We start from the raw sequence: 64,947 nt of genomic DNA, 5'->3' as shown, positions 1-64,947 counted from the left end.
AAAATGGAATGAATATGAGAGGAAGATATAAAGCTATGTAGCATGAAGGGCATTTTGTTTACAATAGAACTGGTTTCAAGGAGGAACAATAGAAAAAGAAGCAGAAGAGAATAGATCTGAGGAAGGTAATTGTTATGGGCCAGAACTCTGTACTGGAAACAAGGATTCTTACAAGGTGCTAAGTGGAATTTATAAAGACAATGGTTATCTAGTTTAACATGGTGATTAATAGTTCTCTAGTTCTGTATGGCTGGATTAATCTTACAACAAATAATGGTTCCCTAGTGATATAATGGTTGGTTTATACTCAGTATGCTGCATATAAACTGGGACAAAGTCAGCCAGAGACAGACTGGGAGAAGACAGAGGCCTGGAGGCGGGAGCTCAAGCTCTTGGACTGAGACAGACACTGTCATAGTGGTCCTCCTGCCTCCCCCACAGAAACCAAGACACATTCCGGAGGACCTCTAAGAAAACTAGCCTGGGCCCCAGGCAAGGAAAAAGACTGTGAAGGAGACAATAAAGAATTTGGATTTTTAACACCTGGCTATTCTCGTGGTGATTACTCTGCTGAAAGGAATGCTGGTCCAGAGACCTCCAGAAAACCAACCAGAACATTACAGGTAATAGTGGCAAAAACGGTTTTCACATAAGCAACCTAGGGTCCCAAATCGCCTGGATTTGAAAGGTGATAAGCAGTTATTAAACACCTATTATCAAGGCACTGGAGGAACAAAAAATGACTTGCTAAGATTTAACCTATTGAAGAATGAAAAGAAAGGGAAAAATCAGGTAAAAACAAGCCCCTTCTCTTTTAAAACACTCACAAATCAATCAGGCTTTGGATAGTTAAAGACATTTTAAAATTTAAAACAACATTGTGTGGTAGGAGAAAATTAACTAATATTTAGAAAGGTTTTCAGAAAGTCATAGAAAGTGCAATAGAAAGGAATATTCTAATTGAGAGGAGCTTAAAACTTATTTTAGCATGTAGATGAAAGATTTGAAATGCAAAATAACATACCATCCTTCAGTGCAAGCACTTTGTAAACCTTAAGAATGCTGTAAAAGCCACGGCCATTATCACTACATAGGAGGCTCAAGGAGATAACTTTCAGGAGCTGATCTATCTTGAATTTGAGAGATTTGGTGGTTACCAAAATATATGGTAAATGTAATGTTCACTTGGCTATGCCTCTATGACCCACTCTGAGAAAGAATATGTGCTCTGTTCACATAACATTTTCCTCTATGAGTTTTCCATATGTGCCTTGGATACTTCCGTGGATGCAAGAACCACCAATTTCTCATCCGACGTGGCTCTTGTTCACATCTTCCTATAAATTCTTTTGTAGAGGATGCCCTTTAGTAATCTGAACATTGAGTGGATAAAACTGAAACAAGTGAGCTATTATTTGTCAGTTATTCTTCATTCTCCCTATATGAATGATCCACCTTCTTTTTTGGACCTACACCTCTGATGACAAACTTATGGAACATATTCTGAATTTTAGATTGATAATATATTGCAGCCTAGTCTCACAAACCATGAGCTTCTCCATTGCATTTGGATAAACTGCACAATTAGTTCATCAGAATCTGGTATTCCATGTTTCAGCCGTATACTATCAGCCGCATGTTGTTCTCAAACTAAACTGCCAAACATTCCAACTCTACTGCAGAGAACACAACTCTGTTGGGCTGGTCACATTGTTTGCCCAATGTATGCTTGCCAAAAACATTTTATGGAGAGAGAGACAATCCTCACAAGATCAGAAAAAGTGATACAGAGACACTCTCAAGGTTTTTCTTAAGAATTTTAGAATTAATTGTATGACATGGGAGATACTGGCACAGAACCATACAGAATGGTGTACCTTCATCAGAAAGGGTGTTATGTTCTATGAGCAAAGCAAATTGAATTAGCTCAGAAAAAAAACATAAAATGAGCAAAGTTAGAGAGTTCGTGCCAAATGTTCATAGAAACTATTTGTATTTGACCTATGGCAGAGCATTCTGAGCTCTTATTGATCTGACCGGTCAGATTAGACACAGTGTAATTCAAGTCTAACATAGTGATATCATTTTGGTTCTCTCCAAGAACCAAGGACAACAATTGATCATGTTTCATCAGAAGAAAAAACAAGGAGATGGACCCCAAAATGAACAGAAGGCAGAGAGTAAAATGGATTGCTATTAGGTAACTGAACAGTGGTTTTTTTAAAAAAATTCAGTTTTATTTTCAATTCCAAATTCTCCTCTCCATTCTTTCCATCTATTAAAAAGGCAAAATATAAAACCTGTTACAATTATGTATAGACAAGCAAAATAAATTTCTATATTAACCATGTTCCAAGAAAAAATTTTTTAATCTTTATAATATTGCTACTACTGTATAAATTGTTCTGGTTCTGCTCACTTAGCATCAATTCATACAAGTCTTCTGAGGTTTTTCCTTAAATAATTTCTTAAATTCTGTAATATTCTATCACAATTGAATATTAATAACTTGTTCATTCCCCAATTGATGGGCTTCCCATTAGTTTCCAATTCTTTGCCACTACAAAAAGAACTACTATAAATATTTTTGCATACATGGGCCCGTTTCCTCTCTATGTCTTTGAAAGATAAACCTAGTAATGATGTGACTGAATCAAAAGGTATAGTCAGTTTAATAGTTTTTTTGGCCAGAGTTCCAAATTGTTTTCTAGAAGGGATGGACTAACTCACAGCTCTACCAATAATTCATTAGTGAATTTATTTTCTCACATCCCCTCCAACACCTGTCATTTTCCTTTTTTGTCACCTTAGCCAAACTTCCCTTTCTTCCACAAACAAAAGTTCATGTTTTTAACAGCAGTATTCTCCATTCTCTGACAGATGGAAATAAGAGTTAGCAGGTTTTTTTTTTAAATCAAGCTAAGTTCTATAGCATTATAACTCAAAAGAGCTGGAAGGCATCATTTAGGATCATATAGTCCAAAACTCTCATTTGGGTCGAAAGATAGACATGAAAACAATCCCAGAGAAGCTGTGACACAGTCAAGATCTTACACATGGTCGCACCTGCTAAGAAATAAGTCTTTTGCAAAGGAAAAAAATTAACAGGAAATATTAAATCTCTATGACAAAAAGAAAAACCCAAATGATTGTTAGTGTTAAGAGTCTATCAAAGGTAAAATTGTAATGGATTTAAGAAAAAAAAAGTTGTTTTCCTTTTAAAAAAATTAATTAGCAAATGTTTCTAAGTTTGTTTTTCTTGATCATGAATATATATTATTAAACTTTAATTGATAAAGAATAAAGTTTAAAAAGAAAATAGGAAATTTTCCTGTTTGGAGGAAGACATCCATTCCTTGTCTTTGGTCAATTAGGAACAAATCATGCAAAATAATAAGAAGAATAAAGTAGAGTTGGAAAAAACTTTCCTTTTCTAGGTTTAGCACAATTATCTGCAGGGCACACAATAGGGGCTTAATAAATATTTTTTGATTGAGATTCATGGAAAAAGTTCTAAATTTAAGACTTTGTGGAAGAAAATACATGAATAAAATGAGATAGAGCTTTTGAATAGTATAGTGTCATGAGGACAAAATTACGCTAAATTTTAAAATTTTTTTTTAGATTTATTATGTACTGGTGATTTGAAATTAAGAAATTAAACTATTTGCAGCCATCTCTCTCTCTCCCCATTTTCCCCCCAAGGAGATTGTAGGATATGGGTTCCCTCAAATATTATGCTAATTTTATTTAATTTTTAAATGACAGAAACTCATTTTTGTGGGATTGGCTCTCATATAGAAAGGATATTTAAGAGCTTTGTGTCCTGGCAAAGCAAAATGTATTCAAGGTGAATATATCAATCAATCAATCAATTATTTATTAAACATCTAAAATGTACTAGGCACCATGCTATGTTCTGGAGACATAAGAATAAATCCCTACTCTCAGTGTAAAATAGAGTTTACATTCTATTGGGGAGAAAATATGTATATATTAATGTAATCTGTATATATAGAATAAATAAATATATTTTATACAAGGTAGTTTAAGAAGAACATGCATACTTTTGGTGATTAAGAAAAGCTTGATATATAGCCTCAAGATATTTGTTACCCCTTTCTAGTAATCATTGCCTTTAATGTTTTTTCTCTATCTGAAATAAAAAATTTTGAATGTCTTACTTTAGTGGGGAAAAATTTTATTTGCCTGTCAGAGTAAATGATTTGATTTAATCCCATTGTTTAGCAAATTCAAATGATATATATTACTAATTTGAAGAAAAGAAAAAGTGAGAAAAGGAAAATCCTTTGGGATTGTCTTAAATCATTGCATTGCTGAGAATAGCTAAGTCATTCACAATTCTTCATTGAACAATACAACTATTACTATGTACAACATTGTCCTCATTCTTCTCACTTCACTATGAATCAATTCATGTCTGTTCAGGTTTTTCTAAAATCATCCTGCTTGGATGAATACAGAGAGGATTGGCGAGACTTACATGAACTGATGCTAAGTGAAATGAGCAGAACCAGGAGATCATTATCCACTTCAACAACGATATTGTATGAGGATGTATTCTGATGGAAGTGGATTTCTTCGACAAAGAGATCTAACTGAGTTTCAAGTGATCGAGGATGAACAGAAGCAGCTACACCCAAAGAAAGAACACTGGGAAATGAATGTAAACTGCTTGCATTTTTGTTTTTCTTCCGGGTTATTTTTACCTTCTGAATCCAATTCTCCCTGTGCAACAAGAAAACTGTTCGATTCTGCACACATATATTGTATCTAGGATATACTGTAACCTATTTAGCATATATAGGACTGCTTGCCATCTGGGGAAGGGGGTGGAGGGAGGGAGGGGAAAAATCGGAACAGAAGTGAATGCAAGGGATAATGTTGTAAAAAATTACCCTGGCATGGGTTCTGTCAATAAAAAGTTATTTTAAAAAATCATCCTGCTTGTCACTTATAGCACAGTGATATTTCAATGCAATCATATACCATAGTTTGTTTAGTCATGTCCCCATTGATAGACATCTTTTTTGATTTCCAATTCCTAATCACCACAAAAAGAAGTATGATATATATTTTGTACAAATAGGGCCTTTTTCCTTTTTTTGAATGTCCTTGGGATACAGGCTTAGTAGTAGTATTGCTGGATCAAAAGATATACACAGATTTCTAGCCCTTTATGTATAGTTCCAAATTGCTCTCCAGAATGGTTAGTCATGGATTTAAAAAAAAAATGTTACATTTATACTTTATAGCATATATGGGCTCCTTATTTCATTAAATTTACGCTCCCTTTATCCTACTTTGCCAAAGTTTTTCTGTTTTTCACAAGCACAGGTTCTTAAACTTAGAACATAATTTCACTATAATTTTAAAATCTTTACTTTTGTGATTGTTGTTGATCAAAATTCTTCAGAGGCCATCATTAAGAACATATTCCTTAGAAATAACAACTTTACTGTGGGAAAGTACGTTATGACCTGATTTTCAGAAGCCATTGTAGTTCAAAAAGAAGGAATTATTTCAAGAACTGTTTTGTGTAGAGTTGGAAAAGAAAGTACTGACCACATATACAGGCATTTTTCTTTGCTTCCAAAGATGTGTTATTTCCCATCATTGTGGGTATTCACTTTCCCAGTTTGAATAAGAAATCTTTGGCCAAAAAACTCCAAAAAGTTGATGGCCATTTTATTTATTATGAACCATTATGAACATAGTTGGCGAATCTGCCAATTAAAAGACATGGAGCTTATCTCTGGGTCATCTATTATTTTGAAAAAAAATATGCAGCATAAAATATTGAGGCAGTGAGTTTCCCCTCTCAGCATGTCCTCCCTTCACCTCCTGAACAGGAGAAATTTATTAGATCCTTATTGTAAGGGTTTTTGTTTGTTTGTTTGTTTTTAGTAAAAGAAGTCTTAATAGTGAAGGTGGAAAAAACAAGTCAGGAAGTCAGTCAAAGAACTTTTATTAAACACCTACCTATACGTCAGGCACTCTGCTAAATACTGAGGAATATATAAAATGTCAAGACACAGACTTGTTCTCAAGGAGCTCACAGTCTAATGGGTAACATATCATGAAAACAACTATGTATAAACAAGACATATAGATATGGATAGTGATGGATGTGTATACGTACATACATACACAACATACAGATGCATGCACAGAGGTCAAATTGGGGATTGTGTCAGAGAGAAAGAAGAAAGTCAGCGATCACAGTGTACCCGCCATGTGCCGGGCGCTGAACTAAATCTCTTTTGGTCCAGAAAAACTCTGCCAGATGGGCGCTATCGCCGTCCCCTTCTTAGAGTCGAGGGAACTGAAGTAGCCGGGTTAGATAACTTGCGGAGGATCACACAAAGTATCTGAGGCAGGATCGGAACTCGTCTCCTTGACTCCAAGCTCAGCACTATCCACAGCCCCACTGAGCTGCCTGAGGTTTAAGATGGTCTGGTCTTGGAAAGGGTGGGACTTTAGATGACTCAAAGGAAGCCAGGATCGAAGAGGCAGAGCGGGCATGGAGGACAGCCAGGGAAAACAGTCATTCGCAAGGAACAGCCAGAGAGGCGAGGTCACTGCGTCACAGAGAATAGGGAGGGGAGTGAGAGCTAAAAAGACTGGAAAGGCAGGAAGGGACCATGCTTTGGAAGGCTTTGTGTGCCAGAGGATTTTGTTATTGGTCCTTTGGGAGACAGGGGACCACTAGTGGTGTGGGAGTGTGTGTGTGTGTGTGTGTGTGTGTGTGTGTGTGTGTGTGAGAGAGAGAGAGAGAGAGAGAGAGACAGAGAGAGACAGAGACAAAGACAGAGAGAGACAGGGAAAAAGACAAAGAGACAGAGAGAGACACACACACAGATAGAGAAAGAGAGACGGGGGGAGAGATAGAGAGAGACAGAGACACACAGAGACAGAGAGATAGAGACAAAGAGACAAAGAGACAGAGAAACAGAGATAAAGAGACAGAGAGACAGAGAGACAGAGACAGAGAGATGGTCAGACCTGCACTTTGGGAAGATCCCTTCCATAGCTGAATTGAGGATGACCTAGAATCAGGAGACTCTTCACATGGGGAAGGCTGACCTGCAGGCAATTGCAATGATGTGAGGAGATGAGAAACTGTGTCAGTTTGGGGGCATTATCAGAGGAGAGAAGGGGGCATATGCAAGAGTTGTTATAAAGGTAAAACTGAGAGGATGTGGCAAAGACTTGCAGATTGGTGGGGATATGAAAGAGGAGAGAACATGAGTCAAGAACAATAACTAAATAAAAGGATGGTGGTGACCTAGGTAGTTGTAGGGAAGTTAGGAAGAGGAGTTTGTGGGAAAGGATGAGGAGTTCACTTTTGGACATGTTGAATTTAAGATTTCTGTAGGATTTCTAGTTTGAGTTGTCCAGTAAGCATTTGGAGAAGAATGAAGGTTCAGGAGAGAATTCAGGGCTGAACATGTAGATTTGAGAATCATTTATAAAGAGGTAATAGAAATCATGGGAGTTAATGAAATAATCAAGGGAAAGAATATAGATGAAGAAGATAAAAGTGTCCAGGACAGCGCACTGGGGAACATCTCAGTTAATGATTAAAAAAAGAAAAACAAAAACAAACAAAAAATACCTGAATATATAGATGGACCAAAGGAGTCAGAGAAAGAAAAGTCAGAGAGGTAGGAGGAGAATCAGGAAAGAGTCATATCACTAAAATGTAGACAAGAAAGCATCCAAGTGAACAGAATATTTATTTGATAATCTGATAGTATTTGATAGAGTTGATGGCTGTGAAAAGCTGAAGAAGGATGAGAAAAAGATCATTGTACGAGATGTTGGGCAAGTCATTTAATTCAGGTTGCCCCCAAAAAGAAGGGAAAAAAGGAAAGATCATTGGATGTGGCAATTGAGAGATTTAGTGATTTTGGAGAAAACAGTTGAATGATAACGTCTGAAACCAGAGGAAAGGGCACAGAAGCTCATTTAGACAGCCTTCTCCAGAAATTTGGCCACAAAATGGAGGAAAGATATAGGGTGGGGCTATCAGGAATGGAAGAATCAAAGGAGAATTACTGAGCACAGGATAGACACAGGAGGTAGTTCCTCCATTTTGATTATTATTTTAAGTAGCACATGCATAGAAGATGAGGCATTAGGTGGTATGAGTTATCAGTGTTGGAATTTGGAAGGATCAAATGTTTGTGTTTTTTTAATTAATTAATTTTTATTAAAGCTTTTTAATTTTCAAAAGACATGCATGGATAATTTTTCAACATTAACCCTTGCAAAACCTTGTGTTCCAATCCCCCCCTTTCCCTCCACCTCCTCCCCTAGATAGCAAGTAATTCAATATATGTTAAACATGCTACAAATATATGTTAAATCCAATATATGCATATATGTTTTTGCATAAGAAAAATCAAATCAAAAAGGAAAAAATCAAAAAGAAAATAAAATGCAAACAAACAACAACAAAAAGAGTGAAAAATGCTATGTTGTGATCCACCCTCAGTTCCCACAGTCCTCTCTCTGAGTCTTCATCACAAGATCATTGGAACTGGTCTGAATCATCTCATTGTTGAAAAGAGTCATGTCCAAGAGATGAGATTTTTGATAGGATAAAAGGGCAAGATACTCAAGAGAAGACATTTGATTTATTTCATTTATTTATTTTTTTCCCCAATTACATTCAAAAAAAATTTTTTTACTTTTTTTTTTTTTTTTAACATTTTTGAGTTCTAGGTTCTCTCCCTTCTCCCCACCACAATTCCTATGGGAAGTTATGCAAAAATGTTTCCATAAAAATCATGTTATGAAAGAAAACATAGATTTCCCACCCTAATGAAAACAAAAACCCTCAAGAAAAATTAAGTTAACAAAAGAAAGAGAGAAATAGAGAATGCTTCAATCTGTATTCAGACACAATTAGTTCCTTCTCTGGGTATGAATAGATTTTTCATCATAAGTCCTTCAGAGTAGCCATGATCATTGCATTGCTGAGAACAGCAAACTCATTTACAGCTGGTGATCTCAGAAAATTGCAATTTGTACACAGTATATTTCACTTTGCTTGAGTTCATGGAGAACTATCCAGGTTTTTCTGTTTTTTTTTTTTTTCCCTGAGAGCATCCTGTTCATCACCATAGAACAATAATATCCCATAAATTTCCAATTTTTTTTGCCTTAAGAAGGCAATTGCTATGAATATTTTTTGTACATATAGGTCATTTTCCTTTTTTTTTTTTTTTAAAGAAGATATTTGACATAGAATGAAGAGATATCTAAGTTCAAATCCTGGCTCTGATATTTTATAACTATGAAACTCTGAGGAAGTAATTACTTTAGCTTCAGTTTTCTCATTTGTAAAATAGAAGAAAAATTCCCCACAACTTTCAAAGGCTTATTATGAATTTTAAAAAGTCAAATATTAAGTACTTATTATGTCCCAGACACTATGCTAAGTCCATGGAAAACAAAAACAAGTAAAAAAAGACAGTCCCTGCCTTTACCACATGAAAAAGAGAAGATCCAGAAGTATTTAGTAGGGTAGAAAAAGAAAGTACTTATTCAGGGCTACATAGTGGAGAAGGATATATAGATGGTCAGAAGTGGAATCAGAGAGGAAAGAAGGAAGGAATATAGTTGAACTGGACAGTTCCTTAAAAAGAGAAGTTTGGTGAGGAACAGGTCAATCAGAAAAAGGATAGAGGGAGGAGAGTGGTAGGGAAGAATGGAGAAAGAAATCCAGAGAAGAATTGAGGAAAAATGTTTTGTAAATCTAAATTAATATGAATGTAGCACTTTATTGGGCTGATAAGTGTATTTTTTCCTTGGTTGAAGGGACTGAAAGATTATGGGAGTTGGGGATGGTATGGGATGGAAAAGCACATACAAGTTTTAGGTTCCATATAGAAGGGAAGAATCTGGGTGCAAATGCCAGCAGTGAAATGACTAAAAGTGAAGGGTGAGTGAAGTAGGCAGAGCCAAGAAAACAAGATGCACAATAACTACAATAATATAAATTTTAAAAAATCATTGCAACAAAAAAATCACTTAACAAAATTATGAAGATCAAGGAAGTCTCAAATGAAAAGATATGAGAAGACATTCAATCCATTCCTTCATGGAAGTGGGAAGACTAAAATTATTACATAAGTACACATATTTTCAGACATTTTCAATGTATCAGTCAGTTATGTTGATTTGTTTTAATCTAAAAAAACACTATTTCTTATCTGGGATGGTGCTCTGAGAAGAGGAGAGAGGAAGACACTTGAAAAAATAATTAATGAACAACATTTATTAAGCATCACAGTGATGATGTAATAAAGAAAAGATATTGATAAAAATATTTTTCAGAAAACTAAAAAAAGTATCACAAGCTGTTAGAACCCTTTCTGATTTGATGATTCATATTGAAAGTGATCAGTTAGGACAGAATTTGATCTTTTCCTGAATGTGCCTGCTTTGCTTGATGGGACCTGGTGAATTTATACATCGCCTTCCTTCTCTTCAGCTTTGAAACCACAATTGGAGGGTGATATTATTTTTCCTCAGCCTCTCTTTATCCTTATTTGGTTAATCTCCCCTGACTCATAGTGAAGGTGGCTTTTAAGCCTGATTTGTTATTATTTCATTTTAGTTGTATCTAACTCTTTGTGGTCCCATATGAGGTTTTCTTGGCATAGAAACTGGGGTAGTTTGCCATTTCCTTCTCCAATTCATTTTACAGATAAGGAAACTGAGGCAGACAGGGTAAAGTGACTTGCCCAGAGTCACACAATATCTGAGACTGTATTTGAATTCAGGAAGAGAAATCTTTCTGACCTTCAGCATTCTGTCCACTATGCCATCTAGCTGCCCCTAATTGCCTCTCCAATAGAACATGAATTTCTCAAGGGTAGGGACTGATTAGTTTGTTTTTGTACTGGTGCCTTGTACAGCACAAGTTTACTTAAATATTTCTCTATTGATTAACTGTAGTAATCTAGCTTCTACTTGAACAATTTCAATGATCCTGATGATGATCCTTTTCTCTCCCCAGCAGTAGAGTCATTATCATCTTATGACTTGGATATCTTTTACTATTTGAAATACTTTCCTAATTATTCTTTTCTATACTCCCTCAAATTCATGTACATTCTTTCAGAGGAATATTCTAAAAATAGTGATTATATCATGGCATTCTCCTGCTTAAAAAAACACCAAACAATGATAGTCATACGTGATCCAAATGGAATTATAGAAACTCTCAAGAAAGTTACTTAGGACAGATTTTGATAAGCAATTTCAATCAGAGAGATGCTATGTCAGATATAGAAAACAGTGTTTAGTAGTTTTGTCATAATAATATAAGAGATGTGAGGAGTGGGAGAGATTTTAAAGTAAAAGGATATAAATGATCATAATGTTTGAAAAAAAATAGGAAAAGATAAAGGAATTAAGATTACAAAATTTTCAAAGAAAAAAGAAATATATGCAGGTATATAAAAAGTAGCTAACCAGAGACAAGTAAGTTGCCTTGGGAAAGAACTATGTAGTGAAAGAAATGCTAGCTTTAGAATATGACAATTTTGGGGCAGCTAAGTGGGACAGCATACTCCACTTTTGTTCAGTGGATAGATTACTAGCCCTGAGGGCTTTCCTCATATCCATCCTCTAAGACTGTATAAGGATAATCATCTCTATGTTATAGATAATGAAGAAAGATATTTTAAATGCCTTGCACAAGTTCTCAAAACTCAGGTCCAAGATGGCCATATTCTTTTTTTTTTTTTTTTTTTTTAGAGGCAATTGGGGTTAACTGACTTGCCAGTTAACACAGTTAGGAAGTGTTAAGTGTCTGAGAATAGATTTGAACTCAGGACCTCCTGACTTCAAGGCTGGTGCTCTATCTACTGAGCCACAGGCCATAAAACAATGGTTTTATGAACCTGAACAAGTCATTTAGCTTCTGAGTTCCAAGAAACTTACTAAGGCACAACAGTTGTAAATTTGTTTTAGTAATAGGAAGAGTTTTCTATGCTAATGAAATCACAAGACTGGACCCACCAAAATTAACCTCTGTGAATAAGACCAATATCTATTTTTTGAATCAATATATTTGAAAATGTTTTGAAGAACTAGATAAAAACTAATCTATCCTTTGTTTCTACATGAATAGGAAAAGAAAAAATGGGCTTACATCCTTTAATTTGTTAACTTGTTAACAATTGTTAAAGCAATATGCACATTCTTTTTTTTTTTTAAAGAATAGCTTTTTATTTTTCAAAATACATGCACAGATAGTTTTCAACATTTACTCTTTCAAAATCTAGTGTTCCAAATTTTTTTCCCTCCCTGGAGAGCAAGTAATCCAAGTACAATATTTCTAAACATATTTCCACATTTATCATGCTGCACAAAAAAAAAAAAATCAAATTTGGGAAAAAATAAGGAAGAAAAAAACAAGCTAGCAAATAACAACATAAAGGTGAGAATATTATGTTGTAATCCACATTCAATCCCCATCGTCCTCTCTGTAAATGTAGGTTTCTCCATCACAAGACTATTGGAATTGATCTAAATCACTGGATTGGATCAAGAAGGAAAAAAAAAAACCTGAGAAAGCAAATAAAATGCAAGCAATCACAGAAAGAGTAGAAATGCTATGTTGTGATCCTTACTCAGTTCCCACAGGCCTCTCTCTGGATGCAGATGGCTCTCTCCATCACTGAACAACTGGAACTGGGTTGAAGAGCCACGTCTATCAGAATTGATCATTGTATAATCTTGCTGTTGCCATGTATAATAATCTCCTGGTCCTGCTTATTTCACTCAGCATCAATTCATGTAAGTCTTTCGAGGTCTCTCTGAAATCATCCTGCTGGTCATTTCTTACAGAACAATAATATTCCATAATATTCATATACCACAATTTAGTCAGCCATTCTCCAAATGATGGACAGCTATTCAGTTTCCAGTTTCTTGCCACTACAAAAAGGGCTGCCACAAACATTTTTGTACACGTGGATCCTTTCCCCTTTTTATAATCTCTTTGGGATCCAGACCCTGTAGAGACACCACTGGATTAATGGATATGCACAATTTTATAGCCCTTTGGGCACACCATGCACTTTCTTTCTTCTTTTTTTTTTTTTTTTAAATAACTTTTTATTGACAGAACCCATGCCAGGGTAATTTTTTACAGCATTATCCCTTGCATTCACTTCTGTTCCGATTTTTCCTCTCCCTCCCTCCACCCCTTCCCCCAGATGGCAAGAGTCCTTTACATGTTGAATAGATTACAGTATATCCTAGATACAATATATGTGTGCAGAACCGAACAGTTTTCTTGTTGCACAGGGAGAATTGAATTCAGAAGGTATAAATAACCCGGGAAGAAAAACAAAAATGCAAGCAGTTTATATTCATTTCCCAGTGTTCTTTCTCTGGGTGTAGCTGCTTCTGTCCATCTTTGATCAATTAAAGCTCTCTTTATCAAAGAGATCCACTTCCATCAGAATACATCCTCAAACAGTATCGTTGTTGAGGTATATAATGATCTCCTGGTTCTGCTCATTTCACTTAGCATCAGTTCATGTAAGTCTCTCCAAGCCTCTCTGTATTCATCCTGCTGGTCATTCCTTACAGAACAATAATATTCCATAACATTCATATACCACAATTTACCCAGCCATTCTCCAATTGATGGACATCCTTTCATTTTCCAGCTTCTAGCCACTACAAACAGGGCTGCCACAAACATTTTGACACATATGGGTCCCTTTCCTTTCTTTAGTATCTCTTTGGGGTATAAGCCCAGTAGAAACACTGCTGGATCAAAGGGTATGCACAGTTTGATAACTTTTTGAGCATAGTTCCAAATTGCTCTCCAGAATGGCTGGATGTGTTCACAATTCCACCAACAATGTATCAGTGTCCCTGTTTTCCCACATCCCCTCCAACATTCCACATTATCTTTCCCTGTCATTCTAGCCAATCTGACGGGACACCATGCACTTTCAATGTGTCTCACACTGTGGAGAATACAAAATGAAACTATATCTAGCTGTCAGGAAACTTTCACTTTTGTTGGGTAGACCATATTTCTTTTCTGGCTTCATATCCTATTAGTATAAAACGTTTATGAGCAGGCACCCCAACAATAAAACATTATTAGAAACTCTTGCCAGTCACTTCCTTCAATCGGGTAGTCTTTCCTCAGAAGCCTACTTGTTATAGCCAGGAAATGATCTGGAGGGCAAGGGGAGTGGAATTTTCCCAGTGGCACCTGTGCTAGCAGAAAGTCTGAATTATAAGTGACTTAGTTTAGAGCATGTAAATGGCGCAGTGGCCTGGAATCAAGAGAACTGGAGTTTGATTGCAGCCTCAGATATTGGGCTAGCTTATTAACCCTATTTGCTGCAATTCTCATCTATAAAATGTTGAAGAAGGAAATGGTAAAGCACTCCAGAATTTTTGCCAAAAACAAACAAAAAATCCCCCAAAATCAACCCCCCAAAACAAACTAAAAAAAGCCCCACATCTGAAACAACTGAACAACAAAAACTTAACTGACGTAGGGGACTGAAACTAGTTCAAAAATGAGGCAGTGAAGTGCTTGCATAACAAAAAGAGGGAGCAAAATGGTGGAAGGATAGCTATGGCTGTGTTGGTAACAGGTCCCATAGTTTATTGCAGTGAAGAAACACATCCTTTTTTTCCCTCACCCATGATTTGGAGATTGTAATGGTCTGAGGCTTGAGTTGATGCACTGAGGCCCCAAGCACATGAGGCTAAATAGTAATTGGACCATACTCTATTAATATATAAGCTTGGAGAAAGAATGGTCCCGCCCACTCTTTGTGCAAGTCCTGATGTGTTCTATAGGAAATGACAATTTTGGTGGGTGGAGGCAGGCGAGTAGAAAGGGAAGCAGAAAGAGAGACTACTGGCTGGCGTCTTGTCACAGCTGCTCTCATCGCTATCGCTACTGCCCTTCACCTCTGATCCCCTTCTGCTAGCTGGCTTCCTGTCTGCCCATATTGCTATCACAATCCTCCTTCACCTCTTCACTTCAATAAGATTGAAGATTTTTCCCTTAATCTGAATTCCTGACTCCGGCTGATTTTAAATACGTGGTCATCACAGGTGGTACCCACTTTAGAGATCACTGAGTACCTACAGATATGAAACAATAATGAGGAAAGGTTTCATAGAAGATGTTGCTATTTGAGATTGGAATTAAAATAGAGATAAGTAGAGGAAGTCAAGTAGGTAAATAAGATAAATGGAAGAAATTCTAAATGGGAGGAAATGGTTTGAATAAAGGTTTGGAGATAAGAAGGGGCAAGGTATATGCAAGAGAATAGTGAGATAGTAGGCTAGTTGAAATAGAAACTATATACATATTAAACAATAAAAGATAAGGGAGAGGACATTGTATAAATGGTTGAGGAGACTAGATTTTATACATTAATATTGACGGGAGTGAATCCTGAAACTAGATTCGGGGTCTCCGACTCTGAAAAGTCTGGGAAAAAGTATTTTTTCCCAGACAAACCTTTTCCAAGTTAAATGGTCATTCAATTAGAGATCTTGGTCAAATCACCCTCCATTGATCTTTTGGGGTGGCCAGGATCTCCTTCAGGAAATTCCCAAGATTCTGGGGAAAAGCCTTCAAAATGATTTTATTCAGGTGGAGATCTGAGCCTGATATTCCTATTGAGTGGCTTGAAACTCCAAGATAAGTACTCTCTTTTCAACTGGAAATCTAGGCCTGGGGGCATTGACAACACTGAGGGATTCTCATTCTATTTTGAATGGAGTCCCTATCCCTAGACCACCAATAAAAGTCAATATTTGAACTCCAAATCTTTGCAGAAGTCTGAAGTAGGTTTATGCTTTGCCAAGGGACCTCTCTTCTTGGCATAGTTGCCTACCCAGGACTCTTGCCCATTGTGAAGATGCCCTCTTCTCAGTTATAATCTTTGTTATTTCTGTGACAGGACCTTGCCACTGAAGAGTCTGTCTTCCTAGCAAAGCTAGCTTTTCAGTGTCAATAAAAATCCTTTTTGCCATTCAGACTTTTCAGGTTTGTGAATTCTTTCACATTGGACCTATGTACTAACCAGAGGGGATTCCCACCTCAATTCTCACAACTTTCAGCACTGCCACTAACTGCATCAATATGAGGGAACCATTATAGATTTATAAATAGGAGTTATAAAAGCAGTGATTTTATAAGATTACCCTGGTAGAATATTCATAGGAGCACTAATTAATTTTTAAAATTTCACTGAAAACTTTTTATATTGAGACTCAATAAATAATAAATACTCACTTCCCTCTGTAATGTCCACTCATTAATCATCATAGAAATACTTCACATTTAGAGTGTCTCTGGCCAAGTTAAATTTCATTGATGATTTAAAATTTATGATTTTTTTGTATCCTTTTTCCCCTTTATTACAGATGACCTCCAATGTTCCTTCCACATTTAACGTTATAATTTTAGAGAATGTTTATAAATTATATTTTAAAATTTCAGTATCTTTTGTTTTTATATTACATTTATTTCTGAATATATTTATAGATCTATATTAACATTGATATCTATATCTTCCCTGAATGAAGTGAACTGCAAAAGCTAACTCACAAGATGGAGACTGTTCTAAAAGTTGAGTGAAGTTCACCTGTGCCCCAGGGCCAAATTTCTTTCTCCAGAGATCAAATGGTTTACAAGGAGTGGGACTACATAGCCCTTTTCTTGTGAGATTAAGTTAGGGCCACCTTGGCATTGAAACTCCCATATAAGGTAATTTTGTAATCCTAAAGATGTGATTGGGTTAGCATTTTTCCCTCATTTATGATTTAGAATGTGAGGCCATTTGTCCCGACTAATCAGAGCAAAGTCCAGCTTATAGGGAGTGTTACTGGAAACTGAATGGATGCTCATCAGTTGAGGAATGGCTGAATAAGTTATGTTATATGGTTATAATGGAAGATGATTATTCCAAAGAAATGATGAGCATGCTGATTTCAGAAAAGCCCAGAAAGACTTCCATGAACTGATGCTGAATGAATGAGAACACTGTACACAATAACAGCAAAATTATGTGATGATCAACTGTGATGGACTTGGCTCTTTTTAGCAATGCAGTGATCCAAGACAATTTCAGACTTGGGATGAAAAATGCCATCCTTATTCAGAGAGAGAACTATAGATGAACATGAATTGAAGCATAGTATTTTCACTTTTTTTGTTTGCTTTTTTTTCATGGTTTTCCCCATTTTGTGCTGTTTTTTCTTACACAACATGACAAATATGGGAAAGTTTAGGATTGTACTTGGTAGCCTATAATGGATTGCTTACTGACTTGGGGAGAAAAAATTTGGAACACAAAATCTTACAGGAATGAATATTGAAAACTGTATTTATATGTATTTGGAAAAATAAAATATTATTCAGAAGGAATGCCCACCTGATAAAATTATGTCTCTATTGAAACTTTTAAGATATATATTTAACATTTAAAATATTTTTAAAAAATTAATTTAAAATTTCAAGTGAACACTTGATGTTAATTAGAACTAAAATTTATTGTGTTTGCTTTGGCTGAGCTTAATATCTATATAATTTTGGAAAATCACTTCATTTCTCTGGGCATTAGTTTTCCCCTCTGTAAAATAATAAGAAAAAAAAAAGAATTATTCTGCTTACCTCATAGGGTTATTGTAAGGATCATAAGAAATAGCTTTGGTGAAAATATTTTTGTCCTATAAAATACTGTGACCTGAAATATTACTATTATCTGAGTAGAGATTTGTCTAGACACACAAAAATCTGTATAGCTGTGAGACATTTAAAAATAATTTTTGCCTATCTAGACTAAGCATTCAAGAAACTCTTACAGAGGATCAACATGAAATCATGATTTTATAGTTAGAAAGGGCCTTCGAAATCACAGAATTTGACTTTAAAAAATAGATTAGTAGATTAAGGTCTAAATTGTAGACCTTATTCAAGTTTTACAACTTGTTAGGGAAAGAATTGGTGAACTCAGGTTTTCTGACTTCTGGTCTCATTTTTTTTTTTCTCACTGAATTACTCTGTCTCTCACAGTTGTAGAAAACAGTTATTTTGAAAATGTGTGCCCCTGACACATGAGGGACTGTTGAGACTTTGAATGGCTTACTGTAAATCCATTTTTGCCAGTGGAAAAAACCTTGTGTTATACTTGACATACAGAGCTGGTCAATTGGATTTTATTTTGTATTTAACAAATACATTTTAATTAATATCTTTTATTTTAATATCACCAGTACTTCCCAATTTATAAACTTAATGCAGTATTCCACCTCTGCAAAGAAGTGGAAAAGCATTTTCTCATATATTTTCATTGGGGCACAGTTTGGTTATTATGTCACAGTATTCAGTTTTGATTTGTTGTCATTGTTATTTCCATTTATTTTTTTTCATGTATACTCTTATTTTTTTTCTTTATATCAAATCACATTTCTCATGCTTTAAAAAAAAATCCTATTCAACATTTCTAAAAGCATTATTCAGCCAATTCCCAATTGGTGGGCATCTACTTTGTTTCTGGTTCTAATACAAAAAGGGCTGTTATGTTTTAGCATATATGGGTCCTTTTTTGTCACTAATATGCTTTGATATTAGCCTAGTAATGAATCACTACTAGACAAAGAATACGGGCATTTAAATCACTTTCTTCATATCCCAATTGCTTTTCAGAATGATCACCTCGATTCATAGCATCTGCCTTTGCACATTTCCAATTCCCATCTTTTGTCACCTTTGTTTATTTTCTGGCTTTGAGTTGCAACTACAAGGTTGTTTTGATTTGCACTTCTCTAATTAGTGATTTGGACCATTCTTTCATATGGGTGTCAATATCTGAGTTTTTTCTTGAGAACTGTTGTTCATAATCCTTTTATGTATTGGGGAATGGCTTTTGTTCTTATATATTTCTGTTACCTATATATCTTAGATGGTAAGTATATATATATTTAGATACAAGGGACAGCACATATAAAAATATGTCATAAAAAAATAATGTCAGGGATGCTAAAGCTTAAAATGAGCTGATATTTGTGAAGAAACTTAAAGAATAACAAAAATTTAGATGTTGAGGAAAGTGAGGATCTAAGAAGACATAGGACTTCTCTTTGAAGTATATGGTACAATGATAATAGGCAACAGAGAAGACAGCTCTAATCAGTTCTGTTTTTATTTTCTCTACAAAAAGATTAGAAAGAACAAAAAATGACTAAGAGGGAATTAATAGCAAAGGTGAGTAAGGAGAAAAAAATTCTAACTATTTTAGATGAGTTTAAGTCACCAAATATAGAACTACATTCTAGTGATGGAATATAGCTTCTAAAATTCTACTTCTAGAAGCAGGGTGATCCCTCTGATATTGAAGTGCTTCTGTTCTAACAATTTGTCAATGATTCTAAAGTCTTCTGGCTTAGGATAATCCCAGATCTGTTCAATGATAACCAAATTCCTGAGACCATACCTCAGCTCTACTTCTAGGCCATAAAATTAGCATATCAATGATATGATGAACTGGATAAATTTGTCTCCTAGCTTCTGGTTCCTTGCTGAATTCTTTTGGAACTTAGCCCTCTTCAATTGGCATTACAATTTCAATAAAATTTTCCCCTTGACTTAGATATTGGTTCAAGCCTGCAAATTCTTTAAAGACACCTTGCGATACTGGTCTGTGACCTTCAACCTTTTGAGGTCCCCTTCTGAACCTCAACAAATGTATGGGCTGATGATTGCTGACCCAGTCAGTGATTTTTATAAAGACTGTGGAAAAGAGGTATTGAAAGAATGGAGAAAGGTAAATTAACTATTTTTTTTTCAATAAAATTTTAGGATATTATTAAAGAGATAATTAACATCTATCAAAGGAAGTAGTGAAAAAGAATCAGCATAGCTTCACAAAGAAGCCATGTAGACAAATCTTATTTCTATTTTTGGATAGGGTCACTCAAATGTTGGTCAGGAGAATGTAATAGTTTACTTGAATATCAGCAAATCACTTATTTGACTAGTAAACAATAACAGGATTATGTAACTTTAGAATAGTTATTAGTGGTTGACATCAACTTGACAAAATGCTAGTAGAGTTCCACAGGGATCTGTGCTTAATTGTTGTTAAACATATTCATCAGTGGCTTAAATAAATAGGGGGCAAACTTATCAGATTTGGAAAATACACAAAGCTAGGAGCAATAGGTAACACATTGGGTGATATAATCTGTAACCAAAAAGAGCTTGATAATCTAGAACAGAGTTAATGTCTTATACAATATGGGTTCAAAAATTGATTTCACAAATATAAGTTGTGGAAGTCATGACTAGGTAGTAATTTGATTAAGATCTGGGGATTTTAGTATTCAATACAGCATCTGAAAAAGCCAATGTGATCTTGGTCTGCATTGAGAGGCACACTGACCACTTCTATGAGGGTGAAAGAGCCTCCTTTGATCATATCACATCTGGTCAATTCTGAACACTACATTTCATGCAGGGAACTGATAAGCTAGAATGTCCAGAGGAGAAAAACAAGGATAGTGGAGGGGCCCAAGTTCATTTTCTTTGGCATCGGTCAAAGAAATTGGAGAAACAAATTTAGGCTCAATGTAAAGGAAAACTATTAACAGTTAAAGAGTTTTCCTAAAGTGGAATGGGTTTCTCCTCTGAATTCAAAGGCTGAATGACAATTGCTGACTATGTTATAGAGTGGATTCTTATTTGGGTGGAGATTGAACTGTATGGCCTCTGGTTTCCCTTCCAATTCTAGGATTCTGTGACTTTGTGAGGACCAAAATCTCACAACTTTTCACCATCCTTGTTTCCCTCCTTGAGCAAAGCCCAACCCTATTTTGGATGCCCCCTTGTGGTATGAGGGTGATCCAGTTTTCCTGAAGGCTGTACCAACAGAACACAGTTGGAAAAGCTTTAAGCATCCATAAAACATTCTAAAAATATGCAGAAAAAACAGAAAAAAATACAGACGGGGATAAAAGGCAATTTTCTTACTATCTTGTTAAATTGAATATGCTCTCAAAAACCATACCTAACAAGTTTATGGTTTCATATACAATCCTCTTTTTTCATTTATATATTGAAATGTTTATTTATTGTTAAGTTCATGTTAAATTTCTTTTAAATTTATAAGGTTCCTGGGGCCTTTTATTTTATGTACTTGTATAGCATATATGTGTTTATATTATATATGAACACACACATAAATAGAACATTTTAAAAATTGATATGGTTTTAAAAGTTTTTGTTTTCAAAATTTTAAATTTTCATTAAACTTAGTTGACCAAGAAAACAAATAGGATTTTTCCTTGGCTTTTTTATTCTTTTAAAAAAAAATGTACTAAGGACATTGGTATGTAGCACTTAGAGAAGCATCTATTTTTAAAAACTTAGTAATTACTCCTTCAACCAACATCAATTAATCTCAGATCCAGAAAGGTTGGATGACTCGTCAGAAGTTAGAGGAGTGCATATGGCAAAGCAGGAGTCAAATCTAAATCTTCTGACTCCAAGCCAGTGGTTTTTCCATTGTATCAAAAGGCGCCTCTTCTCTGAGAGCTGGACATTGAGTCGAACATTTTAAAGGAATCCAAACCACTGGAATTCATGCTTCAGATGAAGGCTGGAAAAGAACTTCAATTAGTTCCAATCCTGAGATTCTACTACATGCAGAACCTTGTGCCCAGCACTGGTGAGGAGAGGAAGGAGAAAAAACAGGGGATAACACTGAGGTTACCCCTCGAAAAGCCTGTCAAGTCAGTAAGTTTTAAATCAATGCCTACTATGAGCCAGCTACTCTCCCAAGTGCTAGGAGTACAAAGAAAAACATAAAAATTCCTGCTCTCAAGGAGTTCATTTGTAATTTTGGTGGATTCAAGCAATGTCCATATCACTAAACTACCAAAGGGAATTTTTCTCTATCAAATACTTGACTATCAAAAAGGAAACCTGGAAAGGACTATTTAAAAATATATATTTTTCTCTCTGAGTGCTAAATTTACAACTTGACAAAATCTATGAGTTGGAAAGATGGAAAGAAACCATATAAGAGATCATTTAGTCTTCAAACAAAAATCTCTTCTACAGTATTACTGACAAATTTGCTATCTCCTACTATCAACCACCTCTAGTGGCAAATATAGATTGCCCATCTCACTTGTGGACAGTTTCATAATCACTAGAAATTTTCATCTGTTGCTATCATTTTGCCTTCTGAGCCTAAGTAGAACAATTTCATCCCTTTTTCACATGACAGCCCTTAAAATATTTGAAGGCAACAATGGTATTATTCCCTTTTCCAGGCTAAATATTCCCTAGTTCCTTCAGTACATCTCAATTAATCTTCATGTAGCAAGATAATCTTCCAAGTTTGCAATAAAAGAAAAACAATGCAGCTTGTCTATACAATTGGTCTGTAATTAATTTGTATTTACTGTAACTTAAATAGGGCACATGATTATTGAAGAGAAACAATGTTGCAATGGTAACTTCAGAGATGCTCTGAAAGTCTCCAAGTCCCACCACAGTACACCCTAGCTGAGTGACCTTGGCAAGCCACTTAACTTTTTAATGTCCCCAGGTGGCTAAGACTAAGTGGCAGAGATGATCTCATTGACAAAGTTTGTTCCTCCCCAGAATTTTCCTAGACCAATGAAAGCACAGGTCTGGTAGGAGGGGAAAAAGTACACATAGAATTCATCATGAATACAGGGAATAAGGCAAATGGACAAAGTTAGCTGCATGACTTGGCGAATTGCGGGGCACAAATGCAGTATTTCAAACAAATTTGTGTTGTTAAGATTGGGGAGGAGCCAAACTTTGTTTTGCCTGACATCTCGCCTGTTACAGAGCTACCTTGAATGACCCTAGCACTACCAAAGTACAGATTTGTTTGCAGAAGCTTTTTCTGCAAATTCTGTCGGGTCCTGTATTTCTGTAGAGTTTTACCACTTGCAGGTAAGTCATCTAGCAATGTCAAAATAACTATCTGGAAATTGATATGCTCAATTCCGCAAATATTTTGTATCTTAAAATCTTAACTCCCAAGCACGAAATTAGATGAAAAAAAAAAAAAAAAAAGGCAGTTCCTGCCTCAGGGAGCTTGTGCTCTACAAGTAAAATACAAGATAGTGAGTAATGGAAGAAGTCCAAAATGTCAAGAATATTTGGGCATGATAAAGTCACTTTGATTTGGGAGAAGGGAAGGGAACAATAAGGGTAGAAATAGAGTATTTTCTAAGTCTGGGGAATGCTGGAAAAGAGGACAAGAGGAAGGAACTACTGGTTCAGACAATCCCATTTGAATGGAAAAATGGTGTGGAGTCCTCTGAAGGTAGTAAAGATCTGAAGGCAATCACGTAAAGTTCCAGCAGAGTTTTATCCTTTAAGTAAAATGAGGGCAAATAAGCAGGGAAGGATGGTCAGATATGATCACCATAGCATTTCAAATGAGAACATACTTTAGAGCTCATCTAGTACAATTCCCCTCATTTCATAGACAAATAACTAAGGCCTAGGGAGATGAAGCAATCTCCCCAGAGTTCCACAGTTAATTGTCAGAACCAGAATTCACCCCCAGGTTTTCAGATTTGAAATTTAATGCCTTTCCTGCGAAACCCTATTGAATGAGGTGCATGAAAGATGGTATTTTGAAGACAGATCAGAGGTAAATAAACCAGTCAGTCATGCAAGCTCTTAAAACAGTCTGAACAAGAAGTGATGAGGGTCTAAACTAGGTCCTTGCTGCATAAGTGAAAAGGAGGAGCTGAATGAGATTTATATACACATATGTTATCTTTAAAAAGTTAATTCACATAAACTGCTTGCATTTTTGTTTTTCTTCCTGGGTTATATTTATACCTTCTGAATCCAATTCTCCCTGTGCAACAAGAGAACTGTTCAATTCTGCATACATATATTGTATCTAGGATATACTGTAACCTATTTAACATATATAGGACTGCTTGCCATCTGGGGGAGGGGGTGGAGGGAAGGAGGGGAAAAATCAAACAGAAGTGAGTGCAAGGGATAATGTTGTAAAAATTACCCTGGCATGAGTTCTGTCAATAAAAAGTTATTTAAAAATTTAAAAAAATTAATTCACATACAAATGAAAACAACACAGTGAGACACTTTGGAACTTTTTTCAAAGTTTTCTTTTTCACTCATTTGAATTGAATCATTACCTATTAAATGAAAACTAGCAAAATATGAGGAGGCTGGTGAGGAATTCATTCTACTTAAAAGGCACTTTGGTTCAAAGACACAGAGCTGCAAGAGATCCAAGTCCCAGAGATGCTGTGACTTGCCCGAGGTAGTCAGTGATGGGGCCTGGATGAGTGCCCATCACTTGACTCCAAAATCCAGGGCTCCTTCCACTGAACTGTGCTGTCTTCTTAATTCAGAAGTATCACTAACATATATCTTGGATGCCTATTCATGGCTTAATGGTGACATCAGATGCTTGAAGGCTCTGCCAGCAGACAAAAAGTTCCTGTAGGTCCATTCTACTTAGATGGAAAGGCTTCATGAATAAGTACAGTGACAGATGCCCTATCATCCAAGAATTAGCCTTCTTAAATGTGAAGAGGTTCATCAACAGAGGAAGGATCATCAAGAGATAAAACTTTATTGGCTGTGGTACCTCTCAAACCAATTACTAAAGAAGAGATTAGTTCTGATGGCAGAAGTAATGAAATCATGAACCAATGGAATACTATAATAGATTTAGATGTTAAATTAGAGTCTATTTGGAAAAGATGGATGCAATCCATTAAAGTATTTATATATCTCTATCTACAGTGTCTTCAAATGTTTTCTGTGATAATGATTAATTACATTATGGCAAACTTGTTGCTGAAAGGAGCATCTATCCAACTCTAGAACAGACATTTCAATCAGCTGTCCCAATACATTGATTGGAAGGGCTCTCAGTTAATTGAATTTGGATGGCCCTCATTCCCTTGTAAAAATTCTCTCTCTCCCCTCCTATTAGCTTTTGTGAAAAAGGTTAACAACTGTCACTTAAAATTTAAATTTAATGTAATGAGTCCTTTCCAGCAGCATTTTAATATACATCATTCAAAAGAACACGTCTTTACACAGGAGACCTCAATTTCACATTGATTTTTTTTCAACGTCTCAGTGATGGGAACAGCATCCTCAAAGAAATCTGACATTTGGAGAAAAGTGCAACTGGCATTTAGAACATGAAGCGACTGAACGTGGTGACTGCTTCACATCCAGCTGGACTGCAATTTAACTTAGTATTAGTCTTTGATAATCACTATTCATTTTTATGAATTCTATTCATGTTATGCAGCCAAGGAAGGAAATGGATGAACATCAAAACCATCAACATTATACCTGAAAGACAAAATAACATTTAAAAAAATCAAAAATGCTACAACCATTCACTTTTGTATACTTAAGAGCTGAATATGTTCATAAAAATTTCCTATGCTGAGACTTTGATGCTTATAGAATTTCTAAAATCAAGAAAATTCATTGTTTATTTTCCTTCAATACCAAGAATAAATAATAAATGGGAAAGAGTCTCTTCTCCAAATTTATCTCCATCATTAGTGATATTTGTCTTTGCTGGTCCCAGAGACACTGTGAATTAAATAAGGAATTCTGAAAATACTTAGGAGTTTTGTCTTGTAAAATCACACAATATAAGATATTCTTTGGATTACTCCCTTTTACACACATATTTTCTTTTTAAATTTAATACAATGATATGCAACAGATATAAATTCAAAGTTTCCAACAAATTCAGTGGAAAAAAGCCAACTCCTACAGGATAAACACAAAAAATCCATACTTAAAATTTAAAAGAAATTTATTTTCTAATCTTAAGAAGTATATGTTAAATATCAAACCAATAAACATTTACTCAGTGCTTATTTTATGTAGAGCAATAAGCATGGCTTGAGGGGAGATATAAAGTTGAGAATCTCAGATATTAATAAATCCTAAGTTATGGGAACAATTATTCTGATTAGTCAATATCAAGCTAATATGACTTAAGAAATTTTTTTTTAAGTTCATTAATCCCATTAGACAAAGCATTATCCTGTACTAACATACCAAAGTAGAATTAATCAGTGGGATAACAATCAAGAAGGATTGTTCTTTGCTAAGCAGCAGCAATTGAGATATGTGGTTTTGACAGTAATGTGTTGCTGCACAATCCAGGAAAGTATTGGTCCATTCTGCAGCTTGGGACTCCATAAAGCAAAACAAAAAATAACCAGGAAATACAACTGTCACTAAGATCCCTAGGGCTATTTTTGCCTTCTTGATGATGTCATTGCTAGGATGCAATCACTGTATTTAAGAATTACCTTATAAAAATCAACTACCTCAGGAGCATCTAGGTGGTGCAGTGGAATACAGCACCAGCCCTGAATTCAAGAGGATGTGAATTTTCAAATTTGGTCTCAGACAATTAAGACTTCCTAGCTGTGTAATCCTGAGCAAGGCACTTAACCCTCCAATTGCCTCAGCAAAAAAACCCAAAACCAAACCAAAACAAAAAAAACCAACCAACTATCTCTTACTGTTAGAAAACAATGAACACCACACTTTCATATCATGGAACCCTATACATTTACAATATTTTGTATGATTTTTGTAGGAGATGGAGAAAATCATCATTCAAGAACCATGGACCCAGTTCCAATTCCTCTTTTGCCACTTAATAGCTGGGAGACTGGTTTCCTCATCTGTAAAATGAGAATGCTGAACTGGATAATCTCATGAGCCCTTTGCAGCTCACTAACATTTTCCTGATCACAATATAGCTTGGGAATGATCATCTCTTTATTTTTTCAGTCTGTAATCTTTGGAACCTGAAGGAGTTGAATTTTTGTCCCTTCCATTTTTAAAGTGAAATGACCATTTCATTTCTATGATCCCTCCTTTTCCTCTCCCACACTTCCTTAGCTTTTTTGAGGTCCCATCATTTTCAATTGTATTGTTCTCTGTAACTCCATTTGGGGTTTTCTTGGCAAAGATACTACTTTGCCATTTCCCTTCTAGCTCATCTCACACATGAGGAAACTGAGATAAACAGAGTTAGGTGACTTTCCCACAGTCACATGGTTAGGAAATATCTGGTGCTAGATTTGAACTCGGGCAGCTAAGTCTTCCTGATTGAAGGCTTTCCACTGCATCACCTAACTTTACTAGAACTTTGGGCCTGAATTCTACTCCTCCACCTCAATGGACACAGATTCATTTCACAGATGACAAATCAGACCCAGAAAGCAGAAGGGATTTGCCCAAGGTGACAAAACTATTTAGTACTTGGTTCTAGAATGAGAACCCAGATCTCAAGGATCCTAACTCATTCATCTTTCTATTGTGCCACATCATTGCACTGGTCATTCTACCTTTGGACAAACTTTTTTCCATGTAATCATGTCTCCAACCACATATTTGAAGTCAGTGGTAAACTAGAATTTCTATTTACACACTTTTAAAGACCAGGTTTATTTTTTCTATTGAAGTATACATGTACTCTTTAAACGTATGTTAATTTGTAGAAATTCAAGGACTTGATATATGATCCTTAATCAAAAAGTGTAACAGAACTTTCATGGCATATAAAAGCTTAGAGATCATTTGGTTGTTAAACCAGGTCCTCTTTTCAAATTCTGATACTGCTTGATCATATGTTTCAAGATGCAATGCACAGAAATTTTAAGTTACACTAGGAGAGCCCCTATAAAATGTTCTATTATTGGTGCTTCAGAGGTGAACTCTGGCCTTTGCTTTAAACACTAAGGAACCCTTAGTTCAAGAGCTTTGAGAAAATGGAAATTTGACAATAGAATTCAACATTACAACATTTCCTAAAAATGCACAAAATAGAAATATGCTTACCTAAAGAAGGAGCCAGGCAATACACAATTAAATAGTTGTAGAATAATTCATGAAAGCACTGGAGATGTAGTGAAAGGGCCAAAGCTGGATTAAATATAGCTCCTGTTAGATTTCCTCCTGTAATAAAATTTTAAAAATGACACTAAGCTACATTTTGTATCTTTCATCTGTTGGGAACTAAAAATATATGGCAATTTCTAATGTGTCAATTTAGCTATGTAGTAAATTAGCTCTACAATTATATTCTCTTCAAACTTATAAAGAAACTATGAGAATGAATGTATCTATTCCCCAAACCAGGAGTTAGATCTTAGAAATGGAATAATTAATAAGAATTTGTCTATTATCTGTCAGGCACTATGCTAAGAAACACAAAATACAAAAATAAAAAAAATTCCTACCTTGAAGCAGCTTGTCTTCTATCTGGGAAAAAATGTACATTGTCCAATTTCTTTATTGTAAACAGGTAAAGAAATGGGAGGCTCCCAAAAGGAAATCCTTAGAAGGATTATATGGACACAGAATTTTAGTGCTTTAAATAGGTCTTAAAAACTTTCAAGTTCTAGCCTCTTCATCTTTACAGATAAGGGAGAGTTTAGGCCCAAGAAATATAGTGACTTGACCAAGGTAACAATGCTAGATTCAAACCTTGGTCTTCTGAATCCAAATCCAATGTTTGAGAGTCCTGTCCCCCCCACATCCCATCATATCACATTTCTTCAGAGATCACGCTAATCAAATTATTCCATCCTCAAAAAGTCATGAAGAATTCTGCATGCTCTCTCTTTCACAACTTTTGTTTCTACTATAATAATAAATGGGAGCATTTTAAAAGAAGAAAGCACTAAAGCATAGTGTTATTACTTGTTTAGTTTTTAGAAAATATTATTGGTAGATATGGCTGCATTACATATTTTAAAAAATCATTCTAATAATTGATCCTGTTCCTAAATAAATTATAATTAATTAATAATTAATATTGTTCATAAAGCTTTTTGTGGTGTGCTGGCATGCCCCCCCCCAAAAAAAAATCCTTTTTATCACAAAAAAAAATAAACATCCTGTTAACTATTAACCCAACTTTAACTATTAATAGTATAAAGCCCAAGTAATACAACAAAAACAATAAAAGGTACAATAGTTACTGGTTTAAAAGCATGAGTATGATAACAGAACTCATGATAGAGCCTTATTTTTATTTTAATTAGAATTATGATGGCATTATTAGTGATCATTATGGTAATTTATTACAATGACAACAGATTTGAAACTCACAATTGGGCTACTTGGAGACAAACAGTTCCACAGTTCCCACTGGAGTTACTCCAGTTTCAAGCCTTTGTGGCGTAGAGGCCTTACCAATGGATTTTATCAATCTAGTTGCTGGAAACAAACTTTGAAGGCAAGAGCCAGGGCAGCTAACCTAGAGCCCACTTTTGGCTCCAATCATGCCATTCCTTGAACAGTGCCATAATATTCAGAGGCACACAGCTCTAGGTCTTGACTGGGAAGTTGAGCCCATCAGATCCAACTCCATTTTACAGGCAAGGGCATGACTTTTCCAAGGTTTCACTAAGTTGTAAGCACCTCAGAACCACTGGAAGCCAGGTCCAGAATGAATAAGTAAGCCATTCCCAAGCCTTTGATTAGCTAGCAGCTGATCTTAGAAATTTTCAAGCATTTCTCAATTTTAAAAAGGAATCTGAATCCTGAACCTGAAAATTAGCTTAGCATACTCTACCTCCCCACATACTGGAGCTAATCTACAATTAAGTCTAACTTTTCATTAGGCCAACTTCAAGTCTTTCACGTGGCTGTCCCAGAATGCCCCCTCCTACTTGCCCCTAAATCACATTCTGTTTCTCTTGTTGCTGTGGCTCCTGCATCCCTATCAGGCGGATCAGACATCCCAGTGTAGACTGCCAGTACATTCAAATATTGAGTGAAAAAGGCCCACTGGGGACACTTTTCAGAAGAATGCTCTTGCCAAAGGGCATGAAGGTTCACCTAAGTGCTCACTCTTTCCCTACCTATCATGGCAGCTTTAACTGCATCTATCCTGGGCCAAGGCGAATGGAATCAGGATGAACACTAGAGACTATCATTAAGTATACTGTTACGTGATATTCATTTTAGGTATAGGGCAGTCCTAAGAATAAAAAGGAATCCTCAGTTCAAATTGGATTTTTGTTTCCAACACTGATGACACAAGGGGCACTGCATATCATCTGGCCCAAATCAAACTAAATCTTTTCAAAATCACTTAGAATATCTAGGTGCCCTTTGACTGAGAACTAATCTAAGCAGAAAATAGATGCCCAAGATGTATAATACTGAATGTCTGGGAGGATAATTAGATCATCAGTATGACATATAATGGAAAATATAGTAAAAAAGATCTTAGACTTGGGTTTGAGTATTAGTTTTAACATTTACTTACCTATGAAATTAAGTATCAGGTAAATGCTTATCTGTAAAATGGGGATGATGATACTACTTAGATCTATTTGTAACTATAAAAATGTGAGCTGCCATTAATATTGTAGAATAATTTTTCAAATTGTATCACACATAAAAAGAAATACAATCCAAGATAAAGCAAATAAGAAACTCAAACAGAAAAGCTTAATCTTTTTTTTTTTCTTAAAGGAATGTTCTATTTAACATGTATAGGACTACCTGCCATCTAGGGGAGGAGGTGGAGAGAAGGAGAGGAAAAGTTGAAACAGAAGTTTTTGCAAGGGTCAATATTGAAAAATTACCCATGCATATGTTTTGTCAATAAAACAATAAAAAGGAATGTTCAACAGGTGGCATTCTAGTTTGGCAATTAAATAAAAATATAAAAAATTATAGACCTACGTGTTGAAAAAAAAAGAGTTATTTATGCTTTAAAATAATTTCCAATTTCTACTAGCTACTTTGATTTGGATTGTCAAAATCAGTTAAATGGACAGTTACTATAGTTCTTTTGATAAAACTACATTATACATTGTGGCATCTGTTTTCAAATAAAATAAATTTATTATCTTCTCCTGAACTGTCAAATGATAACACTTATATGTTTTTTTAAATCAGGCTTCTTCAGCAATAAAAGCTACATATCTGTTGGGCAGTACTTCACACTATCACAGAAACTTTGTCCTATTATACTGGTAAGTGCCTTGGAAAGGTCATGAAAGAACACTTACAGTTGTTAAAAATTTCCATTCACCTTACTTAAAATGTGGTTTCAACATTTTTAATAGCAAAATTATAGGCAATGATAATAAGTAATCTCCTCAGGAAGGAGCATTATCAAAGTCTCCTAAAAATGAAATTTATGAAATCCATCACAATTTTATACAAGCATATTCTGAAAGCAAATTTTTGTTACATTGATATATACTATAAATAATTAAAATCAAAATTTTCAAAATAAATCACACTTTGGCTTTTGATAAAATAAGGAATTTTTATTAACATTAAAAATTTATTTTTTTAACTTCATTTAGGAGTAAATTATAGCATTTCACTGAATGTCAAAGATATTTTTAAAAATCCCCACACAATGGGTTTCCCTTTTTTTCCCCCCAAAAAAAATGAGAACAAGGTTTTCTTACCCACCCTTATCCCTCTTATAATAATGACAGCATTTACCATCAGTATAACTTCTTTGAAAAAACATTAGTTCTTATAACTTGATGCTAAATGTAATGGAACACAACCATCCTGTTATTCCTAGTTGTGCCCCCATGGATGTGAGCCACATCATCACTCTGTCCCCTTCCTTTTTCTTCTCTTAAACATAAAGGATAGCAATCCCTGTAAAAGCTAACTAATAAAGTTGTTTGGAAACTATAAAGCACTAGAGAAAAGAGAACTCTTATCATTATGAATGCCTTCTGGTCCACTGCAGAGTTCAAATGAGAATTTCAAAACTGTAAGAGACCTTGGACAACATCTAGTTCAATCATTTGATTTTAGATGGGAAAACTGAGCCCCAGAGAAGGTAATTCAAGTCAGAATGTATTAACAAGATAGATTATCAGTATTTAATTTCTGAGTGCTTGAATTTTTAGCCATAACAAAGTATTTCCTGCAATTTAAGTTTTTTCCCAGTTTTTAAAATTATTTTTACCTCAACTTCTTTCAGTTAACCCTCTCCATTGCAACAACAACAACAACAAAAAAAAAAACCCACAGTTACTATAGTGATGTAACTTGATTCATTTTTATTAAACTCTGCAGTGTTAGATAATCATATAATTATGAACATTCAAGACATTTTATGTTAACTTTTCTAGAGGGAAAAATCCAACTTGGGGTAGGAGCAAAAGTAATCAAGAATTTTAAGAAGGCATATGCCAAGCTGAAACCTAAGGTGAATTACAAACAGAAAATTCCCATTCTCCAATTTCAACAATTTTAACTTTTCTATGCAAATAAAATGGCACAGGAAAAAAAAGACATTTCTGCATTTTAAAAAGTGAATATAAAATATAAACATATATGAAAATTATGTGTATTCCTGTAGGGATAAAGTCCTATATTTAGAAACCTGGTTTTTTTTATTATAAATATCAAAATGCCTCTGACTTGAACTCATATCAAGTTTGAAAAGGATCCATTTGAAGGCATTTGAAGATAGACAGCTTTTATGAACTTGATTTTGAAAGACAAATACAAATTCTACTTTTCCCATGAAGCATCCCCTCTGTTGCTCCATTTCTCCTACAGACTCCTAGGTTCCCTGAACTTCTTTCAAACTGTACAATATAATTTAGAAGTACCTTCTTTTGGCAATTCACTATTGTTGTTTTTTTTTTTTAATAACTTTTTATTGACAGAACCCATGTCAGGGTAATTTTTTACATTATCCCTTGTACTCACTTCTGTTCTGATTTTTCCCCTCTCTCCCTCCACCCCCCTCCCCCAGATGGCAAGCAGTCCTATACATGTTAAATATGTCACAGTCATAGATACAATATATGTGTGCAGAACTGAACAGTTCTCTTGTTGCACAGGGAGAATTGGATTCAGAAGGTAGAAATAACCCAGGAAGAAAAACAAAAATGCAAACAGTTTACATTCATTTCCCAGTGTTCTTTCTTTGGGTGTAGCTGCTTCTGTCCATCATTGATCAATTGAAAGGCAATTCACTATTGTTAATAAAAATCTCATCTTCCTAATTCAGCAAATGCTTATTGAGCACTTACTAAAATAACTCATATTTATGTAATGTTTTAAGAAATACATTGTGCTTTGCATATTGGAGCTCAAAGCCCTTATGGAGTGGACCTCCTTCTAACAAAGGAAAAACCCCTAAATGGAAGTTCAACAACTTATACATGAATGTCAGAGGCAGGTGAGAACTCCAGGTCAACTGACTCTAGTGCCAACCAATGTGATCCATTTCTCTCTCTGAATGCTAGGCCCATCTTTAAAACATAGAACAACATGGCGGGACTGAAGTTCCCAGAGGGTAGGTTCCAATTTTGCGCTACTTTTTTTTTTATCTCCACAGCAGAGTACAGGGCTGAGCAAACAGCTGATGCCCAATAAAATACTCTTGAATGATTCCTATGAAATAAGGAGTTGGAGGTAATCATTCAGATGGCTTTGAATGATCCCTGAGAACCTCAACAAGAACAGTTTGGTTATCTGTAGTTGCACAATCAAATAAAATGAGATGCGGGGGTTACATTCTACTGGGGGATATCTGTTCACAATGGTGGTAAACTAACACTTAGAAGAATCAGAGCACTTGGGCAAAGCCTGGAAGGAAATGAGATGTTCCAAGATGGGGAGATGAGAAAGGAGACAGCCTGTACAAAGGTAGGAGAGGCAAGAGATGCAATGTCAGGTACAGGGAGTGGCCAATGGGTCAGTTTGGCTACAATCAAATGGTGAACAACCTAAATGCCAAAGAGTCTTTAGTTATTTCACCTGCAATTAAGAGCCACTAAAACCTTAAGTGACCTGAGTATGTGGAGAATGGATTGGAGCAAGGATCTAGGCATAGGGAGACAAAGTAGGAGCAAGACAGTGAGGGGGCACTAAGGAGGGCGCCAGGACTGGAGTCAGTGAGACCTGCAAGTACTAAAATTAGCTGTGTGACCCTCGGTCATACACTTAACCTCTTTTTGTCTTGGTTTCCTCATCTGTAAAAATGGGAATAATGATGACATCTCCTAGGGTTGGTATGACAGTAATATGAGTTAACTGTAAGGTGCTTAGCACAGTGCCAGTCACATACACATAGTAAGTACTATGTGTTAGCTAACATTATATTATTATTGTTATTTAGTATGACATCAGTCTGGGAGAGGACAAAGGAATGAATGAGGTCTGTTAGCAATATTACTTAAAGTTAGGAAAATGGGACTTGAAACATCTGGGAAATAAAATTAGCAAGACTTGCCAAATGACTGGATAAGGGACAGGAGAGTAGAAAAGCAAGGACTGTCATGCAGGATAACTGGAAGAACCCTAACAAAAATACTAAAGTTTAGAGGAGGGCTGGTTAGGGGAAAAATTAAATTGCTGTTTTTTTTTGTTTTTTTTTCTTAGTATCTTGTAAACATATCTAACTGGCAGCTGGAGATGAAGGCTGGGGTGTCCATTGACAAGTTATCTTTGATATGTCATAGGGACTACAAAGAAGACCTGGAAGCCAGGAAGAAATGGAGGCAAAGCCTGCTTCAGAAACATCCCATATCCCTTAGGACTCTGCCTAATGCTCCAAGATTTCTCAGATATAAAGAAGATCCCAACCTGCAATGGTAGAGGGAGCTTCCTCACCCAGAAGTTCCCTCTACCAATGAACACTCAGTTGCAGTCCTCCTTATCCTTATCCTACATAGACATGATAGCTGAATAGATCACTGAGAAAATATGAATCTATTTACGAATAGATGAGTTTTGCATAGAATTCATAATGCAATTCACTGAAATTTCCCCCAAAAAATCTTGTAACAAAAACATTTAAAAAATTTTTTGCAAAGATATTAGAAGTTCATTTGAAACTTTACCCATCCTGATTTAGACAAGTATCAAACTATTCTGTTGGGAACTATGAAACTCATGGATTCAAATACTAAAACTGAAGTGAACTCTTGGGTCTGATTTATTGCTTAAAATTAGGGCTGGAATTAAGAGAAAATGAGTATATATTCTTTTCAATCTATGGTCAGTCAGTTATGCGCAAACATCATGTGAAAAGACCACTAGGCTTGAAGCCAGAAAACACAAGTCTGTGTTCCTTTGGAGATATGTTTACTGGTATGGTGATCATATTGAAACCATACTGTACTTTCAGAGCAGGCATACAGAATTTGCATGATAAAACTCACAGATCAGGAGATAGTAAAATATTATAGAATTGTAAAAATTATTGCTTTTTTTTGCTCACTGAACTAGATTTTCTCAGCACAGGAACCACATTCCTGGGAATAAGTGAGTCAGTCTTAAAATAGGAACTAATACTTTTAAATCTTTTGAGTATTATGTTCCATGGATCACAGGCTAAGAAGATGTAGAGGGCTGGAGAGATTACCAATCCACAGAAATTTTGAAGAAGGGTATTATATAGTAAATTATAGCTCTATAGCTATGTTATAGCAAAACCACTTAATCTTGGTTCCCATTGGGAGAAAAAAGGCAGCAAAAATATTTCAAAGATCTTGATATTGTGAACTAAATAAAATACTAGTTGATTACACTAGCACACTGGCTCCACATATCAATCTACATATATATTCTGGGGCAAGGCTAGAAAACATCACTAATACAATAAATGTATATCCTTAATTATTCTTGCAATATACTGTTTTTCTACGCCATTCCCAGCTTATTATTCTTCCTTTTCTCAATGACCTGTATTAATTGGTTTTACTGATTTTGTAGAATAAAGATGAAATTTGTTAAATCATACTGTTCTTTTATACAATGGAATATTTGCTCAGTTTCAGTATAAATCATTTTCCATCCACACCTCATCTTACCTTCCATGATTTTGCCCAAGAGTAATAAATATATATACAAGATGAAAAAATAATCTAATTCCATTATCTACTGGCAACACTGTATTCATAGGTGCCGAAAAAGGAGGGAAGAATTCTGTGACTCCATGCCTAGTTTTCTTTTCTACAATACGGGAATGACTCTCTGGGTCCTGATAAGACTGGACTCAATCCATGATATCCTGCGAGGTGCTAAGAAAAGGAAAAATAATACCAGATGAGGCTTAAGTGGAGGAATTTCTTCCAGGAAAGAAAAGAATTTAAGGGGGAAATAAAGGAGGGAAATGATACAAATACATTAAGGCTATGCAAAAAAAATCTGAAATGTTATCACCTGGTCAAAAGAATAAACTTTTTTTTCATTGAGAAGAACTAGAATAGAAATTACAGACACAGGTTTTGGTTTAATCTAATAGAAAACTTCCTGATAAGGAGAGTGATCTAAGTGCTGCTTCCAAACTAGTTAGTTCTTTAGGAGTGGAGGTCTTCCAGTGGAGGTGTTATAGTCAAAATTTCTATTCAGGGAATGGTTGAACTAGACGAAACTTTAAAGTTCCCTTCCAACTCAGAGACTCTGGGATTTGGGATGAATGAACAAGTAATTTCCTTGGATGCCATAATGGAATGGAATGTAAAACCAGCCTTCCAAACAACTTTGTAATTCATAGTGTAGTATTCATACAATCAAGATAAATTCAATCCAACAGGAGGGAGAATGTTAGTATATATAGTGACTTTTGGATGGACCTATCCTTGGTAATGAAAGGCAGCTTGTGGTAGTGTTTAAAAAACTGGCTTGGAAAAAGAAAGATCTGGGGTTCACTTTCTGCCTCTAGCACATACTGGCTGTATGATACCATGCTTTTTAAAATCTGTGATCTATGAAATTCTCTGAAAAGGTATCAACCTACATTGATGGAGTTTCTGAAAACCACAGATTCAGACCTACTAACTTTTTGGGAAGGGTAAGGGATAGAAAAAAAAAAATTTTTTTTTCAATTACATTTAAATTTTTAAAAAATATTCATTTTTGTAAAAGTTTTGAATTTCACATTCTCTCTTCTTCCTATTCTTTCTCATTGAGAAGGTAAGCAATTTGATACAGTTATAACATACTAATCACATTATTCTTGCTAACTAGGTGACAAATTCAGTTGTTTCTAGTGCTGAAGAGTAAACATTAAAATTTTATGTGCTCTAAATTTCAGTGCTCTGGGATAAAATCCCTTTTAATAGTAACAGCTCCAGTTTTATGATACAGAAATAAACTTGGAATCATAACACCTAAGGCTTGTCTTTGCCATGCTTATTAACTATATGAGAAGCAAGCTTTTTGTCCTATGAGATTTAGTTTCCTCAGTATTAATGAAATAGCTAGACAACGAGAATGCTTAAGATTTTTTTCATTTTTCAGTTTTATAATTTCTAAGAGGAGAGTTTAACTCAATAGTCATTATTTTAATAGAAAAGAAATGAGGAAATCATAATGCTTGAGTATCTATAACTTGTATTATGCTGTATCAATTTAGATCTGGCCCTAGAGAGTGATATACTTCCTGTTCTCCAGTGGGCTATATTTTCTATTCAAGGTCTCTATAGTGGGAGGAAGGAAGGAAAGTTCTTTCCCTCCCTGCCCAAATTGTGTCATTTCCAGAAGTTCCTTCAACATGTTTCCTTAGTTTCCTTAATCTTAAATTCCAAATTTTATCATTTTTCTATTTTAAAAAAATCTTTACTTGCTTGTAAAATGAAGGTATATATATATATATATATATATATATATATATATAAGCAGTCTATAAATGAAGAATCACATTGTCATAATTATTTTTGATAGAACTAATTTTGTGAAAGACCTTGGGAATATTTCTTCTTTAACAAAAGAACTTTACAACAATAATTTTTCCAATCCCACAACATGCTTCTATTCTTTCCTAGTTGGATATCTTTTTTCCCATCCCTAAAGAAAACCTCAAGGAACAGATATTGGGATATTGTGTAAATATTTCTTCTGAGGAGGCCAAAGATACACAGTGTAAATTTTAAAGGAACGTAAAGATCCTTTTCCTGTCTGGAAAGAGCAATTAACTTGCCGAATTAAGGTCTCAATTCCACCACTTACCAACTGCTTGACTGTAGCTAAATCTCAACCTGAGTCTTAGTTTCCTCATTTGTATAGAGAATACTATTTGTATGAACCATCTCTCAAAGTTTTTGGGAGGAAAATGTTCTGTTAACAATAAAATGCTACGAAAATGTGAGTAATTATCTTAACTGTAAATTGAAGCTACCGAGAGTGAGTCTTAGGGGCAGCTAGGTGGCACAGTGGATAAAAAGCACCAGCCCTGAAGTCAGGATGACCTGAGTTCAAATCTGATCTCAGGCACTTAATACCTCTGAACTGTGTGACGCTGGGCAAGTCACTTAACCCCAATTGCCTCAGGAGAAAAAAAAAGTATCTTTAAATGACTTGATACTACGTAGTTGTCATTTTTACTTCCACAAGATTGAAATATACAGGATATTTTAAATGAATTTTAAAGAATGTGTTCAAATATAATGAATAGGCTACAGATATCCTGTCTCTACATGAAATCTAATAGCCTTAACATTTTGAAACAATTTCCATTGAATTTTTTTTTTCTTAAAACAGCTCAATTTCAAAAGGATTATGTCATTCAACATTGTTCCTTAAATCTCTGCCTCAGCCTCATAGATGATGATTGGCTGCATTTGGGACTGTGGAACTGTTTCATGAACAAATGGACCAGTTTTTTTCACAGAAGTCACTTCCATGTAAGGTGCATTTAAAAACTTATAAACTGTTTTTAGATGGCTTGTAAATGCATTTTTTAAATATTCCAAGATAGGGGATTCTAAGGTAACTATACTTCTATGGGAATCAAGTATTAGAAAAAACTAGTGATGAAAAATGGCAGAATTTTTAAGAATTCTGTATAAAATTTATATTAGATACTTTTTGGACTTTTGATCAAGTTTAGTGAGCAGAAAGATAAGAGATGAGAACATTATAAGTTTAAAGCTTCAAATGGAAGTGACTGTTTTGTGATAAGTAAATTCTGTTACTTCCTTCAGTGACTGGGTCCATTCAGGTTTACCTATATAAAATCCTGTTTGATCTTCACAATCTGGCTCCTTCCTATTTCCCAGTAATTTTACTTTTTACTCTCCTCTCTCCTCCATGTCCTTTACTGTCCGAGTTACCTGGCCTTCTTACCGCACTTTTTCAGTGGCTATTCCCAATATCTGGAAATGTTTTCCTCTCTCATTTCTGCTACCTGATTCCCCTGGTTTCTTTTAACTCAGCCCCAGTCCTACCTTCTGGAGGAGGCTTTTCTCAATCCATACCTTCCTTCCCTTTCCAGTGCTTTCCTTCTGAGCAAAGACCAAAAATATGAGTGCTACCTTCAGGTGATTCACTCTCAAATTACATTGAATCTATCTTGTATGTAATTACAATGTCTCTCCCACTGACCTCTGAGCTTCCTTAGGATAGGGGTTTTATTTTGTTTTTCTTTGTATCTCCAGCTCTTGGGCCTGGTACATAGTAAACATTTAATAAATGCTTGATAACCTGATTTAGTCCATTTTGGGATATCTCAGACTTAATTGAACCAGCCAAGTTGGCTAGCCAAGTCTTCTGAAGCCAAATAGAATAAATATAACTAAATCTCGCCTTTCACATGACAGCTCTTTAAAAGTTTGAAGATAGAAGTGTTTCTCCCAAGCAGTCTTTTCTCCAGACAATGCCTGCTGAAGTGTCTTCTTACATGACACTCATTACTCTTGTAATTTACTTAAGGACCTCATCTCTCAGTTACAACATCAGATAGCTGTTATTATTATTATTTTTTAAATAAAATAGATCCTTTTTGCTTGGGAAAAACAGAGAAATGCACTCACAGTTGGAATGGAAGGACTGAGTACTATCACATCCCTGGTCCCTACAAACAGGCACAGTGTAAAATTGATCTGGAATCCACATTGTATATTATAATGGAAAAAAGGTTTTGCAGTTAGAATCCCAGCCTAAATCCTTTTAACTTTAGTCAAGCCATCTCCCTCCCCCACTCCACTCCAGCTTCCTCTTCTGTAAAACCAGGGTGTTGTCCTAGATAATCTCAACAGTTTGTTACAAATTCCAAACTCTATGAGCCTATGGCCTGGATTAGAGTTTAAACTCTGTCACTTTAGCATATTACTTAACTTCTCCCTTCCATAAAATACTGGAGCTCCTTACTCCCTTCATGGGTAATAATAACAGACTTCAAACCTGGCCTCTGATACTTACTAGCTGGGTGACCCCGGGAAATCCATTTAACCCTTCTTGTTTCAAATTTCCTCATCAATAAAACAAGCTGGAGAAAGAAATGGCAAATCATTTCACTAGCTTTGCTAAGAAAACCCCAAACGGGGTCCCGAAAAGTCGGGCACGACTGCACAATAATAATGTGCTTCCTTCATAGAGCTGCCCTTAGTTAAACTTCAATAACACTACAAAAATACAATGCATTTTTTTTTTTTCTTTGAGCCCACAACAACCGAGAAATGGTTAGAACAGCAGTGGTGGTCAACCATAGTTAAGAGGGATGTCTGGGGAGATGAGCGCGTTCTGGAAACAAACCTGCAAAGACCAAAAACGTGATGAGTGCTGCCTGCATGTGGATTCGAAACTTGAGCCTGACCTCCTGGAAATGCATTACGGTACTGTGGAAAATGAAGGAGCAGAGCATCTCCACGAGGAATGCTTCGGGCAGCGCGATGTGGATAGGGCTGGCACACTTTATAGACCTCTCGGCAAAATGCCGGCTGGAAATGCCCAGGCTCCAGACCCAGACCATAAAAGTCCGGCTGAGTCCCGAGCCGAGCATCTGCGCAAAGATCTTGAGGAACCCCAACCACACGGGCATCTGCTCCAGCGCCAACTGCTCCAGGACCCCGCACGGGTTGCTGACGGCGCCCACCAGCGTCAGCCCGTGGACGAGGGAGAGGAAATAGATGACGGTGAGGGTCCAGCTGGGGTTGTCCGGCCTCAGTTCATTCAGCACCTGGAGCTCTTGCGAGCAGCAGCACAGCTGGAAGGTGGCCAGCAGCTCGGCCACGAAGACTCGGATGAACGAGGAGCGGGTGTGCCTCCGGACCATCACGCGCGCCATCCCGGTGAGCAAGACCACGCAGACCATCACCCCCAGTGAGATGCAGGTGTCCTGCCCCTCCGTCCACATCTTCAGCAGGGTCTGGCGCAGTTCTCCCGAGGCCACCACCACCTGCGGGGGAAGCTCCGGGACCCGGACCTGGACCCCGGGCGGGTCCAGCATCTCCGGGACCTCCTCCTCCGGCTCCAGCTTGAAAGCTTAGAGGGGGATGTAAGATAAAAAGGGGTGGGCTCAGGATGGGCTCCTCCTCCTCTCTCCTCCTCCTCGTCCTCCCCTCCCCGGCTCCCGGCTCCCGGATAGTCTAGGGGGGCAGAGCCAGGGAGGGGAGGTAGCGGACTAGGATGACGACTCCGGGAAGGAAGGCTCCCAACGGTCAGCTCGCCCACCCTGGGGAGAAACGAGGACACCCCACAACCACCTCGCCCGCCTCGGACCGAACGAAAGGGGTTGGGAACCCGGAGAGGGGAGGGGAAGAGGGAGGAGAGGAGCGCGCGCTGGGACGCACCACTGCGCGTGCGCTCCCGACTCGCCACCCGGTCCTCCCTTCCTTCCCTCCCCCCTTTCCAACTCCGGACCTCGCGCCCCTTTGACCTTTAGGAGTCGAGGTGGAAGTTTCCCTGGTACCTAAAAAGAGGGCGCGTGCGCGCCACCGCCGGGGCGGGAGGAGGGGCACGTCGCGCTGGGTTAGGCCGGCTAGAGCGGGCACGCGCCGACACCGTTGGTGAGAGAGAGCGTCCCGGACTGGGGTAGGTCGGCGGAGTCGCACCCAGCGACCGTGTGACAGTTGGCCCGGAGCAAAGAAAACACGTACGCGGCTCAACCGACTTTCTTTCCGTGTTCCCCCCTCCGTGGTTCAGGGGACAAATCGCCACGGCCCTTCCCACCTAGACCTCGCGTGGTTGCACAATTTCTACGGTGACATAAAGGCCCGTATTCCCCGCCATGCAGGGGTTGTCCTGGGGAGCACTGCTTAGAATGCTCTCTATTATTCACCGCAGCTTGTTCAGAGAGAATTTGCGAGAAATCGAGAGGACGTCCTTTGCAAGCACAACATTGCAGAATTCTAGCGTTGGAAGGGACCTCCGAGGCCTCTGTAGCCAAACAGGGCCCCTGCACGATAATAGGGCCCACGGGACAAGTCCTCCGTGCTCTGCCTGAGACCCCACCCGCCTTAGCTCCCGAAGGGCACCTTTTCCCATAATACTCATCGTTAGCGAGGCTCCGCTGTTGAGGTGTCACGTTCTCTTGGTGACCCCATTTGGGGTTTTCCAGGCAAGGATTACCACTCCAACTCATTTTACAGATGACATCCCTGACATGAAGCCTAAATCTGGTCCTGCAACTTTCACTGGTGATTAGCCTCAGAGAGCCCCACTAGGAGCATTTGGGAGCAGAGGGAGCGTTAAATAGAGGCATCTGAGGGGAAAAAAAAGTAATCCTAATAATGAGGGCTTTCTGAAAAAATAAAAAGAAATTGGCTACCTCCAGAAATAGTCATTTCCTCATTTGGGGAATTATTCAAGTAGATATGAACAAGATACTAATATTATAGGAATTAAGGATTAGACTAAGTGGCCTCAAAGGTTCCTTCAACTCCGGGATCTGTGGTTCTTAGTTGTCAATCATTTGGAAAAAATGCATTTTTTTTACACTTTCTTGTTAAAATTCATTCAGTCTCATCACTTATGCAGATGACTCCTAAATCTCTTAATCTGAATTGTCTACAGGACATTTCTACCAGCATAAATACTTCAGACTCAAATGTATTTTTCTTTTCTAAACCTGCTTTTTTACCATACCTGTCATTGGTATCACTATTCATCCACTCTTCCACATTTGAAACCTTAGTGGTTTTTTTTTTTAATAATTTTCTTTCATTCCTCCTATGCAAGCAACTATTAACTTCTATCTACTCTTCCTTACATGTCATTTATCTTCCCTTTCGGTACTTGTTGTTTATACATCACGTTAGTATAAATTCTCATTATCAAGCTCTCTGGATAATTGTAATAGCCTTCAATAAAACCTCTAACTCCCTCATACTGCTATTAGAATAATTTATCACATATATCATAGTAGCTGTTCAATCATCTTTTCTTTTTTATTTATTTATTTATTTATTTATTTATTTATTTATTTATTTATTTATTTATTTATTTATTTTTTTTTTTTTGTTTTTTTTCCCCCTCCCTCCCTCCACCCCCTCCCCTAGATGGCAAGCAGTCCTTTATATGTTGGATATGTTGCAGTATATCCTAGATACAATATATGTTTGCAGAACCGAACAGTTCTCTTGTTGCGTAGGGAGAATTGGATTCAGAAGGTATAAATAATCCGGGAAGAAAAACAAAAATGCAGATAGTTTACATTCGTTTCCCAGTGTTCTTTCTTTGGGTGTAGCTGCTTTTGTCCGTCATTTATCAATTGAAACTCAGGTCTCTTTGTCAAAGAAATCCACTTCCATCAAAATATGTCCTCATACAATATTGTTGTCGAAGTGTATAATGATCTCCTGGTTCTGCTCATTTCACTTAGCATCAGTTCATGTAAGTCTCGCCAGTCCTCTCTGTATTCATCCTGCTGGTCATTTCTTACAGAACAATAATATTCCATAACATTCGTATACCACAATTTACCCAGCCATTCTCCAATTGATGGGCATCCATTCATTTTCCAGTTTCTAGCCACTACAAACAGGGCTGCTACAAACATTTTGGCACATACAGGTCCCTTTCCCTTCTTTAGTATTTCTTTGGGATATAAACCCAATAGAAACACTGCTGGATCAAAGGGTATGCACAATTTGATAATTTTTTGGGCATAATTCCAGATTGCTCTCCAGAATGGTTGGATTCGTTCACAACTCCACCAACAATGCATTAGTGTCCCAGTTTTCCCGCATCCCCTCCAACATTCATCATTATTTTTTCCTGTCATCTTAGCCAATCTGACAGGTGTGTAGTGGTATCTCAGAGTTGTCTTAATTTGCATTTCTCTGATCAATAATGATTTGGAACACTCTTTCATATGAGTGGTAATAGTTTCAATCTCATCCTCTGAAAATTGTCTGTTCATATCCTTTGACCATTTATCAATTGGAGAATGGCTTGATTTCTTATAAATTTGAGTCAGTTCTCTATATATTTTGGAAATGAGGCCTTTATCAGAACCTTTAACTGTGAAAATGTTTTCCCAGTTTGTTGCTTCCCTTCTAATCTTGTTTGCATTAGTTTTATTTGTACAAAAGCTTTTTAATTTGATGTAATCGAAATTTTCTATTCTGTGATCAGTAATGGTCTCTAGTTCATCTTTGGTCACAAATTTCTTTCTCCTCCACAAGTCTGAGAGATAAACTATTCTATGTTCCTCTAATTTATTTATAGTCTCGTTCTTTATGCCTAGGTCATAGACCCATTTTGATCTTATCTTGGTATATGGTGTTAAGTGTGGGTCCATGCCTAATTTCTGCCATACTAATTTCCAATTATCCCAGCAGTTTTTATCAAATAATGAATTCTTTTCCCAGAAGTTAGGGGCTTTGGGTTTGTCAAACACTAGATTGCTATAATTGACTATTCTGTCTTGTGAGCCTAGCCTTTTCCACTGATCCACTAATCTATTTCTTAGCCAATACCAAATGGTTTTGGTGACTGCTGCTTTATAATATAATTTTAGATCAGGTACAGCTAGGCCACCTTCATTTGATTTTTTTTTCATTAATTCCCTTGAGATTCTCGACTTTTTATTGTTCCATATGAATTTTGTTGTTATTTTTTCTAGATCAATAAAATATTTTCTTGGAAGTCTGATTGGTATAGCACTAAATAAATAGATTAGTTTAGGGAGTATTGTCATCTTTATTATGTTCGCTCGGCCGATCCAAGAGCACTTAATATTTTTCCAATTATTTAAGTCTGACTTTATTTGTGTGGAGACTTTTTTATAATTTTGCTCATATAATTCCTGACTTTCCTTTGGTAGATAGATTCCCAAATATTTTATGGTATCAACAGTTATTCTGAATGGAATTTCTCTTTGTATCTCTTGCTGTTGGGTTTTGTTGGTGATGTATAAAAATGCTGAGGATTTATGGGGATTTATTTTGTAGCCAGCTACTTTGCTAAAATTATGAATTATTTCCAATAGCTTTTTGGTAGAATCTCTGGGGTTCTCTAGGTATACCATCATATCATCTGCAAAGAGTGATAGTTTGTTTTCCTCATTGCCTACTCTAATTCCTTTTATATCTTTCTCGACTCTTATTGCCGAGGCTAGTGTTTCTAATACGATATTAAATAATAATGGTGATAGTGGGCAACCTTGCTTCACTCCAGATCTTACTGGGAAAGGTTCCAGTTTTTCCCCATTGCATATGATGCTTACTGATGGTTTTAAATATATGCTCCTGACTATTTTAAGGAAAAGTCCATTTATTCCTATGCTCTCAAGTGTTTTTATTAGGAATGGATGTTGGATTTTATCAAATGCTTTTTCTGCATCTATTGAGATGATCATGTGGTTTTTGTTTGTTTGGTTATTGATATAGTCAATTATGCTAATAGTTTTCCTAATATTGAACCAGCCCTGCATTCCTGGTATAAATCCTACTTGGTCATAGTGTATTATCCTGGTGACAATTTTCTGTAATCTTTTTGCTAATATTTTATTTAAGATTTTAGCATCAATATTCATTAGGGAGATTGGTCTATAATTTTCTTTCTCTGTTTTCAGCCTACCTGGTTTAGGTATCAGTACCATATCTGTGTCATAAAAGGAGTTTGGTAGGACTCCTTCAATCCCTATTTTTTCAAATAGTTTATATAACATTGGAGTTAATTGTTCTTTAAATGTTTGGTAGAATTCACATGTAAATCCATCTGGTCCTGGGGATTTTTTCTTAGGGAGTTGATTGATAGTTTGTTCTATTTCTTTTTCTGAGATGGGACTGTTTAGGATATTTACTTCTTCCTCTGTTAGTTTGGGCAAGCTGTATTTTTGGAGGTATTTTTCTATTTCATTTGAGTTGTCGAATTTATTGGCATAAAGTTGGGCAAAGTAACTCCTAATTATTGCTCTAATTTCCTCTTCGTTAGTGGTGAGTTCTCCCTTTTCATTTTTAAGACTAACAATTTGATTTTCCTCTTTCCTTTTTTTAATCAGATTTACTAAGGGTTTGTCTATTTTGTTGGTTTTTTCATAGAACCAACTCTTAGTTTTATTAATCAATTCAATAGTTTTTTTACTTTCAATTTTATTGATCTCACCTTTTACTTTTAGAATTTCAAGTTTAGTGTTTGACTGGGGGTTTTTAATTTGTTCCTTTTCTAGCATTTTTAATTGCAAACCCAATTCATTGACCTTCTCTTTCTCTATTTTATACAAATAGGCCTCTAGAGATATGAAATTTCCCCTTATTACCGCTTTGGCTGCATCCCATACATTTTGGTATGATGTCTCATTATTATCGTTTTCTTGGTGAAGTTATTAATTATGTCTATGATTTGCTGTTTCACCCAATCATTCTTTAGTATGAGATTATTTAGTTTCCAATTATTTTTTGGTCTACTTCCCCCTGCTTTTTTGTTGAATGTAATTTTCATTGCATCGTGGTCTGAAAAGGATGCATTTACTATTTCTGCCTTACTGCATTTGAGTTTGAGGTTTTTATGTCCTAATATATGGTCAATTTTTGTATAGGTTCCATGAACTGCTGAAAAGAAAGTGTATTCCTTTCTGTCTCCATTACATTTTCTCCAGAGATCTATCATATCTAACTTTTCTAGTATTCTATTTACCTCTTTGACTTCTTTCTTATTTATTTTGTGGTTTGATTTATCTAATTCTGAGAGTGCAAGGTTAAGATCTCCCACTATTATAGTTTTACTGTCTATTTCTTCTTGCAGCTCTCTTAGTTTCTCTTTTAAGAATTTAGATGCTACCCCACTTGGTGCATATATGTTTAATATAGATAGTGCTTCATTATCCATGCTACCCTTTAGCAAGATATAGTGTCCTTCCTTATCTCTTTTAATTAGATCAATTTTTGCTTTAGCTTGATCTGAGATCAGGATGGCTACCCCTGCTTTTTTGACTTCACCTGAAGCATAGTAGATTTTGCTCCAACCTTTTACCTTTAACCTGCATGTATCTCCCCGCTTCAGGTGTGTTTCCTGTAAACAACATATTGTAGGATTCTGGCTTTTAATCCATTCTGCTAACCGCTTCCTCTTTATGGGGGAGTTTACCCCGTTCACGTTTATGGTTAGAATGACCAATTCTGTATTACTTGCCATCTTGTTAACCCGGTTTATGCTTTCCTCCCTTCTTTCCCCTTTCCCCCCCTTCCAAGTATTAAGCTTGTGAGCACCCCTTGCTTCTCACAGCCCTCCCTTTTTAGTGTCCCTCCCCCCGCCTTAGAGTTCCTCCCCCTATCTTACCCCTTTCCCTCCCAGTTCCCGTATTCCCTTCCGCTTAGCTTATTCCTTCCCTTTCCACTTTTCCCTTCTCACTTTTCAATGAGATGGGAGAAGTTTCACCATAGATTGAATATGTCTTAAGATTTTTCACTTAAAGCCAATTCTGAAGGCAGTAAGATACCCACTATATTCATCCCCCTCCATTCTTTCTCTCAGATATAATAGGTTTCCTATGCCTCTTCATGAGATGTACTACCCCCACTTTACCCTTTTTCTGGTACAATGTCCTTTCCACATCAATTTCTAGAACAAGGTATACATGTATTCTTTATACATCTATATAGTCAAAATATAGTTCCCAAGATTAATCTTTACCTTTTTAGATTTCTCTTGAGTTCTATATTTGTAGATCAAACTTTTTGTTAAGTTCTGGTTTTTTCATCAGAAATAGATGAAATTCGCTTACTTCGTTGAATGTCCATCTTCTTCCTGGAAAAAGATGCTCATTCTCGCTGGGTAAGTTATTTTTGGTTGCATACCAAGTTCCTTAGCCTTTCGGAATATCATATTCCAGGCCCTTCGATCTTTTAATGTGGATGCTGCCAGATCCTGGGTGATCCTTATTGTGGCTCCTTGATACTTGAATTGGGTTTTTCTAGCCGCTTGCAATATTTTTTCTTTCATCTGAGGGTTCTGGCATTTGGCCACTATATTCCTTGGTGTTTTGATTTTAGGATCCCTTTCAGTGGGTGATCGATGAATCCTTTCAATGTTTATTTTTTCCTCTGTTCCTATGACTTCTGGGCAGTTCTCTTTGATAATTTCCTGGAAGACAGTGTCCAGGCTCTTTTTTTCATCATGTTTTTCTGGGAGTCCAATGATTCTCAGATTGTCTCTCCTGGATCTGTTTTCCAGGTCTGTTGTCTTCCCAGAAGGTATTTCACATTTTTCTCCATTGTTTGATTTTTTTGGATTTGCTTGACTGATTCTTCTTGTCTCCTCGAGTCATTCAATTCCACTTGTTCAATTCTGATTTTCAGTGAAGTATTCTCTTCACTCACTTTTTTAAAATCTTTCTCTAATTGTCCAATTGAGTTCTTTTGTTCTGTGGAATTTTTTTCCATTTCGCCAATTTTGTTTTTTAGAGAGCTGTTTTCTGTTTCCAGTTCACTAATCCTATTTTTCAAGGATTTTACTTCTTTTAATCATCTTTTCTTAGATTACCAACTCCTCCATCAGTAAATCAAAGTAACCTAAACTCAAAGTCACTTTTGTCTCTTTTCTGTCAGCCTATATCCAAGCAATTGTCTAGTTTTTGTCAATTCAAATTCTGCTTCTCATTTATCCTCTTCTCTCCACTTTTTACCTCAGTTAAGGCTTTTATTTATTCTCTCAGATTATTGTAACAGTCCCCAAATTGACTTCATTTCTAATATCTCTCTTCATTCAGCAATCTGAGGTACAGGTCCTTTTCCTGCAAAAACAAAACAAAACAAAACAAAACAAAAAAACCATCTGTGGCTTCCTGTTGGTTATAGGATAAAGTACACTGGTATTTAAACGTCTTCATAATCTAGTTTATCCAGTATTATTACATATTCCCTCTATGAACTCTGAATTCTGCCAAAGTTGATTTCATCTCCTGTTTTAATGATGATGACAATCATATAATAACAAAAGTACTATACAGTTTTTATGTCATATTCTCAATCCTGAGAAGTAAGTGCTATTATCACCATTTGACAGATGGGAAAACTGAGGCCAACAGATTAAATGATTTGTGGCTAGTAAGTGAGCTAGTGGCTAAAAGTCAAATTTGAATTCAGCTCTTCTTGAATCCAAGCCTTATGTTATCTGAAGCATCATCTAGCTATCCCTAGGAATGAATGAGGAAAACATTAAGGGCTTACCTTGTGCCAAGCACTGTGCTAAGCACTGGGGAATACAAACACAAGCAAGCAAAACAGTCCTAAAACATACAGAGAGAAAGTAGACTTGGAAAATGAAGTAAGGAACAGAATGTAAGTAATATGTTTTGGGGATAACTGAACAGTGTTGTTATGGCCTGGTTCCAGAAAAGATAAGCTAAAATCTCAGCTTTAAGTGTCAGGGGCAAAAGTTTGTGGCCTGATTTGCAGATGGTTGGGAAATGGTGTGATGACACTTATTAAATACCTTCTATGTACTGTATACTATGCCAGACACTAAATATATAAATACAAAAAATGAGATAGTCTGAGAACTCACATCAAAGAAATGCAATATGTTTACAAACAAAATTGGTCGTTTGGTTGTCCTTCATACTTTCAGGAACAAAATGATATCCCTGTGTTGGGGACTATGTACAGTATCTCTGACTTTGGTTGATCAGACCAATAGGAGTTACACACACACACACACATACACACACACACACACACACACACACACACGTGATTTCAGGGAAGGAGGAAAATGGGAATGAACAAGAGAGGAAATTAGGAAATTTTTCCTAGAGGAAGTGATAATTGAACTGTACTTTGAAGAGATTATAAAAGGTGGAGGTGAGAAAGAAAAAACATTTGATGTACAAGGGGGGAAACCATGGTTATTCTATAAAGTAAAATAAATAAAACTTTTTTTAAAGCCTAAAGATGGGAAATTAGCTAGTTTAGTCTTCCTTTTCAATATGCATTTTCATATTATTTTTAATAAATTTAAAGAGTTGAGGCAATGTTCCTAAAATAATAGCTACTAGACTAAATGACTTGAATTTAATATAGATTTTTTATATATATTGAATAAAAAGATATAGGTGACATAAATTGCTTTTATTAGAAATACAAATCTCTGCTCTAGTTTGTCTCCTGCCTCTTAACTTTGATTTTGGTAGATAGAACTACTTTTGTAGTTCTAATTTATGATCTAACAAAATAAATCTGGATTCTTGCTGGGGTCAATACTTTAGGTGACAATTATGGGCCCTATGTCCTTCTTAGTTTTATCTTACTTTAGTTTCAAGTTAATTTCTTATTCATTAGCTCCTTTTTGTTTCTTAATTCCTTCTTAATTGTACATTGCCTTTTTCCAATCTGGAATGTGCCTCTCCCAATTGAAATGTAATTTAATGTCTTCTCTAATGCTGCAATTTCCTTCAATGATATTCTGAAGCCAGCTCTTAACCAAATGTTAAATTTTTAGTGTGAGCATTTATTTACACCTCAGAAGTCAGAAGTCACCAAATGCTTCAAATAAGACCTTGATTGATTACTTTGTGGATTGTTTGGGTTTAAGAAAGTGATGAAGAAAAACGCCTTAACAATGCAGATTAAATATAAAATTGGGTCCAGCCTACCTATAATGTTTCAAGAAGCTTCTAGGTGTAATTTTTTATTTTAACTGTAGTTTTGCAGTGTTTAAATTGTTCTTTTTAATCTTTAACCTGGGAACTTTGAAAATTGGCTATGATGTTCCTGTAAGTTTTTCATTTTTTTTTCTCTTTCACTTGGTGACTGATGGATTTTTTCCTATCTCTGCTTTAACTATTTTTTAAAACATATTCTTTAAAAAAATTAATTAAAGCTTTTTATTTTTCAAAACATGTGCATAGATAATTCTGCAACATTAGCCCTTGCAAAACCTTGTGTTCCAGTTTTTCCCCCCTTTTCCACCCCTCCACCCCCATCCCCTAGACGGCAAGTAGTCCAATATATGTTAAATATAGTAAAAATATATATTAAACCAATATATGCATACATATTTATACAATTATCTTGCTGTACAAGAAAAATCAAATCAAACCAGAAAAGAAGATTATGAAGAAAATAAAATGCAAACAAACAACAGAAAAAGTGAAAATGCTATATTGTGAACCACACTCAGTCCCCACAGTCCTCTTTCAGGGTGTAGATTTTTTTTTTGATCACAAGACCATTGGAACTGGTCTGAATCATCTCATTGTTGAAGAGAGTCATGTTCATCAGAATTGATCATTGTATAATATTGCTGTTGCTGTGTATAATAATCTCCTGCTTCTGCTCATTTCAATTAGCATCAGTTCATGCAAGTCTCTCCAGGCCTCTCTGAAATCATCCTGGTGATTGTTTCTTATAGAACAATAATATTCCATAGCATTCATATACCATAACTTATTTAGCCATTCTCCAATTGATGGGCATCTACTCAGTTTCCATTACAAAAAGGGCTGCCACAAACATTTTTACACATGTGGGTTCCTTTCCCTCCTTCAAGATCTCTTTGGGATATATAAGTCCAGTAGAAACACTGCTGGGTCAACGAGTATGTACAGTTTGATAACTCTTTGGCCTAGTTCCAAATTGCTCTCCAGAATGGTTGGATCCATTCACAATTCCACCAATGTATTAGTGTCTCAGTTTTCCCACATCCCCTCCAACATTTGTCATTATCTTTTCCTGTCATCTTAGCCAGTCTGAGAGGTGTGTAGTAGTATCTCAGAGTTGTTTTAATTCTCTGATCAATAATGATTTAGAGCACCTTTTCATATGACTAGAGATGTTTTCAATTTCTTTATCTGAAAATTGTATGTTCATATCCTTTGACCATTTATCAATTGGAGAAAGGCTTGAATTCTTATAAATTTGGGTCAATTATATATTTTGGAAATGAGGCCTTTATCAGAACTCTTGAATATAAAAATGGTTTCCCAATTTAGTACTGCTTTTCTAATCTTGTTTGCATTAGTTTTGTTTGTACAAAACCTTTTTAACTTAATGTAATCAAAATTATCTACTCTGTGATCAATAATAATCTCCAATTCTTCTTTGGTCACAAATTTCTTCCTCCCACACAGATCTGAGAGGTAAACTATCCTATGTTTTTTTAATTTGTGATTTCATTATGTCTAGATCATGAACCCATTTCAACTTTATCTTGGTATATGGTGTTAGGTGTGGGACAATGCCTAATTTCTGCCATACTATTTTCCAATTTTCTCAGCAGTTTTTGTCAAATAGTGAATTCTTATTCCCAAAGCTGGGATCTTTAGGTTTGTCAAACACTAAATTACTATAGTCATTGACTATTTTGTCCTGTGAACCTAATCTATTCCACTGATTAACTACTCTATTTCTTGTCCAGTACTAAATGGTTTTGATGACCACTGCTTTATAATATAGTTTTAGATCTGGTACAGCTAAGCCACCTTCATTTGCATTTTTAAAAATTCCCTTGAAATTCTTGACCTTTTGTTCTTCCAGATGAATTTTGTCATTTTTTCTAGGTCTGTAAAATAATTCCTTAGGAGTTTGATTGTCATGACACTGAATAAATAGATTAATTTAGACAGTATTGCCATTTTTATTATATTCTCCTGACCTAAACAAGAGCATTTGATATTTTTCCAATTGTTTAGATCTGACTTTATTTGTGTGGAAAGTGGTTTGTAGTTGTGTTCATGTAGTTCCTGACTTTCCCTTGGTGGATAGATTCCCAAATATTGTATACTATTGACAGTTATTTTAAATGGAATTTTTCTTTGTATCATTTGCTGTTGGATTTTGTTGGTGATATGTAAAAATGTTGGTGATTTATATGAATTTATTTTGTATCTTGCAACTTTGCTAAAGTTGTATATTGTTTCTAATAGTTTTTTAGTTGATTCTCTAGAGTTCTCTAAGTTTACCATCATATCATCTGCAAAGATTGATAATTTGCGTTCCTCGTTATCTATTCTAATTCCTTTAATCTCTTTTTCTTCTCTTATTGCCAAAGCTAACATTTCTAATACAATATTGAATAGTAATGGTGATAGTGGGTAACCTTGTTTCACCCCTGATCTTATTGGGAATGGTTCTAGTTTATCTCCATTATGTATGATGCTTACTGGTGGTTTTAAATAGATGCTATTGATTATTTTAATGAAAAGTTCATTTATTCCTATACTCTCTAGTGTTTTTAATAGGAATGGGTTTTGAATTTTATCAAATGCTTTTTCTGCATCTATTGAGATAATCATATGATTTTTGTTAGTTTAGTTATTGATATAGTCAGTTATGCTAATAGTTTTCCTAATATTGAACCAGCCTTGTATTCCTGGTATAAATCCTACTTGGTTATGGTGTATTATCCTGGGGATAACTTTCTGTAATTTTTTGCTAATATTTTATTTAAGATTTTTGCATTTATATTCATTAAGGATATTGGTCCATAATTTTCTTTCTCTGTCTTCATCCTACTTGGTTAAGCTATCAGTACCATGTCTGTATCATAAAAGGAATTTGGCAGGAGTCCTTCTTTCCATATTTTTTCAAATAATTTGTATAGTATTGGAGTTAATTGTTCTTTAAATATGTGGTAGAATTCACATGTAAATCCATCTGGCCCTGGAACTTTTTTCGTAGGGAGTTGATTAATAGCTTGTTATATTTCTTTTTCTAAAATGGGATTATTTAAGTAGCTTATTTTTTTTTCTGTTAATCTGGGCAATCTATATTCTTGTAGACATTCCTCCATGTAACTTAGGTTATCAAATTTATTGGTAAAAAATTGGGCAAAATAACTCCCAATTGTTGCTCTAATTTCTTCTTCATCGGTGGAAAGTTCTCACTTTTCATTTTTAAGACTAACAATTTGATTTTCCTCCTTCCTTTTTCTAATCAAATTACCTAAAGGTTTATTTTTGTTGTTTTTTTCATAAAACCAACTCTTAGTTTTATTTATTAATTCAATAGTGTTTTATTTTCAGTTTTAATAATCTCCCTTCTTATTTTTAGAATTTCAAATTTGGTACTTGATTGGGGGTTTTAAGTTTTTTTCCCTAGCTTTTTTAGTTACAAGCCTAATTCATTGATCTTCTCTTTTTCTATTTTATGCAAGTATGCATCTAGAGATATAAAATTTCCCCTTATACTGCTTTGGCTGCATCCCACAAATTCTGGTATGTTGTTTCATTATTGTCATTCTCGTGGATGAAATTATTGACAGGTTTAAGATGCCAGGCTGAAGTTTTTGTATTTTATATTTTCTGACCTTTGAAGAGGTAGTTACTTCAGTTTCTACTTTGCCTTCTGATCCTGAGATAACTGGACAATCTTCCTTTATAATTTTTTGAAACAATATGTATAAGTTCTTTGCTATTGTTGTTCGTAACTTTTAGGTAGAACAATATTCTTAAATTAGCTCTTGTCAATCTGTTTTCCAGGTAAATTACTTCTCTTAAGATATTTCAACATTTTCCTTTTTTTTTTTTTTTTTTTTAGTCTTTTGATTTTGTTTTATTATTTGTATTTTGTGTTTCATTATTTGCATGGAATAAATAGCTTCCATTTGACCAATTCTAATTTTTTAAGAGCTGTATTCTTTAGTTACATTTTGTACATCTTTTACCAAGCTGTAATTAACAGCTCTTTTCTTACATAGCTCTCATTTATTTTTACATTTTTTTAGTGTTCTTACTGATTTTTAAAATTATTTTTTGTGCTTTAAAGATTTCTGCTAAAAATTCTTGTTGGACTTGTATCTTAAGATAATCTACTCTTTTTTTGAGGCTTTGCTTGAAAAATGTTTTTAAGTCATGGTTTTCTGTGTTTATGATGGGGGCTTTGCTGTTATCATAGTAGCTCTTTAGGGTCAAGTTCTTTTTTTTTTTTTTTTTTTTGTCTGTTTATCCTTCCAGTCTACTTCTTGATTTGATGTAATCGAAATTTTCTATTCTGTGATCAGTAATGGTCTCTAGTTCATCTTTGGTCACAAATTTCTTTCTCCTCCACAAGTCTGAGAGATAAACTATTCTATGTTCCTCTAATTTATTTATAGTCTCGTTCTTTATGCCTAGGTCATAGACCCATTTTGATCTTATCTTGGTATATGGTGTTAAGTGTGGGTCCATGCCTAATTTCTGCCATACTAATTTCCAATTATCCCAGCAGTTTTTATCAAATAATGAATTCTTTTCCCAGAAGTTAGGGGCTTTGGGTTTGTCAAACACTAGATTGCTATAATTGACTATTCTGTCTTGTGAGCCTAGCCTTTTCCACTGATCCACTAATCTATTTCTTAGCCAATACCAAATGGTTTTGGTGACTGCTGCTTTATAATATAATTTTAGATCAGGTACAGCTAGGCCACCTTCATTTGATTTTTTTTTCATTAATTCCCTTGAGATTCTCGACTTTTTATTGTTCCATATGAATTTTGTTGTTATTTTTTCTAGATCAATAAAATATTTTCTTGGAAGTCTGATTGGTATAGCACTAAATAAATAGATTAGTTTAGGGAGTATTGTCATCTTTATTATGTTCGCTCGGCCGATCCAAGAGCACTTAATATTTTTCCAATTATTTAAGTCTGACTTTATTTGTGTGGAGACTTTTTTATAATTTTGCTCATATAATTCCTGACTTTCCTTTGGTAGATAGATTCCCAAATATTTTATGGTATCAACAGTTATTCTGAATGGAATTTCTCTTTGTATCTCTTGCTGTTGGGTTTTGTTGGTGATGTATAAAAATGCTGAGGATTTATGGGGATTTATTTTGTAGCCAGCTACTTTGCTAAAATTATGAATTATTTCCAATAGCTTTTTGGTAGAATCTCTGGGGTTCTCTAGGTATACCATCATATCATCTGCAAAGAGTGATAGTTTGTTTTCCTCATTGCCTACTCTAATTCCTTTTATATCTTTCTCGACTCTTATTGCCGAGGCTAGTGTTTCTAATACGATATTAAATAATAATGGTGATAGTGGGCAACCTTGCTTCACTCCAGATCTTACTGGGAAAGGTTCCAGTTTTTCCCCATTGCATATGATGCTTACTGATGGTTTTAAATATATGCTCCTGACTATTTTAAGGAAAAGTCCATTTATTCCTATGCTCTCAAGTGTTTTTATTAGGAATGGATGTTGGATTTTATCAAATGCTTTTTCTGCATCTATTGAGATGATCATGTGGTTTTTGTTTGTTTGGTTATTGATATAGTCAATTATGCTAATAGTTTTCCTAATATTGAACCAGCCCTGCATTCCTGGTATAAATCCTACTTGGTCATAGTGTATTATCCTGGTGACAATTTTCTGTAATCTTTTTGCTAATATTTTATTTAAGATTTTAGCATCAATATTCATTAGGGAGATTGGTCTATAATTTTCTTTCTCTGTTTTCAGCCTACCTGGTTTAGGTATCAGTACCATATCTGTGTCATAAAAGGAGTTTGGTAGGACTCCTTCAATCCCTATTTTTTCAAATAGTTTATATAACATTGGAGTTAATTGTTCTTTAAATGTTTGGTAGAATTCACATGTAAATCCATCTGGTCCTGGGGATTTTTTCTTAGGGAGTTGATTGATAGTTTGTTCTATTTCTTTTTCTGAGATGGGACTGTTTAGGATATTTACTTCTTCCTCTGTTAGTTTGGGCAAGCTGTATTTTTGGAGGTATTTTTCTATTTCATTTAAGTTGTCGAATTTATTGGCATAAAGTTGGGCAAAGTAACTCCTAATTATTGCTCTAATTTCCTCTTCGTTAGTGGTGAGTTCTCCCTTTTCATTTTTAAGACTAACAATTTGATTTTCCTCCTTCCTTTTTCTAATCAAATTACCTAAAGGTTTATTTTTGTTGTTTTTTTCATAAAACCAACTCTTAGTTTTATTTATTAATTCAATAGTGTTTTATTTTCAGTTTTAATAATCTCCCTTCTTATTTTTAGAATTTCAAATTTGGTACTTGATTGGGGTTTTAAGTTTTTTTCCCTAGCTTTTTTAGTTACAAGCCTAATTCATTGATCTTCTCTTTTTCTATTTTATGCAAGTATGCATCTAGAGATATAAAATTTCCCCTTATACTGCTTTGGCTGCATCCCACAAATTCTGGTATGTTGTTTCATTATTGTCATTCTCGTGGATGAAATTATTGACAGGTTTAAGATGCCAGGCTGAAGTTTTTGTATTTTATATTTTCTGACCTTTGAAGAGGTAACTGGTAGTTATTTCAGTTTCTACTTTGCCTTCTGATCCTGAGATAACTGGACAATCTTCCTTTATAATTTTTTGAAACAATATGTATAAGTTCTTTGCTATTGTTGTTCGTAACTTTTAGGTAGAACAATATTCTTAAATTAGCTCTTGTCAATCTGTTTTACAGGTAAATTACTTCTCTTAAGATATTTCAACATTTAACTTTTTTTTTTTTTTTTTAGTCTTTTGATTTTGTTTTATTATTTGTATTTTGTGTTTCATTATCTGCATGGAATAAATAGCTTCCATTTGACCAATTCTAATTTTTCAAGAGCTGTATTCTTTAGTTACATTTTGTACATCTTTTACCAAGCTGTAATTAACAGCTCTTTTCTTACATAGCTCTCATTTATTTTGACATTTTTTTAGTGTTCTTACTGATTTTTAAAATTATTTTTTGTGCTTTAAAGATTTCTGCTAAAAATTCTTGTTGGACTTGTATCTTAAGATAATCTACTCTTTTTTTGAGGCTTTGCTTGAAAAATATTTTTAAGTCATGGTTTTCTGTGTTTATGATGGGGGCTTCCCTGTTATCATAGTAGCTCTTTAGGGTCAAGTTCTTTTTTTTTTTTTTTTTTTTGTCTGTTTATCCTTCCAGTCTACTTCTTGATTTTGGATTTTGTACTAGTGTTGGGCTTTGCTTATTGACCTGAGTAGAATGTCTTTTATGTCCTTTGGAGCGCTCAACAACTCTATCTGAAAGCCTGCAAGTATTTGGTATATCTAAAGCATTGTGATTCAGGGAGAAAACTTTTTGTCCACTGCCTCCTGGTCTGAACTCTGCAAGTTCCTGACGCAGGTTTGGATCTGTTGGATTGTATAGGACGGAGTTTCAGTAGATTACTATGAATTCAATCATTGTTAGCCCACCCAAAAGTGTTATAGGGTCAGGGAGACAAGCTCCCCTTTAATCTTGGTTTCCACCCTGATTAATCCACAGCTGGTTTATGTATAGGGCTGAAGGTTAGAACTGAGTTCCCACTCTACTCTTAGGCTCAGAGACACACAGCTAAGTTTTTGGAACTTGTTCCTTGCTCTGTATATAGCCAGAACCTCTCTAATTAGTGACTGCTCTTCTCCTTGAAACTGTGACCTGAAACTGGTTAATAGGTGACAGAGTTGCCAGCTGGCATGATTTCTGCACCAAGTACTACTTCAGAGATGTCTTGGGATCTCTTTCTGCCTCAGTGCTTTTAGCCATGCTATTTACTCTCAGCTCTATTACTATCTCTGGAAACTGGAATGCTATGTTCCTGACTAGTCCTTGCTCCAGTTTCTGAAGACTTCTTGTTGTCCATCTTTTTTAAAAAGTCCTAGTTAGAAAAATGATTCACGGCAACTTATTTCTTGACTATTGTCAAATTAGGTTCAAATCCCTCACTTCTCTATTATGCCTATTATAAAGTAGTTCAGAGGTTGGGGGAGTTATATTGTTTGTCCATGTTTGCAAGTAAAAGACAGAAATGTAGAAGAAATAATTTGGAGGAGGAAAAGGAAGGATAAAGTGAAGGAAAGAGTGTGGAAAAAAGAAAGGTAAACTATAAATCAGGACTTAAATTTGTTAACTTTTTTTGATTGTCTAGACTTAAAGTGATGGAGAAAATATTAATGATGCAGGTTACATTAAAAAAATATGTTCTGCAACTTTATATGTATATATGGATATACAAACGCACACATCTCTTTACCTTCTTTTTCAGAAAGCCATTTGTTAAACATTTACCAGTACACCCCTACTAGAAATAGGTCTACTACAAATAAAATAATATTACCAAAAGAAATCATCCTGTATTATTAGAAGTGTAACTTGCCTCTCTGTAGAATTCTCCATGTGTGTGCTCCTGATGTCATTCTATGTGTGACTTCTATGAATACTCATTTTTTTTTTTTAACTGATGGTATATATACTTGTGAGAGAATGTGCCATGTTTATGAGGGAAATGATCTCTTGCAAATCTTACTATGCCATTTAATTAAATATCTGTACTTTGAACTTATTGTGTTCTCTAGCAGAATAAAGAAATTGTAAACACATTGGTAGGATCTTGTGAGCTATTATTTTGAGTGGAAGTAGAATAGAATCACAGAGAACTTTGAATCTGGAGTTCAAGCTATTGGGGGAACCCCACATATGAGAGAGAATATGGCATAGGTGGTATGCCTCTCTGCACCTAACATATTCTCTTTGACATTATAATTTTTACTTATTATATCTTGTCACACTCTGATACTATAAGAACTATATCTAGTTTATCTTGTATCTATATTTAGACAGAACAACTTCATAAATAATAATCTAAAACATTTCTATAGTATTTTAACATTCAAGTATGTTGGTCTTGCTAAAGAAAAGAGGTAGATCAGAGCTTATCATCTTCATTTTACAGATGAGGAGAGGGAGATTTTTTTGAAGAATCGCTGGAAATAGATCCAGAGTTGGAGGAGACTCCAGAGGACACTTATTCCAATTCCCTCATTTTAAAATGAGGGATTGAGATCTAAGAAAGGTTATATGATTTGCTCAAGCTCATATAATATAGTTAGTGTCTGAGGCAAGTTTTAAGTCCAAATGTCCCAAGCCCAAGTTCAGTGTTCTTTCCAATACTATGTGTGTGTGTGTTTATATGAATGAATACACATATATTGTGAACCTGAAGAGTCTGAAAGTCTCAAGAACAAAAGTGGAAGAGGAATTGGGGAATAGTTATTTTTACATTAATCCAATAAAACAGTGATCAAATTTGGCAGATTTTTGAGAACATTTTTGCTGTTCAGCCATTTTTTCATTCATGTACAACTCTTCATGATTGGGATTTTCTTGGCCAAAATACTGGAGTGGTTTGCCATTTTCTTTTCTAGCTCATTTCACTGATGAGGAAAACAAAGCAAACAGGGTTAAATGACCTGCCCAGGATCACAGAGCTGGTAAATGTCTGAGGCCAAATTTGAACTCTGGAAAGAGTCTTTCCAATACCTTGTACTCAGGACATTGAGCCACACAGTGGCCATTTCAGAGAACAAGTAGCAGTCAAGTTTTATTTATAGGTAATGCTTAAAAGTTAGTGTCCAATCTGTTCATTAGATGTTTGTCTCTCCACAAACAAATCTTGCCTAAGATCCAGTTGCAATTAAAAATTCTTTTAGCTATGTAAAAATTCATTATGAGGTCTGCATAGATGAGTGAGACATAATCATTGCCCTCAAAGAGTTTTTATTTAGAGTCAGAAAAGTAGAACAAGAGCTCTGGAAAGGAATGGAAAATATGGGATTATTGATCTGGAAACATTTAGGACATGGAATCATTGAACATTTTGCATCTCATTTTGTTTCACATAGTCTTCTTTAGCCTACCAGGTAACACAGGAAATAGGCTCCTGGACCTCAAGACAGGAAGTCCTGGAGTTAAAGCACTTAGTAATGAACTGGGTGACTGTGGGCAACTTATTTAATCTCAGTTTTCTCATCTGTAAAATCAAGGTAACAACTGTACTTACTTCCCAGGGCTGATATGAGAGAAAGAAAACCTTTAAAAAGCACTTGGCAAAATCTTAAGCCATCTATTGTCATTTTATTATAATCATCTGTGTATATGTCTTGTCTTCCCTAATAAAGAATAAATTATCTTAGGACTGTGACTTCATTGCTTTTCATCTTTGTATTCACTGAACTGAGCACAGATTGCTTTCACTAGGTAGGTACTTAATTATCTTATTAAGTTAATTAAGATATTTTATTAATTGATTATAATAAATCAAAATTCATTTTTATTTACATATTATTACACATAATATATAATATAAATATAAAATAAAATATATTATGTATAATATATAAATACTTATTTATTATTAAAAATAAAACATAATAAATTAAAATTAATTAATAAAAGATATTAATTAAGATAGTAAGATAATTAAGATATAAGGTAATTATTAAATTATCTTATAAATTAAGATTATAAACTCCTTGATGATAGGGATGGCATATTACCTCCATATATGACATAATGAATATACAACTAACCTTAAAGTCAAGAAGACTTAGGTTTGTGTCTTAATTATGACACATAATTGGCTGTTTGTTTAAGGCAACTTTGTAACATCATGATTTGCATTAATAGAGGGATTTTCTTCACAAGACTTCCCTATTCTAAGGAAAGCATAGTCACTCTTCTCATCTCTCTTAATACTTGCAATAAAACATTGCATATAGCTGTGCTCTTCTTTTCTTTTTTTTTTAAATTCATTTCATCTACTTTTAATTTTTATTCTTTTTCTTTTTTGACAATAGATTTTTATTTTCAAAATACATGCAAAAATAGTTTTCAACATTCATCCATGCAAAACCTTTTGTTTCAAATTTTTCTCCCTCTCTTTCCCTCCCACCCCCCACCTCCTCCCCTAGACAGCAAACATCCAGTATATGTTAAACATGTGCCATTCTTCTATATATTTCTACATTTATCATGATTGTGTTCTTCTTTCTTAAGTATGCCATTTTGGCTTCTCTGACTTTCTTCAAGATCCAGTGCAAATTCCATTTTCTGCAGAAAGCCTTTCTCTAAGCTTTTTGTGACTTCCCTCTGAGATTACTTTTTGTTGTATATATATCTTGTGTATACATTTGTTTATGTTACTTATGTTGCCACTTTTATTAGAAAATGGTACTATATCCTGATGATGTTTTCCATGTTAGAAGGTGAAAAATCTTTTGTGATGAGGTCCTGGATAGCTAGGTCCTGGTTGGCAGAACAGCTGGAGCATTGATTAAAATGTTCCCTGGGGCAGGCAGGGGAAAAGCTGTGATAGAGATTAGTTTAGCTCCATGGTCCCACTCTCTGTGAAAGTCTCTGTCAGAAATCCAAGTTGTGTCTCTGAGGCCCATCCTTTGTGGGGGTTGTGAACATCACCTTGTCATGTTCTCTCAGAAATCCCAGTCATGTCTGGGTAAATTTCCCCTATAAATCTATTTATGACCTATGCCATGTTTGCTGGGCCTTTGGGTCAGTTCACCATGATACTCTGCTTTGTGGTGTCTTTCCCCTTCCTTCTCCCCCATGCCATGTGATATTTCTTCTGCCTTATGATATTTCTCTTCTCAGACCTCACTTCCCCTCTTTATAACTAATTCTTTTTTTTTTTTTTTTTTTTTTGCTGAGGCAATTGGGGTTGTGACTTGCCTAGGGTCACACAGCCAGGACATTTTAAGTGTCTGAGGTCATATTTGAACTCATATTGAACAATTTGGAGTGTAAGGGTACACTCCAATCTTTTGGGGAGTTTCTTTTCTCCTGGCTAATTTCATGTTCCAATAGGGAACTTGTCTTTTCCAACATTAACTATTAAAACCCTTTTTCTTGCTATGTGCTTTCCCACTCTATTTTATATTTATCATTCTTTGTATCTGTTGTATCTCTTCATTTTGTCTGTAATCTCTTCTCCTAAATAAACCTGCATTTTTCCAAATTGTGAAATCTTCACATGACTGAACTGAACCCCAATATTTGGTGCTTCTCCTAAAACATATCACCAGGTGCCACATCACACTACACATGTCATTTTAGTGCTTGAAACCTTTGGCCATTTTCTTGACAAAAAGTAAGTGTTGTATACTCCCCAATTTTTTTCTTCTACTCATCATCAAAGGAAGGGGTATCACAGCTGGGAACTCAGCAAAGCCCCAAGTTATATTCCATACACACAGTACCACTTTGCTCACTGGGAAGTGAGTGATGGACATAACCTTTTTTGAGGACAATTGCATATAAAATAGATATCCCCACTTTTCTCTAGCTCCCTGTATAAGTGGGAAAAGCCACTTGAGGGTAGGATTTGGATTTTTAGGATGTTTGTGAATAGTGTAATATCTGCCCATCTAGGATTTAAAAAGTGCGTTTTCTCTATATTGTTCCTGTCTCTGTGCCTCCTCTGTACCTTTGTGTCTCCTGTCTATGACACTCTGTCTTTTCTTTGCAATTCAGACTAACCTAAATTTTTCTGAAAAGTTAAGCTTCTCTCCCTTGACAAGATTAATTGTCCAAGACAGGCTTGATTTGATCTCATTTATTGCCATATGTTCACCTTCTCCAATGATTGGTAGGCTTCCCAAGATCCCCTCCCCCTCCACACACATACCATGCCCTGGAATTAGCCTCAGTTACTCTCTAAATGGAGTCTTGTTTTCCTGACCTCCAGAGTCCTAAAATCCTCCTCTCTCTGAGTATATAGAAAAGTGTGGTCCATAGTTCTCCTTAAATAGGAGAGATCCACACACAATCTTTTTGTACCTTAAGATCTTCCTCTCTTTCCTCCAAATGAATAGGCCATAGAATAGAGAACCCTAAAATTCTAGAATATAAACCATTATGCACTCCATGGGAAATCTCTTGCCTTCATCCCTAGTGCAGAAGGATTGAATGGATGGGTAAAATATTGTAACATAGAGGGGCATTTTTCTGCCATCTTAAAATTTTGGGGCTCCAAGAGAACAAATATGAATGTTGGAAGTTTTCAAGGTAGAGGCATCACTTTGAAAATAATTGGCATTCGCAAATCCATCTCAAAAGATAATAGCTTTAAATTTTGGGTGATTTTAAATTGGGAATCTGATTCTAAATTGTATTCTTTAATGTTTTAATTGAGAAAAATGGGACAAAATTATATCCAACAAATAATTTGTTCCATTGCTGAAAACTGATAAAGGATTTTGTCCTTCTCATATAAACTTTTGCAACCAAAGTAGTTTATGCTGAGTAAGAGAGAGATACAAATGATCTTTTGTATGTTTTTATAGCACAATATATATTAAAATATTTTGCCACTGATAGATATACATCTATGCCATAAAATATTTTAATTATATTTTTTCATTTCAGATTAATTCTAAATAAAGATCTAATTCCTACTTAGATTAAGTATTTTAAATTGTTTTTCAATCATTCTGCTTAAATTCATTTAGAACTGATTCTAATTAATCTGTGGATGTGGGATCCTTAATGTAAATTCAGCTAATTTATCAGTTCTGCATTTTAGCTTTGAATGAGCATTTCTCCCTTTTCCATTGAAAACTGTAATCCTTTCCCATATTTTTAGGGAATAATTGCATAGATGAAACAAGAGAGTCTTGAAATTATCCAAGTATCGAATTATCTATAAAGCTCTAAATATGTGATCCTGCTTAGACAGTTTCACATATTCTGTGTTGACATTGATAAACTATCTGGGCAAAAGATTTTAGAGATATGTGTGACTGGAAATTTAAATCTGTATTTGATTGCTAAAAACTGGGTATTAAAAGAAAGTTATCTGGTAATTTACTCAAAGAGGTCATATGTTTGTATCTCCTCTAATTAGACGCTGGACATATGCTATAAAGGAAGTTCTGTGAAATCTTATCCAAAATTATTTAGATATTT

The 64,947-nt window shown here is 35.4% G+C and overlaps 1 protein-coding gene across 2 annotated transcripts; it reads right to left on the bottom strand.

Annotated features, from left to right (window-relative positions):
• Positions 1-24,208: 24,208 nt before the first annotated feature.
• Positions 24,209-42,627, bottom strand: AQP11 (aquaporin 11). Of its 2 annotated transcripts, none has more exons than XM_051987191.1 (3): positions 40,616-42,627; positions 27,968-28,084; positions 24,209-25,441 (listed from the first exon to the last, which is right to left on the bottom strand). In XM_051987191.1, the coding sequence occupies exons 1-3, from the start codon at positions 41,307-41,309 to the stop codon at positions 25,362-25,364; spliced, it is 891 nt and encodes a 296-aa protein (XP_051843151.1). In that variant the 5' UTR covers positions 41,310-42,627; the 3' UTR covers positions 24,209-25,361. The 2 variants fall into 2 exon arrangements, 1 of the variants encoding a protein (XP_051843151.1); XR_007952158.1 differs by lacking the exon at positions 24,209-25,441 and adding an exon at positions 35,953-36,162 and having other exon boundaries at positions 27,990-28,084.
• Between the last annotated feature and the right edge of the window lie 22,320 nt (positions 42,628-64,947).

Source organism: Antechinus flavipes, chromosome 3, assembly GCF_016432865.1.
Source record: "Antechinus flavipes isolate AdamAnt ecotype Samford, QLD, Australia chromosome 3, AdamAnt_v2, whole genome shotgun sequence".
NCBI lineage: Eukaryota > Metazoa > Chordata > Mammalia > Dasyuromorphia > Dasyuridae > Antechinus > Antechinus flavipes.
Note: the sequence above shows the minus strand (reverse complement) of the source record. Positions and strands in the feature narration are given on the sequence as shown.

What these genes read in the sequence shown, in the direction of transcription:
- AQP11 (XM_051987191.1), bottom strand. Translation starts at nt 41,309, where the DNA reads ATGCTGGACCCGCCCGGGGTCCAGGTCCGGGTCCCGGAGCTTCCCCCG. An exon ending in CACGTTTTTGGTCTTTGCAG is followed by an intron (nt 28,085 to 40,615) that starts GTTTGTTTCCAG and finishes ATTTTATTACAG; the next exon opens with GAGGAAATCTAACAGGAGCT. An exon ending in TTGCCTGGCTCCTTCTTTAG is followed by an intron (nt 25,442 to 27,967) that starts GTAAGCATATTT and finishes TTTGTCTTTCAG; the next exon opens with GTATAATGTTGATGGTTTTG.